At 40.7% G+C, this 64,328-nt stretch overlaps 3 protein-coding genes, 2 long non-coding RNA genes and 1 pseudogene across 7 annotated transcripts; 3 read left to right on the top strand and 3 right to left on the bottom strand.

Annotated features, from left to right (window-relative positions):
• Nucleotides 1-722: 722 nt before the first annotated feature.
• LOC106911030 (uncharacterized) lies at nt 723-3,014 on the bottom strand (annotated as a pseudogene). The gene is made up of 3 exons (XR_001416498.2): nt 2,816-3,014; nt 1,986-2,676; nt 723-1,837 (listed from the first exon to the last, which is right to left on the bottom strand). The product of XR_001416498.2 is annotated as an uncharacterized LOC106911030 (transcript).
• Nucleotides 3,015-7,922: 4,908 nt separating this feature from the next.
• Nucleotides 7,923-23,031, bottom strand: LOC106911028 (uncharacterized). The gene is made up of 3 exons (XM_088011489.1): nt 22,804-23,031; nt 18,503-18,581; nt 7,923-10,833 (listed from the first exon to the last, which is right to left on the bottom strand). The coding sequence occupies exons 1-3, from the start codon at nt 22,873-22,875 to the stop codon at nt 9,494-9,496; spliced, it is 1,491 nt and encodes a 496-aa protein (XP_087867615.1). The 5' UTR covers nt 22,876-23,031; the 3' UTR covers nt 7,923-9,493.
• On the top strand, nt 22,708-23,064 carry LOC148155685 (uncharacterized). Its single transcript, XR_015765013.1, has 2 exons — nt 22,708-22,789; nt 23,027-23,064. It is a non-coding gene; the product is annotated as an uncharacterized LOC148155685 (long non-coding RNA).
• Nucleotides 23,065-25,751: 2,687 nt separating this feature from the next.
• LOC106911029 (uncharacterized) lies at nt 25,752-30,247 on the bottom strand. The gene is made up of 2 exons (XM_088011490.1): nt 30,020-30,247; nt 25,752-27,479 (listed from the first exon to the last, which is right to left on the bottom strand). The coding sequence occupies exons 1-2, from the start codon at nt 30,120-30,122 to the stop codon at nt 26,269-26,271; spliced, it is 1,314 nt and encodes a 437-aa protein (XP_087867616.1). The 5' UTR covers nt 30,123-30,247; the 3' UTR covers nt 25,752-26,268.
• Nucleotides 29,866-30,280, top strand: LOC148155686 (uncharacterized). The gene is made up of 2 exons (XR_015765012.1): nt 29,866-30,005; nt 30,243-30,280. It is a non-coding gene; the product is annotated as an uncharacterized LOC148155686 (long non-coding RNA).
• Nucleotides 30,281-39,091: 8,811 nt separating this feature from the next.
• clip3 (CAP-GLY domain containing linker protein 3) lies at nt 39,092-53,223 on the top strand. 2 transcript variants are annotated; one of them, XM_088011495.1, is made up of 14 exons: nt 39,092-39,221; nt 46,239-46,610; nt 47,558-47,697; nt 48,539-48,632; nt 49,000-49,161; nt 49,245-49,363; nt 49,448-49,684; nt 49,779-49,914; nt 49,995-50,138; nt 50,212-50,343; nt 50,449-50,572; nt 50,672-50,739; nt 50,824-50,896; nt 51,126-53,223. In XM_088011495.1, the coding sequence occupies exons 2-14, from the start codon at nt 46,262-46,264 to the stop codon at nt 51,178-51,180; spliced, it is 1,833 nt and encodes a 610-aa protein (XP_087867621.1). In that variant the 5' UTR covers nt 39,092-39,221; nt 46,239-46,261; the 3' UTR covers nt 51,181-53,223. The 2 variants fall into 2 exon arrangements, with proteins under 2 accessions (XP_087867621.1, XP_087867622.1); XM_088011496.1 differs by lacking the exon at nt 39,092-39,221 and adding an exon at nt 39,272-39,329.
• Nucleotides 53,224-64,328: the final 11,105 nt, after the last annotated feature.

Genomic DNA, 64,328 nt, shown 5'->3' on the forward strand with positions numbered 1-64,328 from the left:
ACCAGTTCCTATTTTTGTTTGTTCTGGCTGGAAACATTTCCTACAGTCATTTTCACTTTACCTCTTCTGATTCATTATGTCAGCTAACAATTAACATGTTAACTATGGCAAAACAAAAGTCAGCTACAGTTTATTGTCTGGCATCATGGCTTTGCTTTGACTGCCCCCCTGAAGGTTAGCAGATCTGAAAACTTGTGCATGTCTGGTAGAATCTCTACTTACAACAAGATGTTTCTTTGGCAACAATAATTAAGTAACTTACATTAAATGCTGCACATTTTTGACTAAAAATGACCAGGGAGAGAGCAAAAAAGAAAAACAAGTTAAGTTGCCATGTTTATTTTCTATGTTTGTGATGATGTGGACAATGTCAATTCTGTACTGATTACATTTCAAATAACTTAAAACTTCAACGTTGAATATGTAAAAGTACAAATGTCATTCATAAATGACAACATGGCTTACAAATACTTAACATTTTGTACTTAATCCTACCAGTAAGTATTGACTCTGTTTTTTGCATCAAAAATCACTACAGATTCCAAATTACTGATATTTTGAAGAAGAGTAGTGCTAAGAAGCCTTGTTGAGTTTTGACAACCTACCTTTAAACAAACCAACAGCTGTGCTGCACAAACCAGCATTTACCTATCACAAACAGCTGATCCTTCTAATTACATCTGGACAAAGTTTGGGAAAGCTAACATCACCCAGGTAAAATGTTACCTCTAAAACTTTAAACTCTGTCAAGGAAATTTGGGGGAAAATCCTCAAAACATCTACTTTGATCTTGATAGACAACTTGTTACTTTAAATACCCACCTTAATCTCTTTTTTTTTCTTTTAGCAGTTCCACAACTGTGTAGCTCCACCCTCTACCTCCACCACTTTCAAAACTTTAATGTCCATGACCCATACATTAGACTCCAAAACCTTGTTCATTTCAGCACTGAAATCTGGATAGCTGTCATGATAGACTGACAGCTCAAGGACACCGATCTTCTGAGAAACCCTTGAATCGTTGTGAAATCGATAAGAATGTTCTTATCCAGGAACAGGTCTGAGCCTGTGCAGAACCTTAGAAACAAGGACAGATGCTGCAAATCTGCATTCCTGATATACGTGCTAACATACTTTTGAATATCCTTCTGATGAATATTCATTTCCTGAGGAAAGACAATGGACTTCAAAACTTTTCTTGCACTTGGTTCCAAGTTTTCATACAATGAAGAAAGGTCCTGGAAGCTGTTCCCAGTGATACGGAGTGTTTTGGCCCACTGTTCAATAACGTAAGCAGGCTCTTGGACAAGTGTTTTGTGTGCAACTCCTGGAGGATTTCATTGACATTGCTGGCAGTGGGCATTCGTCTGCAACTGGTTATCAAGAATCTCTATCAGTTCCTCTTTGTCAACACTGCTGAAGTCTGACTGCCACGACTGAAACTCAAAACGCTCAGATTCAGGCATGCACTTAAGGAAATTCTCCACCACCTCACTTTTTACCTGTGAGCTGCTTGCTCCAGTATGACAGGTGCAATCTTCATAGGAAGATATTTCTCTCTTGTCCATCCAAAGACAATTATTCGGCCTACACTGTCCCACTGCTGCTGTCCATAATCATGCCTCAGAAAAGGGCCTTTCTAAGTGTTTCCTGTAGTACACTGGTCATAGAAGACAGTCTCTAACGACTCCTCCGTCATCATAACCCATCTCAGGTGTTCCATCTGGCAGGACAAGTTGGATTTTGAAGTCTCTATCTAGAAGTCCATCATCACAGAAGTTGCTATGAGCTCAGGAAGTACCTGACCTCTGTGAACTACCAGTATCTTCTTCACTGCCTTGACAGATGATGAGAATTGAGGGGATAGAGGCAAACACTATGTTACTGCTATCCAAACCCTCCTCCCTGAGCTCTGCAGAATGAAGTGAAAAGTTAATATTGTCATGATTTGTTATATTTCCAACAAATAGGAAGTCAGAAGTTACTGTGGATATTGCAGACTGGCTGGTCGCTGCAACATTTACAGCAGATGAAGAGGAGGGCTGATTCAGAGAACGGTCTTGATCCTGAAAAAGTGGTGAAGACAAAACTTCATCTTGACTGACTGACTGGTTAGCCTTCTTTTTACGTGTGGTCAGGTAAAACCTGACAATACTCAGTTTTGTAACATGAAACATTTGTCCAACAGAGATTTTGTCATCAATTGGCACTTCCTGATAATCTTTCAAATCTATTTCAAAATCTGTTATGGACCCTTTTCTATTTTTCCCATTTGGAAAGAAAAGGCCAAGAGCCATCTGGATTATCTCACATTTTTCAGCATCCTTTCATCGACCTTCCTTGTTCCACCACCTCTTCTTGTTCTTACTTGTTTAAAAGCCTGTTGTTCATCATAAAGCAGCCAGCCTATTTCTATTTTTCTCTTTGACTTCAGAGCATTCTTCTTTACAGTTGTTTCAGCTTGCTCTTCTTTTTCCATACCACAGCCATCTTCATGAGCAGTTCTTCTTTCACCCAGCTTTGATTTCAGGCGCTCAAACAGTTTTGATTTGCGACTGTTTGGGGGCCATTTTCCTTTCTTTTACAGTATCCTAACAGGGCTATGCGGTCTCCATATGATGGCAAATAATTCTTTAACTCTTCATCTGTCATGAGCTGGATGACGTTGGTATCAATCTAAACAAGGACAATAAAAAATATTTCTTTAAAACCACAAAAATGGAACTAGAATTGCATGCACATTATTTAAATTAAATTAGATAACAGGCTTTAAAAAAACTGTAGTTTTTGAAATACTGATTGTTTTCAGCTATACCTTCTCTCTCAGCATGGTCTCGATAGTTTCCTCTGGAATATTCCTTTGTTTCAGGAAATCACTCAGGTCATCCATTCTGTGATCTTACACTGGAAGAGAAGATACACAAGACCATCATCAGATGTTTCCAATAAAATGTAAAGCAAGTCATACTACAAATTATAATTTTACCTGGAAAACTAATAATAATATAGTCATTCATAATGCCATCCATCAATGCATTTCTAACACCCTTATCCCTAGTAGGGTCAGGAGGGGTCTGGTGTCTATCTACAGAAAACGAGAGGCGGGGTCACCTGAACAGGTCGCCAGTCTGTCGCAGGGCAACACAGAGACAGACAGGACAATCAACCATGCACACACACACACACACACACACACACTTAGGGAGAATTTAGAAAGACCAATTAACCTGACAGTCATGTTTTTGGACTGTGGGAGGAAAATGGAGTACCAGGAGAGAACCCACCATGCACCGGGATGCATGGTGGGTTCTCAGGTGGTCTCTCTCCATGCAGAAAGCCCCCAGCTGGGACATTCATAATGCCTTTCAGCACCATGTTTTTTTGTCAAATATTTTACTAAGGATAAACTCAAACTATTTCAATGTTACAAATACATTTTTTCACTAATATATTTCTTTTTTTAAATTTAAAACTTTTGTTTTATAATAACTATAAACCACAGTTATTTGTATAATTACACAAATATGTGCATATGCAGAGGTTTTACTTTAAAATGGACTCATCTTGAGAAACTTCTTTAAGTTCACAGAAAAGATAAGAAAACATTTGTTGGTAATAAAGAACTGTACCGTTCTATATTGACATTGTCTTTAGCAGTAGAAAAGGAAAAACACTGAAAATGAAGCCGTGTGGAGAACAGAGGTCATTCAGTAGAGAACGGGACCTAAGACCTCCTGTGTGATCAGAAAAGGCTCCAGCTGCTCCTCGCTGTCCAGGCTTCTGTCCTTCTGAAACACACTGAGCAAGAACATGTTGGATTGGTTGTTATTTGAACTTACTGATTAAATCAATAAAATAGATTTGCAGACAGACAAAATATATTTAAATTTCTTTGCTTGTGGTTTAGTTACTTAAATGATTTAGAATTTAATAATAATAATAATAATAATAAAAGAGAGAGAGTACATGACATATTTTAGTTTAACTTTTAAAAACACATCGGCTCAGAAGTTTCGTTTTGGTTTGGGAGCGAGATGCAGCATCTACGAACTACTCACCAGTTATTACACCACGACCTTGTGGTAAACTGAACATGTGTCATAATAAAAGTACCACGTAATCCTCAGATATTAACTACAGTTACTGGAAAGTCAGTTGTGGACTGACGAAGTAAAGAAACAGAAAACGTTAGCTTCAAAGATATCCATCTTCTTAAGCTATCTTCAAGATTAGCTGCCGTGGTCAGGATGCCACATTGATTACTTTATTCTAGCTTATATTACAGACTTAAATGAACAAAACCACATTTCTTACCGTTGTAAACAGCTACATTTAGCTGGATGCTTGCTGGCGGCAGGCGCGACCGACGGTAAAGTCAAACGGTGCAGATGGACCTCCACAGTCCCTAAACGTCCTGAGCCGATGTATCTCATTATAATGAGATCATTATTTTTTATTTTTTTAACAGAGTGGCGGAAATGGGCTTCCATAAATATCAGGAAAAAAAAGAGACAATTAATAAAAAGATTTCTGTATTTCAGTAACAAACGTTTATATTCACTCAGATTAGTGTTCCTTTAAACAACCTGGTGAAGGTTTGGCTCTTTAAGCTTCTGACATATGGAGAATTTTCTAACCACGAGGTTAAAGGTCAAATACAGATGGGTCTTCCAGATGGACAATGACCCTCAGCAGACCACCATGTTAGTCAGAAAGTGACTGAATGAGAACTAAGTGCACGTTCTGACGCAGCCGTCACAAAACCACTTAGTTTCACAGTTTTGCCCTTTCGACCTTGAACACTTTGCTGCGTCCAGAGACTCTGGGCTCTCAGCTGTTGAGAGATGATTGCTTCCTGGAGGAGTGGACTGTGTTGAGGTTTTAAATTTGACCCAATTGCCAGTGTTTGCATGTAACATTTGTAAAGCGCCAGTTCGATGCTAAGACACCTACCGGATATTACCCGCACTGCAAACAACCCTCCTCCTCAGAAATGTGAGAAGAGCCAAACGAGGTGACTGTCCATGTTGGTTCAATATCTGGAGAGTGACCAACACGGACTGGACGGCCTCCTTCACTTCCTCCTCTGCCGTCTCTAAAACTGCAGGCAGACTACAGTTATAAACAGAGCAGAAAATCTGCGTCGTCGTTCACAGTGTAAAATTCAGCTCGACTTAAAGCAGAACTAATTTCATCAAGAGGCTTCTGTCTCAGGAATCAGGTAAAATATGTTACACCAACTGGTTTAATTAGAAAATAAAATATTCAACTTTTGTTGATTTTTAGAAACTGATTTATTCAAAAACCATAATACTAAGAAATAATAATAGTTATTCTGATAAACAGATCAGTAACCAAATATTCCTCAAAAATAATAAGGTTGTGTTTAAATCACTCAGTTTGTGTCAGCAGAAATAAATGTCCAAACATTTCAGTCCGTTTCAATCAGAATAATGTCTGATATCAGTCTGCAATATTCCCCCGTTTCATTCCAAAATGACAAAGTCCCAAAAATGATGGGAAAGAAATAGTGGTGCCACCAAAAATCTGCAGAAGAAAACCAAATTCCAGATTTCACCGGGAACGTCGTTCTTCCCCCTCGGCGCAGTTTCCTCGGTGCCAGGATCCGATCCGGTTTCCAGACGCACCATCTGCGGCGCAGGGCGAACTCTGACTGCCGTTTGTCTTTTCTTTCTCTTATTCTTGTTTCAAATGTTCTGTGACCTTGGGTACAGCTTCAGATCCTCTTTTTACCAGATTACACAGATAAGTTTGTAAAAATTGCTCTGCTGCAGATTACAAACAGATTATTAAATTCACAAATGTTTCATAAGCAAAAACATTATCAGTGCTGCTGCAACTAAACATGACCTTTGAGGGAAAACGTTAAGCTGGAAGAAAATCTTTTTCAAACAATGTCAGTGTTTTTCACAAAGTGAGGACCACTGGTTGGTCTTCACCTCCAGTTGGTCCCTTGAACCAGCCATTCAGTTTGTCCACTCTTTGTTCTTGTAGCTTTCAGTTGCAGGTGCATGTGAACGCTTGGGACTCTGCCTGATCCAACCCGAAGGTTGCTTCATGTCAGTATTTGCTGCAGGCCATTCACAGACATCTCAGTTTGTTTCTATAAAAGTTAGTGGAAGTAAACGGAGAGATGCTGAAACCTCCAGTGTTGCAGACCGACAGTCACATTAACTCCCATTGCAAAGCTCTCATTTATTTATCTTCATTTTTTTAGTTATATGAACCTTCAGAGGCCATATTTCAGCAAAAATAGGAAACATCACTCAGTTTTCCTGCATCCCTGTTTATGGTTACAGAGAAGGAAGTTGTGGCGGCAGAGGCTCAACCAATCAATCAATCAACCAATCAATCAAAGACCTTTACATCAAAAAATACAAAGTCACAGAAACAGTCAACATTCTGCACATCAGGTTATTGATTGATGTTTGGTTGATTATGTTTCCATAGCAACTGGTTTCAGTCTGGGTTTAAAGGAACTCAGGGTTTCTACTGTTTTTCAGTTTTCTGGAAGTTTGCTCCAGATCTGTGGTGCATAGAAGCTGAAAGCTGCTTCTCCATGTTTGGTTCTGGTTCTGATACAGAACCAGAACCAGCAGGTTGATCCAGCAGCAGGTCTTTAATCCATTCAATGATTTATAAACTAGCAGCAGATTAAAGTCTCTAAGTGAAGGAATGTAGAACCGGGTGGTGTAGAACCAGGTGGTGATAACATTAAATGAATGAAGGAAATCATTTACCAACATATTCATATATTTAACTTGTCCCTTGTACCTTTTACCACTTAACAGACGAGTCAGTCAGCAGCAGCTCTAACCCACGTCCCTCCTGACCTGTTCTCTCCTGAGGGAAATTAAAGCTGCAGTATGTCACTTTTACATAAATATACTTTAAAACTGTCATTATGTTGTGACAGTTTGGTATGAGAGGTAATCTGTGAAAATCTATTTCCTCTGCTTTCTCTCAGTGCTAGAAACAACCAATCAGAGGCAGGAGAGTTTTAGTGCTGTCAATCACAATCTCATGTTGCTGCTCATCCTTCCTCCCCTTGCTCTGTGCTATTCTGCCACTAGCATAGCCTGTTGTAAATGCTCAGTTCAGTTAGCATAGCTACCAATGATGGCAGATAAACAGTTTCTTGTAATAAGTTGTTTCTCCCCCATTAGCACATTTAGCAGTGAGTGAATGAGGATGATTGACAGCGCTAAGACCCTCCTCCTGGTTCTGATTGGTTGTTTTGGTCAGAACGGTTCATTACTTTAACCAGTAATAGTAATTCAGGAAGCAGATGGAGGAGATTGATTGTTTTCACAGATTATCTGTCTCATAACAAACTGCTACAACATGGTGACAGCTTTAACAAATATGGAGAAAACATATTTTTATTAAAGTTATGTACTGCAGCTTGAATAAAATGCAACTACATAACATTTTGAGAAGTCTGGATTGTTTTATGTGTATTTTGCATGTTGCTTTTGATGGTTGCTTGTTGGTAGAGACATTTCAGTATCTAAAACTAATAGAAAAATGTAAACAACCTACTTGCATACCTGATGTGGACTGTTGGATGTTAAATTCATGAGCAGTAAATATTGTGCTGGTATCAGTATTGGACCAAACAAAGCAAGGCAATTACAGGCCTTATAGGTCAGATAGACTCAAGAACCTGTAACAGCAGTTGGTCAGGGGGCCCAAGATTCCTGGTGGCGCCCCAGCACTGACCTTTGACACCAGACTGATCTTGCAGTGGAGTGCTACATCAGTTTCTGTCCACTTCATTACCTGCAGTCCTCTTCCTAATGGGGGATTAAAATTTAATTTTTCTAATCAGCACCATGGGCGTAAATCTTGAGGGTAACAATATCAATATGAAAGAAACAAAGAAAGTAATGAATCTGCCATTCATCAAAGAAAAAAATAAACATTTATTTTTTGGACCCCAACCCCCCATTATTAGAACAATGGTTCAGTCCGATGTGTGGGCGGAGCAACACTGACAGCTAGCTGACAGCTGTGGCTCTGCAGCACAAACAGAAAAACAATCCAGTAAGTAAAAGATATGTAAAGCTTTTATTTCCTTTCACTGCTCAATAGGAACAAACACATCAACAGCAGAAATCAGACTGTAGTTTGTCATTTCATTACTTTGGCTGAATCATGATAAACTGCCTCAAAACTAGCAAAACTGGCTGCATTGCGTTGATAGACCTAAGCTTGTTTGTCGAACGTAGCAAATATCTCAATCATATTTACCTCTAACTCTTATGTTAATGAGAAGAATTTGAAACAGGAGGGAGGGGCTGAGCGCTGCGAGTGGCTGACAGCTCAGTGTGTGGGAGCCGAGAGCAGAGAGAAAAAAAGAAAGTACGTTTTTATTTCTTACCATCCTCAACATGGAGCCTCTAATGACACAAAAAATCTGGATATTTTTCTATAAAAAACTCTGGTGCTTTGAGCTCTTTATTTCCAAGATATTCATTATTTCTACCCACTTACAGATTAAGTAAATAATTTGTATTTGTAAGTGGAGTCACTCATTAAAACTTGTTTTTATTTGTAGCTTTAAATTTTCATAAAGGTGTAACAAGTTATATCAGTGACTCTGAAACAAGCTCATCTAAACATTTAAGTTTTAGTTTGACTTTTATGGATCTCAATAGTTTACTGACAAAACATGTTTAGCGTCACCACTTACAGCCTGAACACATTAAAAACGTTTTAAGCCATATTTTACGTTACATTTCACTGTAGCTTTGCCGACCCCCCAAAGCTGCTCTCAAAGAATTTTCCCCCAATAGTGAAACGGATTTCCTCCCGTGATCAGTTCTGTAATATTTTATGAACATGTCTAAATTTAATGATGTGAGAGAAATAACATTTTCTGTTTATTCAGTCAGTGTTTTTTAATTCAGTATTTTATGAAAATATATAGTGGAAGGAAGGACAGTCCAACCTCTTTAAGCCTAAACTCAGGATTTTAAGAAAATCGCCACTCATCAAATAACTGATAGTCTATCAATGAGATCAATCAACTTTAGTTAAACTCAATTAATAATCTGCATCACAAGATATTTCTGTTGGTTTAATAAAGGGTGAACATTCCTGCATTGTCTTAAAATTTACAATTCTTCCTTTGTGTATCTACATGTGATTTGTCTTGAACTGCCATGTGACTATTTAAAGCAAACCACTCGATAAATCCTGTTCGTCTGCTGTGTGGCTTTGTACATGTCTGGTTAAATTGGACTTGAATCAAAATCTTTGCTCACAAATGTCACAACTATATGGTTTGTCTCCTGTGTGGCTTTTCACGTGTCTGTCCATTGGTGTCTATACAACAAACATAAAGTGTGCGGACACACACAAAGGTAGTTTAGAGAGACCGATTCGGCTGGGTAGCCATGTTTTTTAGACTGTGGGAGTACCCAGAGAGAGCCCATTCTTGAACGGCAGAACAAGCATTTATTGTTCCCTAAGCAGTTTCTCCTCCAGTGTGGATCCTCATGTGATTTCTTAAAGCAGGTTTTGCAGTAAATCTTCGACTACATACATCACAACCAAATGGTTTATCTCGTCTGTGGATTGTCATGTGACCGTTTAAAGCAGACTTCTGAAAAAATCTTCGTCCACAAACCTCACATCCAAAAGGTCTTTCTCCTGTGTGACTTTTCACGTGTCTGTTTAGATTTGACTTGAATCGAAATCTTTGCTCACAAACATCACAACTAAACGGTCTGTCGCCTGTGTGGATTCTCATGTGGCAGTTTAAATGAGAATTTTCACTGAATCTTTTCCCACAGACATCACAACCAAACGGTTTATCCCCTGTGTGGATTGCCATGTGACGGTTTAAAGCAGACTTTCCGATAAATCTTTGCCCACAAACATCACAAATAAATGGTTTGTCTCCTGTGTGGACTCTCATGTGACTTTTTAAAGTTGATTTTAACCTGAACTTCTGTTCGCAAACATCACAAATAAATGCTTTTTCTCCAGCATGAATTCTGATGTGATTGTTTAAAGTTGATTTATTACGAAATTTTCGCTCACAAAAGTCACAGCTAAAAGGTTTGTCTCCTGTGTGAACTCTGATATGTCTGTTTAAACTTGATTTAACTCTAAATTTTTGTTCACAAACCTCACAACTAAATGGTTTTTCTCCTGTGTGAATTTTCATGTGTCGATTTAATTTAGACTTAACTCTAAATCTTTGCTCACAAACATCACACCCGTAGGGTTTCTCTCCTGTGTGGCATTTCATGTGTTTGTTGAGATAATCCTTCCTGTTGAAACATTTACCGCAGTCAGGACAACTATGCAGCTTCAGATGTGGCTGGACCTCACTGGCTGAGCTTGAATGATCGGCCATGTGACTCTGAAGAGAGCGCTTGTTGTTAAACTGCTGGCCACATTCAGAGCAGCTCGGGGATCTGTTGACACCTGACTCAGGAGTCCTGCTCTCCTTCCACTCATCATCACTGTCTTCAGTTTCAGACCCCGAGTCAGGCTGCTCCACATCATCTTCCTCTCCCTCAGGTTCTGCTTTCAGGTTCTGCTGAGCTGAGCTGCTGCTTGGCAGTTCTCCATCTTCTGTTTGATGAAGATGAGAGATCAGAGGTTCCTCTTCATCATCTTCACTCTTTATGAGAACAGCAATGACTGGAGACCTGGAGGCATCAGCCTCCTCCTTCACACTGAGCGGCTCCCCCTGCTGGCTGCTCCAGGGTTCCTCCTCTTCCTCCTTCATGTGGACGGGCTCTGGGTGGTTCTGGTCCAGATCAGGACTCGGTTCTTCTTTAACCAGCAGAATATCTGCAGGGAACACAGAAACAGATTATGAACAATTGTGGTTTCTTAATAATTCTGTTAAATTTCATACCCAGAAATGTTTAACATGTATTGAAAGTCTTTCCTAACAACCTGTGAAGGCAGAGCAGCTCTTCCTGGTCTCTTAGTCCTTCCTTTTGAAAGTCATTTTATCATTCTCAGTTTCCCTCCAAATCATTATAGAATTGTGCTGCTGACGGTAAATGGACTGAACTTACATAGTGTTTTTCCAGTCATTTTGACCACTCAAAGCTTTACAGTAGAGTCACATTCTCTCATTCACACTCACAAACATTTATACACCAATACTTCCATAGGCAGTTTGGGGTTAAGTGCATTGCCCAGAGGCACATCAACATGTGGTAGACGACGACTCCACCCACAGAGCCACTGTCGCCCGAGTTGCTCTGTTACTGACATCTTGACTTTTTTCTCTTACAATTTTAAATTGCTCAGTTTCTGGTACAGGGTTCCCACTGGCACTTAGAAAAACATTCCAAGACTTTTCCATGACTCTCCATGACATTCAGTATAATTTTCCATGACCCACAAAGAAAAGTGTGACTGATGGACTGAACCTCACCAAGCTGAGCTACAGCAAACACGTAAAGGTGAGGCAGACAGGGAGGAAACAAATGAAAAAAATGTGGAAATGAAGGCCAACAGAGAGACATGAATTGAAAAGTGTCAATTAATGCAGGAATCATATGATGATGATGTCATAAACAAAAACATATTAGCAGTAAACACAAGACTGTACATATGCAGAACTAACAGACAGGAACACACATCACAGCACCACTAGTCTTCAACTGGAGGCTTATTTGATGATTAAATAAATACATATTGTTAATAAAATAGAATAATAATATCCACTGCAGTGTGCACAGAGCCTTACAAAAGACAAAGAACAGTTCTCACCGAGAACCGGCTCTTTACTATGATCCGTAGTAAAGAATTGTTCAGAGGAATCAGATTGTTCCTGAATGTTGCCAGATCAACTCTCTATTTGCACGGTTCACAACAATCACTCCAAGTTAATGACTTTTTCTATATATTTCATGCTCGCACACACACGTTTGTGTTGCTATCTTTGTGGGGACTTTCCATTGACTTCCATTCATTTCTACAGCCTAAACCTGACTTTACCCTTTTCCTAACCCTAACCAACCAAAACTCAATTCATACCTTAGCCCTAACTCTGACCCCTGACCCAAAAACAGGGTTTCCCCTTGTGGGGACCAGGCTCCGGTCCCCATGAGGAGCAATTGGTCCCCACAACGTAGTATATGTCAGGAAAATCGTCCCCACAAGGTATTACAAACAAACGTGCGTGCACACGCACACACACACACACAGAAGCAAATCAGCTAGTCAGGTTTTTGAAAGATCGGCAATTGGCCAGAAAATTGCAATCGGTGCACCGCTGCTTTCTTTTTAAAATTGTGATCTGTCTGCCTGTAACAGTGTTTAGGTCAAAGAGTCCCATCTGCTTTATTTATCAGGACGATGGGGAAATAGCGCCCCCTCTCTGTGTGGCTGGTAATATGCTGCTGGCCACTGCACTCAGTGCCAGTCTGTGAAAGCTGCACAAGAGGTGAACTGCATTCTTCAGCACACCGCATAGAAATGTGTTAGCAACACATGAAACATCATTTTTATTAACTAAGACGAATAGAGTGTAATGAATATTTACTAGATGTGTGCCTGGCACCAATTTCTGTACTTTCAGTTTCTTTAATACTGTAAAACACTTCATGCTAAGTTAAAAGCTAACGTAGCGCTCTGTCGTAGAGTGCTGAGTGAAGATGAGCCGCTGCACTGATTCGAACCCGATAAGTTTCTCATTCAGGAGTTAAACTGCCTGATTACCCAGAAACTCCTTAAAAACAACAACACAATGCAGAGTTCAGGAGTTACTTGGGCCGGCCCGGTACAGTGGAGGGAAGCAGAACCCGGTTACATGTAGAATGGTTGATTACTGTAATCAATGTAAAGACCATTACTACAAGCTAAATATATTTAGGAGTTATTAAAGTATTTGAACATCTTGAACATGTCTACATATTCAATAAAACATTCCTAAAGCAGAAAAACTTGACAAAGTTCTCTATCCATCCTCTATGTACCGTATTTATTTATTCTTCTTCATTTCTATCTTTATCTGTTTCTCTCCCTCTATCAATTTTTATGAACCGCATCTTTCCCTCTAATTATCAGGTTTATTTCCTGACCAAGCTCAGATAGTCAGGTCAGTTTTCCCCTCCCACAGCCAAACCTGGTCAAAACTATAATTCACTGATGACCTTCGGCCTTCGCCATATGATCAGGACGGTTCCTCCCGCCGCTGCTAGCTGAGGCTAAAGCTAGTTCTACGTTTTTAACTTTGCACTGAGCGAGCAGAGCAGTCGCGTTACTTTTCTGTGACTTTCGCTGTTTTCTTGCTCTTTCATTCGTTCTGCTGCTTGTTTCCAGTCGAGAAACCCGTTTCAAAGCATCACCGACTGTTAGCATCGTTAACCCAGCCGGGGGAGGGAGGATAACTCGGCCTGTGTGGATGTACTCACCACCTGGCTTTCAAAGCGCGATCTGGAGAAGAATCGTTTCTGATTTTCTGTAAATCTGTTCCGATGCTTTAAAATTAACATCCATATTTTGACAGCTCCCTGCTTCAGTCGAGCAGCAAGAGACAGCAGCTTAGTGCACAGTAAGTTTTTATTTAATGTAATGTAATGGATGTTTAGAATAGAAACGGGTTTAATAAGCAACTTTACCATGTAATGGCTCAGTTAATGTAACTTTGAAAGCACAAACCTTGGAATTTTTAACCGTCTGAAAGCACGTGTTCGCTCCAGGGTAGCTTGCTACCGCGTGCGCTGGCTAGCTAGCTAGCAGCACACGTGGTAGCAAGCTACCCCGGACCAAACACGTGCTTTCATACGGTTCTATGTCGGATACTTACCCTTTAGTTTTTCGTTTTATTTAACTGTGATACTTAACCAATACCTACTGTTTGTCTTTTGATGACAATTAAAATTCTTTTATTTTTCATAGACCCTTTTCACATGACGTCACACAACCTCCGTTTTGGTTCGAAGCTGTGTATCCTTAGTTCCGGTGTGCATAGTAAGTAACGATAAAGTTGTCTATTTCATATATATATATATGTAAAATGGACACATATATATCTATATAGAGACATATATATAGAAAGAGAGATTTAGATATATGTATATATCTGACAGCATATGTTGATCAGACAGAACACCGGAGCATGGAGTTTAGTCTCTAAAACATTTGCCTAAAATAAGATTTGAAGATAGATCACGATTTGCAAACCAATTTTCTCTGACAACAAAATCTAAATTAGACAAAGGCTAGAAATTCTTCACCGAACAAAACCTGTTTGACTATGAAGGTAGGTATTTTTGTTTTGCGTAACCGTTAGCTTAGCATTAGTGAATTTTGTTAGCTAGCTAACTACGTGACATAACTGTTCCTTAACCAGAACTTTTTACTGTTTTTGAACTATAACGTTTTAGGCTCTAATCTTGATCAGATTCTTAAATTATAGACTGGAGTTGCCACTCATCCCATAAAATAGGGGTTTGTTTGTTATAAGCAGAGATGTCCGGTGCCGCCGCTGCTTTGTAATGCCTTCCTCTAATCGGACCACTTTTTCCAGTAACGAATAATCTAACGAGCTCGTATTTCAAATCCAGTAATCAGATTAAAGTTATTTTTATGTCCTTTATTTTCCATTAATACAGAAAATGAACCTCTAAACGTTACATCACTGACAGGCGGCGGTGTATATGTTTCCTAACTGTGGCTAAAGCTGCTGCTAGCTGGTTTACTCATGATCGGAGGCTGGTTGGAGAATGGTAAATTGACAATGACTAATAACGGTTATCTAACACGTAAACGCTGTTTTATAAAATACAGAAAGTGAATCTCTAAATGTTACAGCGCTGACAGAGAGTATATTTTTTCCTAAATGTGGCTAAAGCTGCTGCTAGCTGGTTTACTCTCCGATCGGAGGCTGTTTATTTTATACACAGTTAGAGAATGGTGAATTTACAATGATTAATAACAGCTATCTAATACTTAAATGCTGTTATTATTAAACTTACCTTTTATTATATCCTTAAGATTATGAGAATGCGGGAATTTTTCAGCTTGGTTCCCAAGGCAAAATCACACCGGAAGTAAAGATACCCAGGTTTGAGTTATGGCGGCCATTGTCTGACGTCACTGTGAAAAGGGTCTATTGACAGGATAAACAACAAGCATTAATAAAATGGCTCCGCCACAATCCTCGGCAGAATGTCCAATTTGCGATTTTAAATATTGTTACTTGGGCAAACATCTCCTGACAAGGCACTATGTAAAAAACCTGGAGGAGAGGAGGATCCTAATTAATTATGGATCAGGCCGGGTTAACATCCGGGGGCTCTCCTGTCCGATTGAGGGGCGTTCCTACTCCAAGTCCAGGCTGGTCACCCTGAGCTGGATCCTTCACAGATCCAGGAGCATCTGAAGGATGTTAAGAAGCAGCTCACCATCAACCAGTTCAGGGAACTCCGGGCCAAGGATCCAAATCCCCCCATGATGTCCAACATGGACGTTGAGCCAGAAGTGCAAGATATGGAGGAAGGTGCTTGGTCCAACTCTCCGACCACAACATGCTCAAACTGCCACAAGCTGCAGTTAGAGCTTCAGGATTTTAGAAAAAAGTTCAGAATCCAGCCCACGGGCCTGAAAAAGATGAGAAACCGCGTGAAGCGGTTGGAGCAGGTATGTAAAATTCATTCCCATATTGAATTATCTACCTGTCTTTTCCTTCGGCCCTGGCTGCCATTTTCCAGCAGTAAGTCCTGCTGCGAAATGGCCCCACCCTCACCCACAGAAGAGGAGCTGTCCCTGGAGCCTGACAACGAGGGCTTGCCATCGAACCAAGAAGCCGCCACCACCACTCAACTTGCCCCAGCCACACCTACCACACTCGCTGTCTTGGAGCAATTCAAGCAGTTTCCCCTGCCGATGTGTGAGTAACGTCATTGCTTGCTAAAATGACAAATTGTGCTATATAAATAAAATTACTTTACCTTAATCCTTTTTTATGCAGTGCAATACATGAAGTCCTATTGGGAACCACCTAAAAGGCTCCTCTGGGGGTAAAAAACAAGTTGAAAATCAAAAATGGCCAGGATAATGCAGCTTTTGACTTTTCTTGCGAATGGGAAAAAAATCATTGCGAACTGGAGCATCCTCTTAAACATAAAGAGGATATACGAGTAAGTCCCTCTCTAATGTATCTTAGCTAATTTTTCTGTATTTTTATTTAACTTATACCATTTTTTCCAGAGAAGGTGGCCGGAATTTCTCATCAAGAAGCGTGGTAATTGTGTCTACAGACACAGGACAGGTGTACTTCATAATATGACAATTGCTGAGGTTGAAGAGGCAAGGACCAACGCCAGCGACAAGGATCAGCCAAGGTCTACCTCACCAAAGAGGAGTTTGGGTGGTTAGAGAAATGTCAGAAAATACATGCTGAAAATACGTGCTCAGTGAACCCATCTACAGAATTAGTCGTGTTCAATGAGAACCACACAAAGCTCAAGAACATCCTCGTAGCACTGCAGAAGGCCTGGTCGGGGATAGGGTTGCCTGGCGCCCCGACATTTACAGATTTCCGAACATCTATTGCAACATATGTAAGTAATTATCTAACATTTTTTATTTTCAAAAGAGAACGTAACAATGAAATGTTGAAAATGTTCCTCTATTTTCCAAGGCCCGAGATCATCTTTCACCGGCTGGGAGGAAGGAGATTAGCAACACGATGTGCCACGACCTAAGTACAGTGGATAAATACTACGCCATTGATAAGACGGCAGCACAATTGGTGGAAATCCGTAAACAATTTGGTCTTGTGACAAATCCGGATGTCACATGGAAAGCCCCGTCCCAAGAAGACGAAAAGTCTGGGTTTTAATCTCTCCTCGACTTACCTGTGTCACTTACCTGTGTTGCAGCCATTTGGCAGCAGCTAAAAAAGCTGCTTTTTTTAGCTGCTGCCAAATGGCTGCCAGTTTGCACACCCTAATGCTCACATATGGAAAGAATCAGATGTAATAAACATATTTCAGAGAAAGGAATGGGAGAAGAGTTCCTCGGAGGAAACTCTACTCTCACTTCCCAGCGAGTCCTCGGGGGCTACTCAGTCCTCTTATGTTACTGAGAGCTCAGTAATATCCGAGTGCTCCTATGTTACGGATTCCAGGGAGACCTCTCAGCCCAGCACTGAATCGACTGAGTCCTCCCAGGGAACCCAGGAGGCAGCAGAGGATTACGGACCCTCCAAAGAGGAGTCCAAGGCCACCCCATCCTCCAAGGCCACCCCATCCTACAAAGCCACCTCATCCTACAAAGCCACCTCATCCTCCAAGGCCACCCCATCCTCCAAAGCCACCCCATCCTCCAAAGCCACCCCATCCTCCAAAGCCACCCCATCCTCCAAGGCCACCCCATCCTCCAAGGCCACCCCATCCTCCAAAGCCACCCCATCCTACAAAGCCACCCCATCCTCCAAGGCCACCCCATCCTCCAAAGCCACCCCATCCTCCAAGGCCACCCCTTCCTCCAAGGCCACCCCATCCTCCAAAGCCACCCCATCCTCCAAGGCCACCCCATCCTCCAAGGCCACCCTATCCTCCAAGGCCACCCCATCCTCCAAAGGCAGGTCAACACTCACACTAAGGTTGTTTTTTCCCAGCTCAAGTGAGATCGAGGAGGAATAGCCCGCTGCCACTCACGTTGCGGTCTTGAAACGTGAGAAGAAAGAAAAAGTGAATTTTTAAAGAAGGTTTAGAGTTTAAGTGTTGCACGTTATCGGATTTTAATAAAATATTTTTGTTTCTTTGCTTTTTTTATTGGATTGCAGTGTGCAGTGTATTTATTTGTTTGTTTGGTTTTCAAGTTCAGTGTGCAGTGTGTTTATTGGTTTGGTGTAGGGTTTCCATATATTGTTCTTAATCATGTTTGTTTTTTTATCATGTTAAATAAATGTTACTGTTTTCATAAATGTCTCCATTATATTCTGACATAAAGAATCATCTGCTAATGCTTCCTAAAGGAAGTTATTAAATAGAGCCAAAAATCCCATTCAAAATCATAGCAAGATGTCTAAACGCCTCATTATGTCAGATGTATGGTCTTATGTCAGTTCTAAGCAAAAAAGATAGAAAAGGCGCTAGCAGCCTGTGGGAATCGTACCACAGTCGCTGGCAAGGCGCTGCAGTAGATAAACCAACAAGGGTCATAGTGCTTATGACCTCATAGCAAGTAGTTTTTGACATTGAAAAGCACCACGTCATGCTCCTCTATAAACTAAATGAAAATGAAAATAATCACCAGACTACAGGAGCCATGTTGACTAAAGAACTGCCAAATGACACTTTTAGCCGTTCCAGATTCATTGGCTGAAATAGCCACTAAACTACCGGAGCCACGTGACTGACAACATTCTGAGCCCAAGAGTAAACACTTGACCAAAAAAAAGAAAAAAAAGAAATGCGGTCGCCCCAGGCCAGAACTGAACCCGGGTCTCCCAGGTGTTTGGGTTAGTTTTCTCCCTGGTTTAACTCACCTGGATCCAATGACCTGCTGAGAAGGGTGTTTCTACCACCAGGGAGAGAGTAAAACATGCAGGATGCCGGGCCACTGATCTATGGAGAAACAGAAAATTCAAGACATTTGAGGACTTAAAAACAAAACATTGTCTACTGGGACTTTTATAAATATCTTCAGCTAAGGCATAAGTGGAAATGATTATGGAAAAACAATCCTTGATTGTCAAACGTGGCAGATTTGTGTCCAGATTGTGCTGAGCTACAGCCAGAAACAAACAGTGTGGAGAATTTAACCTGCAACAACGGACCCAGCAGGGGGAGACATTTTGACTCTAGAACGTCAGAATGCAACCGATATAAAGAAATGCAGTATGTACACAATGTATGCATATCTCCCCATATGTATAGGAAGTTCACAGAAGGAAGCTCTGGTAGTTAACTGTGCTGCAATGCTAAGTTTGCATTAGCTAACAGTTATCGTTAACTAATTGTTAGCAATAGCTAACGGTTAGCATTAGCCCAGCGCTGGGTCTCCTCAGGCTCATACCCAGTCACCTGGTTACTCCACACTGTGCAGTTCCTGCTCAGTTTGGCCAGAGAGTCAGGAAGATGAAAGTTTCTTTCCTGACAGCCTTCGATCCAACTGGAAAAACTTAATTTCTTAAGTTATTGTATTAGAGAGATTGAGATATTGTCTGAATGGGAAAGTTTTTACTCTTAAAAAAGATGGGAACGTGTTCCGGAGTGTCTCCAAATGAAAAGGCTCTTAAAAAAGATGGGAACGTGTTCCGGAGTGTCTCCAAATGAAAAGGCCAGTAATATGATCCTGAATTATGAATATCTTTAAGTTTATATATAAATGGGTTACTTTTTTCAAATAATTGCTGTAGTTTATGTACCTGCCTCCTGTTTTTGCTTTTGTTTTCTATATCTGTACACGTTCTGCCCTGTTGTAGTTCCTTTTTCTGTATACATTTTCAAAATAGCTAATAAACATATTTAAAAAAAACACCTTAAAGACAAAGATCACTCTGATCACTGAAACAGTACCTCAGTCTTTGATAAAGACTTTCCACCACATTGTGTTACTGAGACATGGCTGCATATCCCCTACTCCAGCATCTCCCTGCCAGACTTCCTGTTTAAACGAGAGACAAAGATTTAAAGAGCAGCAGGAAAAGCAAAGCAGGAGGATCCCATATTGCTGTGCAGCCCAGACACTGAACTCTAGGAGTAGGGCTGTTGTAAACGAATATTTTAGTAATCGAGTAATCTATCGATTATTCTTACGATTAATCGAGTAATCGGATAAAAAAAATTATGAAATGAAATATTGGTAAATCTGGCATAATACCGGTGTTACTATCAGATATCAATATCAGTCCAATTTTTCACATTTGAGCATCCATAACAGTTGCTTTTCTGTAGTTTAGAAAACTAACCTGTAACAATAATAGCTCACTTTCTAAGTTAACCAGAAGAAAAGTTATAGAAAAATCTGAAATTATATTGAATTTAATAACAAAGAGGCAGGCTCACAAATATGCTTATAAAAATGTCTACAATCCAGCTTTTAGTTTATGTATTCATCTTCAGTGAGTTTAATAGATTAATTAAACTCACCTTGCCACCTAACCTGTCACGCTTTGGGTTTGAAAATACGGGAAATGCCGCCTGGAGTGGGAGGAGAGGGCGAATGAACGAACGTAAGATGGAGGGGAGGAAATAGACCAGCGGACTGACGAACCGTTAGACCGGGGGACGAACACGGGGGAAGCAATACGGGATATTTACGACACCTTCACTGGTCACACTCAGAAACTCATCTACCAGCCATGTACGATGCGCTCCGCCACCCGTTTCTTCAGACCGGGATATGAAATTTATTGTGCGGTTCGTCGGTAAAGCTACATTTACACGGTAAGCATCAGCTACTCAGCCGCCCGCCCTGTTCAGGCTATCCGCTCACCTCAGCGCTCTTCCCGCCGTTCGCTTTCAACCAGCAGCCCCGGAGGAGAAATGCTGCCGTACTCCAGGCATTCCCCAGTCATTTTAAGGATGCTTATTGGTTCCCCAAAAACGATAAAAAGTCGGGCATTATCATCAATCAATAAAATCCCCACGGGCCAATCTTGAAGATTGGACTTTATGCCGCTGAGACTTAGCTTTTGTCAACAACTCAGGCGGAAGTGAGAGCTCCGCGCAACGCAAATGAAGTCCCGGCCGGAACACGGTGCGCTAACTAATAAAACATCAATTAACGAAGCTTCGAGGCAGGAAAATTTTCCTCGAGGAATTTTAGTAATCGAGGTACTCGAATCATTCGAGGAATCGTTTCAGCCCTATCTAGGAGTTTCCTCCATTCGCTGGTTACATCCCAGTGTGATGTCACCAGGCAGACCGCTTTGTGGCGCGGAGGGAACATTGTCTCATCTTTAACGTAAACAAAACAATGAGATGTTTGTAGATTTCAGGAGAAACGGGGTCAAAGGTGAAACCCTTTTCCATGATGGGAGGAGTGGAGGAACATAAATACTGAAGGACCACTTATGGCAGAACGTACGGATAAAACTATCTGTTCAAAAATTATTTTAAGGAATGTGAACAGTCGTCTCTACATTTGATGAGTAGTTATTGACATTAAATCAGTTTGAAGATCTTTTCATATTGATGAGCAGCTGAAACCAGAAGCTTATGAACACTGAATAGAGTCTGAAGTTAAACCAGACCAAACTTCTCTAGTGATAAAGTTTAGTTACTTCTGTTGAAAACAAACAAATGTTGCTTCATGTCACACACACAACTGTCCGAGAAACTACAGCAGAGTCAGAAAGTATTTTGGAAAAATGCTCCTCTGATTTTTAAAAAATTATGTCATCAGACTGACAGAAGCCTTATACTTCGGAGCGCTGCAGTGGCGCAGCGGTTCAGCACAACCCACATATGGAGGCCTCAACGCGGCTGTCACAGGTTCGATTTCCAGCCTGGTGACCTTTGCCCTATGACTTCTCCTTCTCTCATTACATCTTTCCTGTCAATTTATTATCAAATAAAGGCCAATAACACCTTTAAAAATATAATAAGCAGATTCTGAAACGATGAAAACTACGTAAAGTAAGTAAAGTTTATTTATAAAGCACTTTTCACAGACATAAAATCACAAAGCACTGTACAATAAAAATCAACCTTAAAACCCTACAAAACACAAAACCACCAGAAGAAACACAACAAAATCAAGAGATAAAAACCTGGGAAAGTAAAAATGTTTTAGTTGCTTTTTAAAAACAGAGTCAGAAAAACGGAGCTGCAAGGCCAACGGCTCCACAGCCTCGACTGAACGGCCGCTTTAGGTTTCAACCGTTCCTGGAGCAAATAAAAGATTCAGACTGAGAACGAGCAGCAGAATATTTAGTTAAAAGTTGACAAAGGTGATCAGGAGCCTGGCCAAACGCTCCGCATGTCAGCACAAGAACTTTAAAACGAATCCTAAAATCAGAGCCAGTGCAGCGAACAGGAGAGAAACGACAGGATCTGCAGAGAGACGTCTGGATGTAGTCTATGAATAACATTTCATTAGATGACAAAGTAAGTCCATTTAGAGGAAACAAATTTCTTCAACATAAAACTTATGAAACTACTAATCACTGTAGGTCATGTGTTTATTCAGTATTTATCCAGTAAACTTTAACTTTACTGGAGTTAAAGTTAATTAACTTTAACTCCAGTAAAGTTAATGGACTTAACTGTAACTAGTAACTGGTTACCAGCCGGTGGTGATAATTTAATCACTGACTGGAAGCTGAAATGGAGGTTTGATATGACCTAGTTGTATTTAAAACAGTAAAATGTTTATAAAATGTTTTAGAAGGAATTAAATGGTTGTTTACTTAAATGTTATTTTTTCATGTATTTATGTTACTCACTACCTGATCATTTTATGGCTGAATAATTGGTAATAATTATCAATAGAATAATCTATTATAAAAATTTAACAGAAACGCAGATGCAGAAAAACATTATGATATAAATATCTACATTTTTATATAATTGTAGTTAAAACATCCAGTTCCCTCAGGATCTCATGCAAAGTAAGCATCTCTATTTCTGCTAAACAGGATTTTCATAAAAGGCGCAAATCTCTGAAGCAACCTTACCGTAATACACGGTCTATAGGAGAAGCTAAATTCCAGCGCCACATAAAAACCTGAAGCCCCAGAAGCGGAGCTACCAACATGTTCTCCTGGAGAACCCAGCAGCTCCTGGAAGCGGCTCCCGGCCTGCAGCTCCCATCCCCGATGAAGAAGGTAAATCTCCAAACCTGATGTGTGCAGCCGATGTTCGGGGCTGAAAGCAGCATCCAGTATTTCGTGTCTCTGCTCCTCTGCTGCATCCAGTCGCTGTTTGACCTGCTGTCTCCACATCTCTGCTAGCTTTTCTCTCTCCAAACTTTCCTTCAACAGTTACTGAGCAGTTCCAGCTGAGCCTCAAACCGTTTCTCTTCTTTCCAGAGTTCACCAACTGCTGTCGTTTCTGTCTTACAGCTTTATTAACTCTCCCGCTGCTGCTCCGTGGACAAAAACCCGAGGAAACACGAAGGACGGCGCTCCAACTGCCGCCATTGTACCGGAGAGAAGCACGAGTCTGCGCACTGGGGTCAGAGGCTGGACCCGCCAATCGCGGAATAGAACACACGGAAGTCCCGCCCACACAGGGCATCAGCGAGACGCTAACATGTCCGCCATATTGGGACTGAATATGCAAACGTAAATAATTTTAGTAAACACCAATGTTAATGTTTCCCATAAATTTAACATAAATCTATAGTTTATTTTTATTTTTATAAACAAATACATTTGGAAAGCTTGTAGGTCATTATCTAATCTAGCAGAAAATTGTTTTGATCTTTAAAAGTTTAAAACCAGATCTCTAAATTAGACTTTGATCCTAAACTTTTGACATCTACAGAATCTGATTACACAACTAAACATGGACTTGTTGTCTTATTTTATTTATTTCTAGTATAAATTAGCATAATAGTCAAAATAAAATAGAAATAGATTTTTTTGTCAGATTAGTTTAATTGACGTAGTTTAGCATTATTCTCATGTCGTTATGACCTGTTCACACAAATAGTTTTGTGGTTACATGTTAGTTTAGTTGTGATGAAATAAATAAATAAAATTATGTAAAAGAAATATGAATTAACATTAAACTTTACTCGTCAAAGTCAAGCAAAGTTAAGATTTGCATATGTGTATGTTAATATGATTTCAATATATACCTTTGAATTTTAAAAATACACAAAAAAAGGTCTAATCAGAATCCCACAACCCCAAACACCGAGGACCTCTGATCGATGAAAAAACAGATTTCAGTGTTAAAAGCATTTCCTCAGCTACCAAAGTTAGCAAAGACCAACAAGCATCAAACTCAGAACCTTTTCACCAACAGAACCAGCAGAGCTATGCGTTAACATGCCTGAACAGGTGTGATGTCATCACCCAGCAGAAGAGTTTCTACAAAATGTTTAGCGACCTAAAAGCCTGTTTTTATCCACTGGTACGTCTGAATATGTCATATTGACCTCTGTTCTCTCAGGTCTGAGTCTTGTTAATGCATTTGGCTCAAAGTGAGGGTCAGTGTTAGACCGGGGAGTTCTGCTGGAGCGAAACATCTGCATCTCAACAGACGTTTCCATCCTAACGCCATGAAAATTTCTAACAAACTTTTAAAATGTCCCCGTTATGAAGGTCTTCATTACTTGGTGGCACAACACTTGAAATGTGTTAAATGATAAAAGAATGAAATGAAACGGATACAAACAGATTGAAATGTTTTATTGATTGTGTGTTTTATTCAGTTGCATCTCAGCTGGAACTGATGGTGTCCTGGTAAAATACAAACAAAAGGATAATATAAGTATTGTGATTGTTTGAAGGCTTTGTGTGGTGTGGCTTACCTCTCTCTTCCTCTGCAGGGTGTTCAGGCTAAAAGATTCCCTGGGGGCCTGAGCACCTTTTAAAGGTTCCAGAAGAGACCAAAGCAGATGGAAGAGGGGGAGCAGTAGAGCTAGGCATTTTATAAATTTAATGTTGGATTTATATTTATATTGATAAAAATGTGTTTTAGAGATGCTTAAAATTAATAGTATTTGGCAATATATATTATTCTGAGGATTTAGTTAGTTAGTTTGTCAAACTTTGTGTGTATGTATTTTGTTTTACCCTGTTTCTTTACAGCCAGCGACTATAAAATGCAGTTGGCCACAGTGGGTGTTGCTGCTCAGACCCTGGGCCGCTGTAAGCAGGGCTGTTTGTCTGTTGGTGAATAAACACCCAGTGGGTTTGCACAGTTTCTCTGCCTCAAGTCTCTACTTCCTCCAGCCGCTAAGGGCCATCCTATCAGTCCCACAAAGAAGAAAAAAGAAAATGCTAATTATGCATGTTCCTCCTGGTTTGGATCGAATCAACCAGATGACAGAGCGTGATGTCATCAGATGAAGTTTTGCCTCTGATAAGACTCAGACCCACCTGATGGGAATGTTCGCTTTATCAGATCGTATTTGATAAATGCGTCTTCATCTTCAGCGCACTAACTCTTTTTTGGAAAAGTTAAACAGTTTCACATGAGCGTAAAAACATTTTTGCAAATTTGAAGAAGTTATTTGGAATTTTGTTGTTTCCATCAACCTTTTTCTAATGACTGATTGGTTTCTCTTCTTCAGCTTCTGTTTAACAGCAGCTGGACAACAGCTTAGTGGAGCATTAGTACCACCATCTGGTAAGAAGTGTGGACCAAAAGTCATAAAAAGGAAAAAAGATTACAGCAGGGGGGCCCAAAGTGGGTCCTGGAGGCCCGGCATCCTGCACGGTTCAGTTCTCTCCCTGGTGGTAACAACCTGCTCAGTTTGTCAATGTTCCTCGTTGGCCTCTAACGAGCCGTCATTGGATCCAGGTGAGTTAAACCAGGGAGAGACTAAAACATGCAGGATTTCCAGGACCCACTTTGGACACCACTGGATTACAGTGTCTTAAACTAGAATCTGTCCTGGCAGCCTAACGTCTTGAGTTTTTCTGAAATAGATGTAGCTTTGATTGACTGGTTGATACACAAAACAGAATAGGACTAAACCTAAATCCTCCCCCAGTGATGGAAAGAAAATCCAAACTGGTGTAAGAAAAGTGTGTCATGATGATGAAATTAAAATTTAATTAATTGCTACAGCATCAACATATAAAGCCTGCTGTTGGCATAAGTCTACCCACATTTCAGACACTTTATAAATACATTTTATTTACAAAGGGACAATGTACAGTTCAAACATGAGCATTTCACCATTTGATGCACTGTAACAGATTAGAGCATAAGCTAATTTGCTTCTGCAGTACATTAACAAATTATAAAATGGATGTAAAAAATGAAAGAACAAAACAGAGCTAATTAAAAAAACATATCTTCTTTCTGTCCTCTGTCTTTCCTGCTTCACACACTCAGGCTCAATAAAGATCCTCCACCTAACATTTAATGATGTTAGCAGCTCTCTGAAAGCCTGAGATGCTTTGTGAATAATTTTTATCTCATGAGGGTGAAATTCTGGGGAACAAAACGTAAAATTCCAGAGATTCTAAGAATATTTCTAAAATGATGTTCTGAGACCTACTTTGTCTCTAATGATTCTTTTTGTATGTGAGGCCTGGTATAAACCCACCCCTGCTCCCCTGAACACGCAGTCTTCAAACATAGGGCCTGGAACTCCCTGTTAAGCTAACTCACACATGAGAATCTATGGCAATAAAATCATAACCATATGCTTCTCTTCTGTGTGAATTCTCATGTGAATGTTTAAACTTGCCTCTTGGTTAAAAGTTTTTCCACAAACATTACAAAAAATATGAATTTTCAAGTGTTTTTTTAAAGTTGACTTATCATTAAAGCTTTTCCCACACATGTCACAGCCAAAGGGTTTCTCTCCTGTATGGATCCTGAAGTGTTTCTTTAAACTGGAGTTTTCATTAAATCCTTTCCCACAGACATCACAAACAAAGTGTTTCTGCCCTGTGTGCTTCCGCGTGTGCAGATTCAAGGTGGACTTTCGGCTAAATTTTTGCCCACAAGCATCACAGCTGAATGGTCTGTCCCCTGTGTGGGTTTTTGTGTGCATATTTAAAGCTGACTTAGCTCTGAATTTATGTCCACAGACATCACAGGAATAAGGTTTTTCTCCTGTGTGGATCCAGATGTGTTTGCTCAGAGATGACTTGATGCTGAATTTGTGTCCACAGACATCACAACCAAACGGTTTCTCTCCGGTGTGGATTCTTATGTGACTGTTTAAAGTTGATTTAATGCTGAAACTTTGGCCACACAGATCACAGCTAAACGGTTTCTCTCCAGTGTGAACTCTCATGTGTTTGCTTAGATGACTTTTCTTGTCAAAGCTTTTTCCACATTCTTCACAGGCAAAATATTTCAGAACCTTATGGGCGTTCTTTGGTGGCTCCACAGGTTTCTCCTCTCTAAATAATGTCCTTCCTGCTGAATGATCGGCCATGTGACTCTGAAGAGAGCGCTTGTTGTTAAACTGCTGGCCACATTCAGAGCAGCTCGGGGATCTGTTGACACCTGACTCAGGAGTCCTGCTCTCCTTCCACTCATCATCACTGTCTTCAGTTTCAGACCCCGAGTCAGGCTGCTCCACATCATCTTCCTCTCCCTCAGGTTCTGCTTTCAGGTTCTGCTGAGCTGAGCTGCTGCTTGGCAGTTCTCCATCTTCTGTTTGATGAAGATGAGAGATCAGAGGTTCCTCTTCATCATCTTCACTCTTTATGAGAACAGCAATGACTGGAGACCTGGAGGCATCAGCCTCCTCCTTCACACTGAGCGGCTCCCCCTGCTGGCTGCTCCAGGGTTCCTCCTCTTCCTCCTTCATGTGGACGGGCTCTGGGTGGTTCTGGTCCAGATCAGGACTCGGTTCTTCTTTAACCAGCAGAATATCTGCAGGGAACACAGAAACAGATTATGAACAATTGTGGTTTCTTAATAATTCTGTTAAATTTCATACCCAGAAATGTTTAACATGTATTGAAAGTCTTTCCTAACAACCTGTGAAGGCAGAGCAGCTCTTCCTGGTCTCTTAGTCCTTCCTTTTGAAAGTCATTTTATCATTCTCAGTTTCCCTCCAAATCATTATAGAATTGTGCTGCTGACGGTAAATGGACTGAACTTACATAGTGTTTTTCCAGTCATTTTGACCACTCAAAGCTTTACAGTAGAGTCACATTCTCTCATTCACACTCACAAACATTTATACACCAATACTTCCATAGGCAGTTTGGGGTTAAGTGCATTGCCCAGAGGCACATCAACATGTGGTAGACGACGACTCCACCCACAGAGCCACTGTCGCCCGAGTTGCTCTGTTACTGACATCTTGACTTTTTTCTCTTACAATTTTAAATTGCTCAGTTTCTGGTACAGGGTTCCCACTGGCACTTAGAAAAACATTCCAAGACTTTTCCATGACTCTCCATGACATTCAGTATAATTTTCCATGACCCACAAAGAAAAGTGTGACTGATGGACTGAACCTCACCAAGCTGAGCTACAGCAAACACGTAAAGGTGAGGCAGACAGGGAGGAAACAAATGAAAAAAATGTGGAAATGAAGGCCAACAGAGAGACATGAATTGAAAAGTGTCAATTAATGCAGGAATCATATGATGATGATGTCATAAACAAAAACATATTAGCAGTAAACACAAGACTGTACATATGCAGAACTAACAGACAGGAACACACATCACAGCACCACTAGTCTTCAACTGGAGGCTTATTTGATGATTAAATAAATACATATTGTTAATAAAATAGAATAATAATATCCACTGCAGTGTGCACAGAGCCTTACAAAAGACAAAGAACAGTTCTCACCGAGAACCGGCTCTTTACTATGATCCGTAGTAAAGAATCGTTCAGAGGAATGGTTACTGGTTACTTCAGGTCACAGACATTAGCAATCGTTATCAGATTTCAACACCCAGCCAATCACCTGACCCAGGCGTCATCTTGAAGAAATACCAGCATCACCGAGGCTAGCGACCATGGAGGCGAATGCAAACCCAACCCCAACGGTGAGTCTATGCTTTCATATTTCTGTAGTATATTTTATTTTGCGCATGAGGTTTGATACATTATCTTAAAACTTGATTTAAAACACGGGTTTGGGCCGTTGTTAATCTTACACCATGTAATCCTGGCATATTAGTTCTCGCTACCTCCTAGAGACCCCAGTCCCTCCCCCCTTCTCCTTCTCTTGGATGTCCCACACCCAATGTTCCTGTGTTTTATTTCAAAAAGAAATACCACTTGCGCCAAGTCTAGAATCTTTTAAGATAACTGATGGATGGCGACTTTCCGGGTTTTGCTTGTATGCTGTCTTAGGTGAGACCGAGACAGGCAGTCTTAGTAAAGTCGTCATTTTCCGGGAGATGCTACCGCTAATGACCGCAGTGAAGTTAGTTTCAAGTTGGATATTGGATATTCGAGCTCCGGGGAGTAAAGCGGCGTTTAGCTCAAGGTTGATCCGATTTATGAACGCTACTGTCGGCCAGCGGTTCTCCACCGCTCCCGGCCGCAGCGCCCGAAGGTTGACTTAGGGACTGTCAACAAATTACCGAACCAAACATTCCTGTCAAAGAAACGTTAATAAATGCCTTGAATTGTAACCAACTAACTAATTGTCAGTGCTAATTCAGGCTTTTACATCAGCCAAAATAGCATATATAAAATTTTAAATTCAATATTTTCAATAATTTTAATATTAAATAATATAATGTTTTCTTCAATATCTTCCAGGTCATGTGAGCTAATGACTCAAAATCAATTTGAATTTTTTAAAAGTTGAATTTTTTATATGCTGAATTTTTTTTAACACTGAAAAAATATATATTGAAAATTTTATCTTTGAAATAGGAATGTGAATTTTTTTAACATATGAAAATTGCAAACGTGTACAAATAATGACACTGAATTTTTTTTAAATTGAATTCGGATGCATTTGTTATTCAAATTTTGATGGCACATATTTACTTCCATAGCTGCCGATTAAATTGAAAGTTACAACATTGACATGAATATGAGTAGTTTTTACCGAGAAATCGATCAGAAGCGCCGTGAAAATAGTCAGATCTGCCGGATCCACTTCTCTGGCTGCAATGCGCGCTCCCGACACAGGGGGCAGATTTTCACAGAGGAACAGAATTTCTCACAAGACCGGGCCTCCAGGACCGACTTTGGACACCCCTGTTCTAGATTAAGCAGCCTCCTTCAACCTCATGATGATGAATTTGTGTCCACAGACATCAGAACCAAACGGGTTCTCTCCCGTGTGGCCCTTTATGTGACATCACGACCTTTTACCGTAATGCGCCTTGAACAGACTTAGATACATTTTATCAGCGCGCTAACTAGGAGCTCCTGGAAGCGGCTCCCGGCCTGCAGCTCCCATCCCCGATGAAGAAGGTAAATCTCCAAACCTGATGTGTGCAGCCGATGTTCGGGGCTGAAAGCAGCATCCAGTATTTCGTGTCTCTGCTCCTCTGCTGCATCCAGTCGCTGTTTGACCTGCTGTCTCCACATCTCTGCTAGCTTTTCTCTCTCCAAACTTTCCTTCAACAGTTACTGAGCAGTTCCAGCTGAGCCTCAAACCGTTTCTCTTCTTTCCAGAGTTCACCAACTGCTGTCGTTTCTGTCTTACAGCTTTATTAACTCTCCCGCTGCTGCTCCGTGGACAAAAACCCGAGGAAACACGAAGGACGGCGCTCCAACTGCCGCCATTGTACCGGAGAGAAGCACGAGTCTGCGCACTGGGGTCAGAGGCTGGACCCGCCAATCGCGGAATAGAACACACGGAAGTCCCGCCCACACAGGGCATCAGCGAGACGCTAACATGTCCGCCTTATTGGGAGGGTCATGAAAGCAATTCTGGGATCTTTGATGATTTAAAAGGCGTTTATAGTTTGTTTCTATACAAGTATATATATATATATATATATATATATATATATATATATATATATATATATATAAAAATTCCCTTCTCACCCTCCGTGGATGGTCTCTCTTTCATCCTCTGAGCTCGGGTCCTCTACCAGAGGCCTGGGAGCTTGAGGGTTCTGCGCAGTATCTTGGCTGTGCCTAGAACTGCACATTTCTGGACTGAGATGTCTGATGTTGTTCCTGGGATCTGTTTGAGCCACTGCTCCAGTTTGGGGGTGACTGCCCCGAGGGCCCCGATGACCACAGGCACCACGGTGGTCTTCACCTTCCAGGCCTTCTCCAGTTCCTCTCTGAGGCCCTGGTATTTCTCCAGTTTCTCCTTTTTCCTGATGTTGTGGTCACTTGGTATTGCTACATCCACCACAACGGCTTTTCCTCTGTTCTTTATCCACCACCACAATGTCTGGTGGTGTATATATATATATATATATATATATATATATATATATATATATATATATATATATATATATATATATATATATATATATATATATATATATATATATACCCTAACCCTAACCTCATTGATAAGCATAACATGCTGGCTCAGACGGCAACTGCTATCACAACTTGAGATTGACGAGGTACAACACAAATGCTACGGCAAGAGGGAGGAGCCCAGATGTAAGGTCGAGACTAATGAACAAACTATCAAAGCAAATTGTTTGATTTATAAATCAGTCATTGTCAAACATTAAACTACATATATTTCTTACTTTTTTCCAGAGAATTTACAGAATGTCAACTCTGCTATTGACAGCAAAGAGTGAAAATAATTCCAACAGAGTAAATTATTTTTTATTTCATTATATAAGCTACATTAATACAATAATACTTCAGATTGAGATATTTAAAAATACACTAAAAGTGAAAGAATAAAACATTTATTGGGGCCTGCCCATAGCAATGCATAGGGAGACCAGTGGCTGACTTGCAAAGCAAGTCAGTCACTGCCTCCATGCATTGCATGGCAGGCACCTATTGTTCTACACCTAATAGAATGTCTGTTTATTATTATTATTATTATTATAAATATAATTTATTGGGGCATGCCATAGCAATGCATAGGCATTGCTATGGCATGCACCTATTGTTCTACACCCAATAGAACGCCTCTTTATTATTACTATAAATATAAATATAAATAAATAAAACTCTGCAAATCCCACTCACGAAAGTGCATCGCCGTAGGTGGTGCAAAAATGAAAATCTTTTTTTTATGTTTTTTTTCTCAGGATAGTGAACTGCCTTGCGCAGCAAGGCAGTTCATTAACATTAGCATTTCATGGTTGTCTCAAAGATTGAAATCCTTCCCCAGCTTTCTGTCTCACACACAGCAGTTGGCTGAGGGCCAATCGCTATAGCAACAGAATCCAGAGAAAGGAACTGCCATAACTGTAGTTCTATCTATGGCCAAGACTCAGTTAAAACAGAGGCCTGAGCAGCATGTCAGAACTACAACATGGCGGAACACTCAATTATTACAGAGGAGGAGTTGGCTGGTATTATAAACTACTTGTGCTTTGAGCATTGTATAACTGATTTAACCTGATCACTATTACACATGAAATTAGTGTGGCAATTTCAAATGAAGCTTATTGAAAAATTTCAAAATAAAAGCCTTGACAATTTTTACATCACGTAATTGCTCTTTTTTGTGTTAGATAACTCTTTTAACCAAACCACTGTTACACATGGGATTAGTGTTGCCATTTCAAATGAAGCTTACTGAAAGTTTCAAAATAAAAGCCTGCATACTCCCCTCACGTCAGTGTACCGCCGCAGGCGGTGCAAAAATATTATTCTTCTTTTATGTTTTTTTTCTCAGGATAGGATGAACTGCCTTGCGCATCATCAGCACAAACATTAGCATTTCACTGCCACCCACTAGTGCACTTCCTTGCACGCATAACGCAGCAAGGCAGTGCATTAGCATTAGCATTAGCCTTTTCCCTAAAGGTAGCTATTAGATAATTTTCTTACTTATTAGCGATGTTCAGTATACTGAATGGAGTAAATCAATGACAGAAAACATGCTAGTGATGCCACACATCCTACATGAATATTAGTCTTCACGCTAATATTAGCATTTTGGCTTATGCATTAATTTTAACATACTGAATGGTACAGGTACAGTTTAGTCAACATGTTTCTGACTCACCACAGGTTATTGACTACATTGCAGCTTTCTTTAGCATTAATGCTAATTTTTTGCATCAGAACGTTTGATTAAAAACCGACGGGCACACTTTGGCATGCCCCTTAAAATTTCTGCAGGAATTTTCTAGTAATAATAATAATAAATATAATTTATTATTCTTCCGGTACCGTTAATGCGGCTCGTACCGCTGCGTGCCCACCCACAAAAGTGGTATCAAAACGTGCGGCTCGATCCCGGCAAGTGAGCTATTACTTTTAGTGGGATTCTGAGATAAAATGACGACATAAATAAAAAAAAACGAAAAAACTTTAATCTGAGGAACTCACAGCATCACTAAGATTTCTCTCTGAAACACACACACAGCACAGTGGAGGTCTGACTCCAAAACTCTGTTTAACTCCCCCTCACAGGCACAAATAGCGGCCTATTGATCTCAAAGTTGGTCATGACATAGATACACATGCCTGCTCCTGTAAAATGTTTTCAAAATTTTCCTAGGGCTTATGGTTTTTTGTCAGGGTCCTGGAGACCGACGCTGGGTGTCTCACAAGTATAGAAACCAGGGAGAGAGCCAGCCCAGGTGCAAATACTTAATTACCATAGCAACGGGTCCTAGACAGAGGCAGTGAGTAATCTCACAGCGCTGAATCAGATCTCACAATGCATTGTGGGAAGAATACATATTTCCTGTGACTATTCATGTTTTGCTTACATAAAATTATTACTTGTCTGAATTTTTGAGTGTAAATTAAAATCTTTACTTTGAAAATTGATTTTTTTTTTTTTTTAGAAATTAACTATTACCAACTTCCTTCATGTTTTTTATTTTGGAACCATGAGTGAGAACCATATGTGCCAAGCTTATAGTCGTCGGTCTCGGTTTGAATTTCACTGACTTGGGGTTTATACCCTGCTTTTCAATGGTGTGACCTTTTTCTATTGCAAGAATGTGGTTTATCATTTATGGAAAATTATAGTAAATATGAAAAAAGATGGACCTATGGTTGGTCAATATGGTCAGGAGATAATCAAAATAGGGCTACAGGAGTAGCAATACTGTTCAATAATAAAAAGTTTCAAATAGAGAAAGTGGAGAATATAGTAGATGGAAGAGTATTATTAATTGACTTAGATAAAGAAGGTTTCAAAATAAGGTTAATTAATGTATATGGGCCTACTGACCTTAGTGAGAGAGTTATTTTATTGCAAAATCTGCAGTATGTTGTGGGAAAAATGTGATAATAGCTGGAGATTTTAATTGTATACTAGAAAAAAGAGGTGGAAATTCTAAAAACGCTTCTACGAATAGAACAGATACAAGTTCAAAGGTATTGAACAACTTAATAAATGATTGTAAACTTACTGATGTTTTTAAAACTTTGCATCCAAAAGAATCGGGGTATACTTGGTCAAATGGGAAAACGTTTTCAAGAATAGATTATGTATTGACATCGTGTATGATGGTACCAATTACATGTACAGTGGACCCGGTTCCTTTTTCTGACCACCATAAGATAACGGTCTCAATGAAACTTGTGGATTCCAAAAAACAAAGAGTTGGATTGTGGAAATTAAATACAAGCTTACTAAAAAACGAAAAAATAGTAACAAGATATACATACAAATTTAAGCAATGGATATCATTAATTATCCTATATGAGACCGTGGGCGAGTGGTGGGAGGAAATTAAAAATAGAACAAAAGAGTTTTTCAGTAAAGAAGGCAGGAGGATAGCAGGAGAAAAAAGGAAGTGGATGAGGAGAAAACAAATTAAACTGCAAAGATATTACAAGCTACTACATGCGGGTTTTCAAGTCAGTGAGGAAATAGTGAAACTTAAAAAAGAAATGATGACAGAATTAAATGAGAAAAGTAAAAGTATTTTGGTTCGGAGTAGAGTAAAACATTTGGAGGAAAATGAGAAATGTACCCGTTATTTTTTTAGGAAACTGTTAAAATCCAAACATTGGATCAACTCATTGGTTACAGAAAACGGAGAAGAAATAAAAAATAGTGAACAGATTAATACAGAGGTATATGAATTTTATAAGAAACTTTATGAAAATAAAGAGACAAATGAAGAAGAGTTACCCTATTTTTTAACCAAACTGACTAATAAATTAACCGAAAGAGAGAGGAAGAATCTGGACCAGGAAATCACAATAGAAGAATTAACAAAAGCCATGCAGAGCATGCAGAATAACAAGACCCCAGGCCGGGATGGCCTGCCAAAGGAATTTTATGCCTGCTTCTGGGATATCATAAAAGAACCCTTGCTTCAAGTCTATAATGAAGCCTTTAGAGAAGGAAGATTACCAAATATGATGAATCAAGGAATGATTACTTTGCTGTATAAGAAAGGCCCACAAAATAATTTAAAAAATTGGAGACCTTTAACATTGCTGGGATTAGATGTTAAAATTTTATCAAAAGCTTTATTCTTTCGGGTGCAAACAGTTATTTCTAGTATAATAGATAAAGAACAGACGTGTGGCATTCCGGGAAGAAAGATGTCTGATAGTTTAGCTCTGATCAGAGACACTTATACATACTGCCAAGAGAGAAACCTCCCCTTGTCTATATTAGGGATAGACCTGGAAAAAGCCTTCGATAGTGTTGACCATAGGTTTATGGAAAGAGTACTGAGCCGCTTTAACTTCGGTGAGGTTTTCATAAAATGGATAAAGGTTTTGTATAATGATTGCTACAGTGTGGTGATGGTGAACAGGGAGATCACCCCACCTTTTGGAGTAAAGGCTGGGGTGAGACAAGGCTGTCCACTGTCCCCCTTACTCTTCATTATGACCATGGAGCCATTAGCAAGTGCAATAAGACAAAACAAGTTGATTAAAGGAATAATTCCCCCCGGATATTATGGTAGAGATATTAAACTAACGATGTAATTGGATGATTTGACTCTTCTTCTAGCAGATAATGCGGCTATAAAAGAAAGTTTGAAAGTATGTGATAGATTCACTATAGTTTCAGGAATGAAAATAAATAAATCTAAAAGTGAGATAATGTATAGGAATTGGAACGACAGAAAGGCCAATTGGGGATTAATAGAACAAAACGACGTGATAAAAGTTTTAGGAGTCCAGATAGGAGAAAATATGGGAGTAAAAAACTGGGAGACAAAATGGTCAAAAATACAAGGGAAATTATTGCAATGGAGAGAAAGAGACCTAACGTTAACAGGCAAGGTATTAGTATTAAAAACGGAAATAGTTTCAACATTAGCTCATTTGGCATCAACTTTCCCACTGCCTCACAGGGTAATGACTACATTACGGAAAACAATGTTTCAATTTCTGTGGGGGAGCAAACATGAAAAATTGAGGAGAGAAATTATGTATAGACCGGTGAATGAAGGAGGTAGGAACGTACCAAATCTAGGAATAAAATTCAGAGCAATGTTCATTACACCTATTCTGAAGGTTTGCCTAAATATACAACCCGAGCCCATTTGGGCGCCTTACGTTAAATTCTGGCTAGGGGCTCGAGTATTAAAAACATGGGGAAAGAGGGTTACATTACTTTCACCCTTTTCGGACTTTTACCCGGCAATGTTCAATTCAGTAGTACAAGAACTTAAAGGAGGTATTGAGGAATTAACACCGGAATTAGTGAAAAGACAGAATATAGAAAGAAAATTGTCTAGACATGAAAAATTAACACTTATAGAAAAATTTAATGAGGAAAGTGTTAGGAAAATATGGAGAAATGTAAATAACAAACATTTGACAAATAAACAGAAAGATTTTGCCTGGCAAATCGCCAATCAATGCTTAACTACAAGGGACTTTTTGAATAAAAGAAATTGTACAACAAGTCCAACATGTCCTAGAATTAGATGTGGTGACAACGAGACGATAAAACATTTATTTTGGATTTGCCCCATTGCTAAAAGAATATGGGAATTATTGAAACCATGGTTGTGGGATTTAAAACAGGAAGAGATAACCTATGACAAAATTGTTTATGGATTTTTAAAAGAAGAAAGTGGGAAAAGTGAATTGATGTGGTGGATAGTGGTAAATTGTATTAAAGAAGCAATATGGAAGGCTAGAAACATTTATATATCTAAGCAATATGACATAGGTGAAAATAACGTGATAAAGATTGTGGGTTCCTTAGTGAAGGATTACATGTGGAAAATGAAATTCGGAAAAAAAAGTAAGGAGGATATTAGCATATGGAAAGTGCCGGAAAATCTACATAATATTGTTAATTAAGGAGTTTTTGTAGCAAGTCCCTTTACCCCCTTCCCCCCTCAGCAGGTGATTAGAAATGTCATCAAAGATTGTTTTTGTTGTTTTTTTTGTGTAAGTACAAGTCTTACTCACTTTTTTAGAAAGAAGTGATGTATGTTAAAGGGATATTGTAATTTTTGTTACAAAAAAAGGTAAAGTGTTTATTTCTTTGTGAAGAACTAATAAATACTATTGAAATTGAATTGACTCATATTGTCATATTGTCTGTTCAATAATAAAAAGTTTCAAATAGAGAAAGTGGAGAATATAGTAGATGAAAGAGTATTATTAATTGACTTAGATAAAGAAGGTTTCAAAATTAGGTTAATTAATGTATATGGGCCTACTGACCTTAGTGAGAGAGTTATTTTATTGCATTATTATTATACATAATATAAGAGTAGACCCCGCATTGGCCGCTCCGGCACAGGAAATACGGCGGCCATCTTGGAGCGGTATACCCTCCTACTTTGCCCAATCAAAACAGCAGCAGATGCCTCAGCACTGAGGGATATTGTTGTTCGGATCGATGGATTATTGATGTGAGGGCTCCACAGACAACATTTCACAAGTAAGATGGACATATTATTGTGTATATATTGTGATTAGAATATTACTTTACTGTATTTATGTCCACCGGCGAGATACCAGCTAATATTAGCTACAGTGCTTGGTGTAATACGGGTTCAGCCCCGCTATGAAGGCTAACTGAGATTCTGTTAATATAAAGAAATTAATTATTCTCTAACATTGACTTAGATTATCTGACACAAGAGCCTATATTAGAAATGAAACAATATAACACATATTATAAAACTTATATTATGTGTTATAACATTCACCGGCAAAGTTTACACAGGTGGTAAAGACTATTATTTATATTCTTTCACTCTGTCAAAAGTAAGATACATCCTAAATCTTCTTTGTTTTGAAAATTTCCTAAAGACACGATGTGAGGAAGAAGAGGGAGAAATCTATAAAGAGAGACGGATTCACTGCAGGATGGATGGATCTCACTGGATTTTGGACTCGTCGGCTGAAAAACATATCTTATATATATATATATATATATATATATATATATATATATACATATATATATATATATATATATATATATATATAATATACATATACACACACATGTTTATATATATATTATTCAGTATTAATCATTATTTATTAGTGTTTGTATAGTTATATAAATATATATTGATATTACTAAATAATGTATTAAATAAATTATGAACGGCTGTGTGCTTTGTAATATGCTCTTCATTCATCGATATCAGAATATTCCATTCCTATTCTATTGTTATAGCCACTAAGCATATTTAAATATGATGAACTATGTATTAAAAACATACTTAAAAAATACAATTGTTTATAAATGTAGCTTTGATAGATGTTTGAATATGGTTTCCAGTAACAAAAAAGTGTGTTATGATCGATTAAATGCGCTGATACGTCATTGTGCTGCTAAACACATAACGCTGAGTGGAGTGGTGGACCGCTCCAAGATGGCCGCCCTAAATCTCGTCAGCGACAATCGGTGAGAGCGGTCCATGAGGGTCTATCCTTATATTATGTCTATGGTAGATACTGTCGGAGTGCTGTACTTGGAACGCTGATTGGTCAGTTGCTGACAAATGATTGGGGGAGGATCGCTCTACGTCAGCATGGGGGCGGAGCCAGCTTCATGTCAGCTTAAATCCAAGTTATTTACCTGTTTTGATTTTTAAAATTACAAACACATCAATAAAACAAGAAATCAGGAGATTTTACTCCATTACATAAGATAATAAAATGTCAGCTAAAAGCCAGAGCAAATGTCAAAGGAAGATTTCTCTTTTTGTCTTAAAATAAATTTGACTTTCCTGACAGGAATCCGAGTGGAAAGCTTCAGATCCTGTTTCCCAGTTTCATGGTGATGGAGCAAATAAGAAAATGTTTTTTCTCCAGTTCTGATGTTTCTAATGGAAAGAGACCAAATCCTGAGAACATTTTCTGTGAATATCCCATCAGACTGATTAAAACATATTTAATACACAAATGTGGAGTTATGAAATGTCTAAAATCTGATTAGAGAAAGAGAGAGAGAGAAAGAGAGAGAGAGAAAGAGAAAAGAGAGAGAGGGGGGAGAGAAAGAGAGAGGCTGCGCGCGCAGCAGCGGAGCGTCACGGTTGTTTGTGGCGCATCAGCAGCGGAGCGGATCTTCATCATCATCAGCATCTTAAGCTTCATCCAGCGGCTTGTTTCCAGGTGAGACTCCGACCTGCGCGGTTCTGGGCGCTCACAGCTCGGTTCGGTCCATGACTGGGCCGGTACCGCTCGGTAGCGGACGGTTCGTGCTGGTCCGTGAGGATGGAGGTGATGGTGATGAGGAGGAGGGAGGATGAAGGCAGAGTCGCCCTGTTGTTCCGCTGCAGCATCCACAGCAGCAGTTTGGACCGGATCTCCGTCCGAACCGAACATTCTGCCTCCGCTTTGGGCTCTGCGGGCTTTTCATGCGGCTGCGCAATGTGCGCATGTTGTAGTTCCGCTGCGGGGCGTTTCTCTCTTTACTGCGCACATTGATGCAAAACCCACAAACCGAGGCTCCTGCGGGTCCGGCCTGCTGTTGTTGCGGTTCGGGGTCATTAGAGCGGCGTTCGGGGGGAAGATGGAGCGGTTTGGCGCTCTTTCCGCCTCAGTCTGCACCTGTTTTTGCGCTGTTTGGGTTGGATGTAAAATGGAGGCTGGAAGAGGAGGAGGAGGAGGAAGATGCCATGGCCGCCTCAGCTCGGTCGCAGATGGAATTACCCCGTTATAACCAGAACGAGCCCTGACATGATTCACTCTGCTGCTGGTTCTGAACCGGACCAGGTTCTGTCCGGTTCCGGTTCAGTCCAAGGTCAGCAAACCGGTAGAATCAGTCTGTGAAAACATGAAGCTGCGGGTGAAATGTGTTGGACCTTTGACTGGTACCAAACACAGAACTGGACCTTTCCAGACTGAGACAAACCGGTCCAATTCAAGACCCAGGAAAGGTTCTGGTGAGAACAAAAACTCTCCAGGTGTTGACAGGATGGCTCTCTGCCCAGGGCGGCAGAACAGTGGAACCAAAACATGCAGTCAGTGGGGGAGAGGGCGCCCCCTAGTGGTGGGAGCTGTCTGGTAAACATAAAGAAATACAACATGGAAGAGCATCAATCAACATATGAGATATGAAAACATTCATTGGTTCTCAAAAGTTTAGTCTTTCAACAGCAGATATGATAAATCTAATTAAATACTGCGTTGGTGTAGCATCTTAGCATTAGCTTTAGCTAACACTTTAGCTAGCGGCACCGCCATTGGATCTAAATGTTTTTTTTCAAACTGAACATTTTGAACTTTAGCAGCAGAAACTTTCCTCCATGTTGGATCCAGAAGATGCTTTTAATGTTTCTCTGATGACGGCAGCAGGCAGCGCATCACTTCCTGTCATTTCTTCAGCTGGGAGCCATTTTCCCTCCTGGACTCTGCAGATGAACATTTTGATGAGGCAATGGCAATATGACCCCATATGAAGTTAGAAAGATTATTTTTCATAGTAATGCCCTTTAGGTTGAGAGAAGTCTGAGGTGCTGGTTCACTGCCGGTCTCACCAGAATCTCCCAGGATTTTACTGGCTGGTCCAGAACCTTAAAGGAGCTTCAAGCAGCCTTTTCTTCACCAGTGGAGTCTTGTGCAGTGATTGCATCACTTCCTGTTTTCAGGGAAGTCCTGAAGCTCAGAGTGAGCGCCACCTCAAGTGACTAAATCCCATCTCATTATTTGGGGTCAGAAAAGTTACAGTGAATGTAATGAGGTTTAAAAACTTAGTTCAAGTGTGTTCAAGCTGCAGGACCAAAAATGTACAACAAATGAGTTTTTGTCAGCAAACAAACTGTTGAGACCCGTTGAAGTCAAACTAAAATCTAAATGTTTAGATCTGATTTGGTTCAGAGTTGCTGATCTAATCTCTGATACACTATTACAAAAATTAAGATTCTAAATAAAAACACGTTTTAATGAGTGACTCCACTTAATAACATTCCTCAAACACTGATTTATTGCAGTGGCTCTCAATGCAAGTTCTGTGTTATTAAATTATAACTTGTGAAGTTGGTTTATTTTTAAACCTTTTCTGGTTTTCCCATCCTGGTGGCTGAGAACCTGGTGATGAATATCTGGGAGAATCATAACAACGTTCATTACACCAGGGATTTTATGGAAACATATTCAGATTTTATTGTGTGGTTTTCAAGGCTTTATGTTGATCATAGTAAGAAACCAGAAAATTCCTACAGAAATTTTAAGGAGCCTGCCAAAGTGTCCCAGCATTTCAGATTTGTCCTGATAAATAGATCCATGCTGGTCTAAACTACATATCTTAAAGTATTGCCAAGCATATCATAGGTATATACATGAACTGAGTCAACATTAAAATGTAATGTAGGATGTGTGGCATCACTAGCATGTTTTCTGTCATTGATTTACTCCATTCAGTATACTGAACATCGCTAATAAGTAAGAAAATTATCTAATAGCTACCTTTAGGGAAAAGGCTAATGCTAATGCTAATGCACTGCCTTGCGCAGCAAGGCAGTGCACTAGTGGGGGCAGTAAAATGCTAAACTTGTGCTAATGTTAAAGCCCAGAACATTCTGCCCTGTCTGTAGTTATAACTTTCTGCTCACCTTCTTTCTGTAATAAGTCAGAGTTCCACCATTATGTACTTCTTAACTGCCAGCTCAGCCCTCCTTTGTAATGATTGAGGGTTCCACCATGTTGACCTTCCGACCTTCTGCTCAGGCCTCTGTAGTAAAGTGTTCCATCGTGTTTAGAACTACAAAGATGGCGTTTTTGTAGTCCTAAGGAGCAGTTTGGCTTTTGTCTGTGTTCTGTTGCTATAGTGACCAAGCCTCCCCCTGTGTTTCTCCAGACAGGGGGAGAAACAATTCTATCTGTTTGAGCCAGCCAGTTTCACTCCAAAAAGCTGTCCGAACAACTCCTTTCCATTCGGGAACCGTGATACGTATTCGAAAACCGTTTGAAGCGTATGAGAGGGCTATTTGTCGTCTCATTTAGTACCGCGATTCATATCTGTAGCTCATTCACAGTAATTGCAGTGATGAGAGAAAAATGGTGTGCGCTGAGCTCAGAGATTTTTCAGAAATGTATGTAAAACACTGGAGAGGAGCGTCAGTTAGTCCTGTCCCAAAACTTTGCTCTGAAGCACCTGGACCGAAAACCGTAAGCCCTAGGGAAATTTTGAAAACATTTTACCGGAGCAGACATGCGTATCAATGTCATGACCGAGTTTCATACCAATAGACCAATTTTTGCACCCATGAGAGCGATTTCAAAATTATTTTTGGGTCAAAATTCCACTCTTTTTCTCACTCTAAAAAGCGGCAGTTGGTGTCAGTTACACTCTAAGGTTTCGGCAGTTGGAAATTTCGCTCGTTTTTCGCTTTTTACGTCGCCGTCGTAACTCCGAATCCCAATAAAAATAATAGCTCACTTGCCGGGATTGAGCCGCACGATTTGATACCACTTTTGTGGGGTTTCTCGCAGCGGTACGAGCCGCATTAACGGTAATGGAAGAAAAATAAAGATATATATAGATAAACTAGAAAATTCCAGCAGAAATTTTAAGGGGCCTGCCACCTGTGCCCATCCCTTTAAACCCAGCGTTTCAAATTTGTCATGAAAAATAGATATATGCAGGTCTCACATACTTAACCCAACACTAGCACAAAGTAGCTGTGAATATTGTCAGGTATATTATGATATATGTGTCATCATTGAAAAGAGAGACCGACGACTATAAGCTTCGCACATGTGGTTCTCACTCATGGTCCAAAATAAAAAACATGAAGAAAGTTGGTAATAGTTAATTTCTAAAAACTATTTCAATTTTCATAGTAAAGATTTTAATTTACACTCCAAAATTCAGAGGAGTAATAATTTTATGTAAGCAAAACATGAATAGTCACAGGAAATATGTATTCTTCCCACAATGCATTGTGAGATCTGATTCAGCGCTGTGAGATTACTCACTGCCTCTGTCTAGGACCCGTTGCTATGGTAATTAAGTATTTGCACCTGGGCTGGCTCTCTCCCTGGTTTCTATACTTGTGAGACACCCAGCGTCGGTCTCAGGGCCCTGACAAAAAACTATAAGCCCTAGGAAAATTTTGAAAACATTTTACAGGAGCAGGCATGTGTATCTATGTCATGACCAACTTTGAGATCAATAGGCCTCTATTTGTGCCTGTGAGGGGGAGTTAAAGAGAGTTTTGGAGTCAGACCTCCACTGTGCTGTGTGTGTGTTTCAGAGAGAAATCTTAGTGATGCTGTGAGTTCCTCAGACTCAAGTTTTTTCTTTTTTTTTTAATTTATGTCGTCATTTTTACACAGAATCCCAATAAAAATAATAGCTCCCTTCTCGGCATCGAGCCGCACGATTTGATACCACTTTTGTGGGGGTACACGCAGCGGTACGAGAAGCATTAACGGTAGTGGAAGAATAATAAATAAGCTATAATAAAGAGACATTCTATTGGGTGTAGAACAATAGGTGCCTGCCATGCAATGCATGGAAGCAGGTCAGTCACTGCCTGCCATGCAATGCATGGAGGCAGTGACTGACCTGCTTCGCAGGTCAGTCACTGCCTCCATGCAATGCTATGGGCAGGCCCCAATAAAGGCATAGTTTCTTTTTTTACTGCCAGTAGCCCCTCTGCTGTGGGCTAATGCTAACGCTCAACTGCTCCAGTTTCAATCTCTTATTAACATAAGACTTAAAGAGCTAAATATGAAATGAGATGTTTGCTGCCTTTGACAAAAAGCTCAAGTCCAAAAGCAACGTAACAGGTTAGCTCGTTCTGATTTAAAGCATCACAAGGTAGTTGAACCATTGTTCTAATAATGGGGAACCTAAAAATTAATTCTTATTTTTTTCATAGATGAAAGGCAGATTTATTTTGTTCTTGGTTTCTTTTGCCTTTTTATGTTGATATTGTTTAAAAACAAGGGTTTCCTTCATGATTTCTTTGGGGGGACCATTTTAGACTTTTTAAACATTTGCCCCCTCCGGACCCTCTGGGATTTTCGCCCATGCGCCACCAGTTGGTGGAATGAAAACAGGAACCTGCTCTGGTCCATTTCTGCTGCTTTCTTTGCTTCCTGTTCTTCATCTGTCCAAAATTAATTTTTATTATTATTTTATGATAATTAGAGATATTAATTGGAGTCGCCTCCATCCTTCCCTCTGAGCAGACAGACGGCTCGCTGATCAGGAAGTGGCAGCTGAATGGATTTTAAAGCAGATTAAATCCGGTCCACCAGGGCCATACAGAGGCCACTAAAGGCCAGGTGCTCAAAAAAAGGGCCCATCTAACCGCCTTCTAGGACTGAATATGAACAGATTTCAGAGTTTAATAAACAATGATAAATTACAAAATTGTGACATATACAATCAAAGCTAAGGAAAATCTCTATATAGATCAGACAACTATGCATATGTAAGATATTTTATCAGTAATTTCTTTCTGCAGGTCTATTTTGTTATAGGAAAGTATTGAAATATTCAAACCTGCAGTTTAGCAACATATTTAATCAGAGCTGGACCACCAGACATATTTAGTCTTTACAGAATTACACTATTAAAACTATAAACAAGGGCAGAATGCAGCCTTTTAGTGACTGTAATCTATAAAACAGCTGCCTGGTTGCTGCAGTGGAGATGAAGATGGTCCATTCAGGAAAGCAGAGCTGCAGCAAACTTTAACTGGAGCTGCAGGAAAAAGAAACAACAGCAAAAATGTAATTGTTAATGCATGTCACCATGAGAAAAGCTGCTGAGTTTAGCTAAAAAAACTTTTAAAATTAAAATCACACATGTTTGTCTCATGAAGTGAACTTTTTGTTTTGCTAAACAAACTTATTTGTGCATGTCATAAATCTTTTCTTGCTATTCTAAGTTTTGGTTTGACTCAAAGTTTTGCTGTGATTCTCACATGACGTTGTGGGCGGGGCCTAAAATCACAACAAAAGATTTCTGATGTGTGCAAATAAAAGTTTGTTTGACAAATAACTTTAAGTTCACCAGACAAAAATGAGTTATTTAATTAAAAAAAGTTTTAAACTAAATGTTTTGTTTAAAAAAAAAGAATCATTACAGTTCCAAAAGTTTGATTACAATTTTATTTTACTTAACTGAGTTTTTTTTTTCTTTTCATTGAAGAATAGACCCCCCCTCTGCACGTGCCTGCAGTCCGGTCCGGTCCAGTCCGGTCCGGCAGCACATAATGATGGACGGCGCCAGCTGCTTTTTCTGTCTCTGCAAATACAAACTGGATCTCAGCCCTGATCTGGGTCAGAACCAGAACCAGCCTGGTGATAAACCCAGTGACCCGATTCTGATGGGACAAACCATCATTCCTCCACTGAACAGTTACTATGAGTTTGTTCTGATCTGATTTGTTCAGGTTCTTCCAAACATGACGTTTAACCTTTGACCTGCTCGTGGAGGCCTGTAGACACAGAGATGGAGGTCATTTCTCTGAGCTTCCTGTTCTGACCTTTGACCTCTGCTGGGACGTCCACTCCTGGGAAGATTGGCAGCCCTTTGGGGTATCAGATGGTTTGGAGATGACCTTTGACCCTTTCTGTACACTTTGTGCTTCAGGAAGTGATTCTTTGGAACAGAGTGGCTTTGGTTAGGACATCAGGAGATGTTAAGCTGTTCTACAGCAATGCATTCTGGGTAAATAATAACGTTGTTTGCTTTACTGCTGGAAAACGTGAGGAAACGGTGTGTAAACAGTCATTTCAAAATAAGAGCCTCTAAACATCTAACTACTGGAAAACTTAAACACAGATGTTGAGCTTTACTGAACTGACAGTTTAAAAAACAAATTAGCACTTTAGAAATTACCAGAAAAAAATTTAGAGGAAGCTAAGTGCGCTAAAGTTAGCAAAGAAGCTAAAGCGCTGAATTTCTTCATTTGTAAGGTAACTTTATTTATAAAGCACATTTTCAGCAACAAGCCGTTCAAAGTGGCTGTTTTTGTTGATCTTGGTTGTCAGTGAATCACCTGCACAGATAAAGGTGAAATAAAATATGTTACAACACAAAGCTAAAAGTTAACATGGTTGTTCTCTGAAAAACCTCTGGGACCAGAACCAGAAATCAAACACAGGGGTTTCATTTGGGGTGTCAGAGCAAAGGGGCTGAATGCTGTGCATGCTCTGTGTCTTCGCCAGGCCCGGCTGCAGCGCCCTTCATCATGACTAAAGAGGAAAACATGCAGGAGCAGGAGAAGGAGAGGCAGGACCACGAGGAGCAGGAGGAGGCCTGGGTTCAGAGGGAGGAGGACGAGGAGCTGACCGAGGAAGAGGAGGACGAGGAAGAGGAGGAATATGAGCTAGAGGAGGAGAGGGCAGAGATGGAGAATGAGGAGGAGCAGGAGGAAGAGCGTGAGGAGCGAGAGGAGCAGGAGGAAGAGGAGGAAGAGGAGGCTCCTCCAACTGAACCAGCGGCTGAGCCGGTTCCTGAGAACCAGAGTCCAGTTCAGGAGCCGGCCCGCCGGGCCGTGGTCCACCCGTCGGCCCAGGCGCCGCTGCCCAAAGACTACGGTACGTCAGACCTCCTTAAACCAGCACACGATACTGGAGAAGGTGACCGGTTCTGATCCACTGACTGTTCTGACTGTGATTTACTGATTGGACCTCAAACTCATGAGACGAGATTTTAAAATTACAAAAATCTAATTTATGCTGCAAAAACTTTTTTTTTTGCCACAACTGGTCTTTCTTTTTCTGATTTCTTGAATCTGTTCAGGCCTGAGGGCTGAACTTTAACTATGCCTGGTTGGCGGGGAAACATGAGGCTTTTGAACGTTTGCATGAAGCTTTCATAGTTGATGTTGGCACAGTACTGTCTGAAAATGAGAGTGATTGGTAAATACTGGTACAGATGAACGTGCTCTGCAAGAGCCCCTAACAAAACGCCCCATTGGACTGGAAGGTGACGAGTTTTGGCCAATGACCAAAGACTCAGACGGTGTGACTGCCATGCGTCCTTCCATCCAGCTTGATGCGTGAACTATAAACCAGGCTTCCCCGTTTCCCAGGTAATATTGATTGCGTACGCCGTGAATGTGAAGCAGCCCAATGTGCAAATACACTTCCCACATCGGCCATTTTAACAATTCTTTCTGAAGTTCTTACCTATCGTCCGTCACTAGGTCACCTTTAACGTTCCTTCAGGAAAACCAAAATTGTTCCAAACAAAAGACAGAAGAGGAGCTGGAGCTGCTTCTGTTAGCAACAGGCTAGCAGCTAGTGAGACAGCAGTCACCTCAACGAGGGATATGTGAAGCTTTACGCTCTAGTTGCTCCTCTGGTCTTTAGTGTGAAGCAGGAAGAGCGAAGCAGCAGATGAACCGGCAGCTTCAGACCATCCTGATCCACCGCCAGGAGCTCCAACTGGAGCAGACCTCCTTAGGCTCAATGATACCGACTCTTTCAGAGGCTTTAGCGGTTCTCATCCTGTCTCCTCCCTAACTCTGTTAACTCTGCAGCCTTCACCTTCTTTGACCCAAACGACCCGGCGTGTCAGGAGATCCTGGCTGACCCGCGGACCTCCATCCCCGAGCTGTTCGCCATCGTCCGCCAGTGGGTCCCGCAGGTGCAACACAAGATTGACGTCATCGGAAACGAGGTGAGGACAAACGGTCAGAACCGCAGGAGTTAAGCTGGAGCCAGCTCAGTTTAGCATGGCAGGTATAAGACTGAAACACCATTCGTCTTTAATTCACTGTAATAAAATAAAGTAAAATGAAGTAACATCTAAAAGTGAATTTGTGAATTAAGCAGTCCTGGATTCGGAGTAGAAACCAGAACGTCCTCACTTCTCAAATCAGAACTGACATGCTCTGATTTTGGTGCTTTTTGTCTGAATAGGCTGTTAGAGCAGAAATGGAAGGTGTAAAAACTTTTAAAATGATAAGATCATGAAGGATCTCATCAGCAGAACCCAGAGAGCAGCCAGACAAAATGGCTGCAGGCAGGCCACGATCTGAGGGATCTGCAGAGCAGCTGGGCCTCACCAGACCCAACCATGACTCAGCAGGACTTTTGTAGTCTGACAATCTTTTGTAGATTTGAGTTGATGGCAAGATTTCAGTTAATTCCATAAAAATCTCCTGACTCTTCATCCTTCGTGCCTCATCCGTCTGCACTGAAAATGTCAAAATTCCCGCCAATTTCATAACCAAGTAAATTTCTTGGAGACAAGCAACTCGAGAGGGCGACTTACGCCTGTTGCCCCCCTGTGGAAGGAGCTCAGGAGCTGCTGCTTCTCCACCTCGATGGGAGTCAGTTAGGGTCAGGATGGACACTGGCAAGACCTTCCTGGAGGGACTGTGGATCTCATCTGGGAACATCTTGGAATACGGACAGACGACTGATCTTTCCTAGTTTCAGTTATTGTGAATGTCAGGTGTCTTCAGGTGTCCTCCCAGTCAGCAGGACGTGACTAACTCAGTGTTTGTGTCTCCCAGATCCTGAAGCGCGGTTGCCATGTGAATGACCGAGACGGTTTGACCGACATGACGCTGCTTCACTACAGCTGTAAGGCCGGAGCTCATGGAGTCGGTGAGTAACTCTTCAACCTTCATCGTTCTTCTTCTGTGGTCATGAAAGGACTGCTGGTAGAGACCCAGAATGATCACCACTGGTTCCTGGAGGCTAGAGGAGAGGAGTTAAGAGTTTCAGGAGGATCGGGTGTTTCAGGTCTGATCCTCACCTCAAGTCACAGAAGATCAGAAACAGATCCAAGTCCTCAGAGTAGATAATATGATCATGAAGCAAACCAGACACAGGTGCTAGGTTTTTCTTCCATGATTGAATTTCCAATCCGATGTTAGGACTATGTTTGTGCAGCAAGGTGAGTAAAAGCTCCCCCCAGGTGGTGGCAGTCCTCCACCAGAGCAGCTTTCAGTTTGGACCTCCCTGTGTCCAGGCGACCCGGCGGCGGCACTGCGGCTCACCAGTCAGCTGATGTTGTTGGGCGCCGATGTCAGTCTGCGGAGCCGGTGGACCAACATGAACGCGCTGCACTACGCTGCCTACTTTGACGTCCCAGAGCTGATCCGAGTCCTGCTCAAAGCCGCCAAACCCAGAGGTGAGTGTGAGCCGTCCCACGAGATTATTACTCAGCCACAGAGTCCAGGAGACGAGGTCAGCTTCTTCTTCTTCTGTCTTCAGTGCTGAACTCCACATGCAGTGACTTCCACTACGGCACGGCTCTCCACATCGCCGCCTCCAACCTCTGCCTGAGTGCAGTGAAATGTCTGCTGGAGCACGGAGCCAACCCCACCGTCAGGGTAAACACTGCCTCACCTTCCCGTGCTTGATGAGCAACAGCTTCCTGCAGAGCTGCAGCTCAGACCGTAGGTTTGTTTCTGCAGAACGATAAGGGCCAGGTTCCAGCTGAGGTGGTTCCGGACCCGATGGACATGAGCCTGGACAAAGCCGAGGCGGCCATGGTGGCCAAAGACCTAAAGCAGCTGCTGCTGGATGCCGTGCCGCTCAGCTGTAACCTCCCCAAGGCCACGCTGCCCAACTACGACAACATTCCTGGAAACCTGATGCTAGCGGCGCTGGGGCTGAAGCTGGGTGACCGTGTGGTTCTGGACGACCTGAAGGTAGTCCCACACTGGTTCCTCTGGTTCCTTATTTCCTCCTCCATCAGCCACATTGAGGTTCACTCATTCCAGAACCCTTTTGTCTCCACCTCAGACCGGAACCCTGCGGTTCTGTGGAACCACAGAGTTTGCCAGCGGTCAGTGGGTCGGGGTGGAGCTGGACGAGCCAGAGGGGAAGAACGACGGCAGCGTGGGTGGAGTCCGCTACTTCATCTGTCCACCGAAGCTTGGTAAGCAGTGAGCTTCCTGGACCCGGTTCTGGTTCTAATGGACCAGCACTCTTCATGTTTTAATCTGTTTGGACCTCCAGGTATTTTTGCTCCAGTTTCAAAGATTTCCAAAGCTGTGGATCCGACTCCATCCTCAGTCACCTCCACCCCTAGAACCCCCCGCATGGACCTGGCCTCCCGCCTGGCTGGGAAGACCAAGAAGGAGAAGAAGGAGAAGGAGAAAGGTGAGGGACCATCAGGTCTGACTGGGTTCTGGTTCTGGTGGAGAGCTGACTGAGCTGGTTGGTTTGTTCTCAGCCCAAAAGAAGAAGACGTCCGTGGCTAGTCTGGACCCGGAGGGGACAAACGTGGAGGTGGGGGACCAGGTTCTGGTGGCGGGTCAGAAACTCGGCATCGTTCGCTTCTACGGGAAGACGGACTTTGCTCCAGGTCAGTTCTGTAGTCTGAACCAACCAGCACATTGAAACAGAGGTCCAGATGAAGCAAAGAGGAGGCGATGTTCTGGTCTGACCCGGTCTCTCTGGTGTCCCTCAGGGTTCTGGTTTGGTGTAGAGTTGGACCAGCCCACTGGGAAACACGATGGCTCGGTGTTCGGGGTCCGATACTTCAGCTGCCTGCCCAAATATGGAGTGTTTGCTCCGCCCTCCCGGGTCCAGAGGTAGGACTGCCTGACAGAACCCGGTGTTGCTGGTTGTAATAAGGCAGGCCTGGTTCTGGAGCGTGAAAGTGACGGTTTGAGTCGTTGTTGGTTGTTCAGGATCGGAGGACCTAAAGAAGGCTCCCAGAATGACGGCTCCATGGTGAAGAAGGTTCATCAAGTTTCCAGTAAGTTCTGCTCAGATCACTAGAAACAGAAAAGTTCTGGTCTGACTCAGGCGAACAGAACCTGACCCGTTTGTTTCCCTGCAGTGTCACAGCCGAAAAGGAACTTCCACACCATGCGATCTCCTAAAGATCTGACCTCCGAGAGCTCCATATCCAGGTGAGAAGTACTCTGACCAACATGGGTCAAAGGTCATTTCTGGGTCAGCAGCTTATCGTCTCAGAACCGTTACGGTTTGATCGGATCCAGCTGTTTGGTGCAGACGGACTCCTGACAGCTTTAATTTGAGATGGAAGTGGTTTTGAAGCGATGCATTTATGGAACCAGGTTCTGTCAGAACCATAGAACCCGGTTGGATGAACTAGAACCTCTCCTCTCTCCGCTGCAGGTTGCTGTTCTGCTGCTGGTTTCCATGGATGCTCCGCGCTGAGATGCAGTCCTAACCACCGCACCGATCTCTACGTTCTCTCCATCGTTCCGTCCCTGAACTCCTGGTGGTGAAGCCCCGCCCCCTGTCTTCTTCTTCTCCTGGTTTAGCCGTTCTATAGCAAAATCTATAGTGCCTTGTATCTGATTAACCGAGTCCAAGCTAATGCTCTGAAATCCGCCCTGCCTCTCTGGCGCCACCTAGTGGTCTGGAACAGTTAGTGTGTCTGTTTCCGCCTCATGGTTCTGTTTCGCTGCAATCAGCTGGGAGGATCGCTTTGATCCGACAGTTCAGAACCAGAACTTGACTCTGGACGGGTTTCCTTTATGCGGTGATGATGTCAGACCCAGCTGGCTGCTGATTGGGTGAGATTCAGAACTTTGTTTACCCACCATGTGTTCCTCTAATGTCCTCCGTGTTTAACCAGGAAACAGGGTTGATCATCTGCACTGCTCCGTTTTACCTCAGCGTTTAGATTTTACAGTTAAATTCAGCTAAATCCCCAACAAACCAACAAGTTTCACACACAGCAGCTGCACAGTAGAAAATCATTTCATAATCAAAATTATTTTAGAATCTTAACGACGGTCAGAATGAAAAACGAAATGAAGAGTTTGATCCATCAGCAACTTTTTACACAAACCTATTATTTATGTTTGTTTTTATATTTCAGAATGTTTGGCAAAATTAAAATTATGCGGCTTTATAATAAGATATTCATATCATGCCTCAGTAAATACCAGACGGTTCTTAATGAAATGCTTCATTTTAGTTCTGGTTCATCTAATCCCTCCATTCCTTTAATTTCCTTAGTGGCTCATGAAGCTAATTTAATTATATAATCATGTCTGAACTGAAAATGATCAGGCTTCTGCCACCAGGAACCTTCAAAATGGATCAACTGCAGGATTTAACTCAAAATGGGAAAACGGGCAGTGAAACGGTGCCGACTGGATAAATATCAGCTTTGGGTTGATGGCTGCAAAGAGCAGCTGCACACAAACCATCAGTTTTTATTCCACCAAAACTCCTCCTGCATAACTGAAGCTCTGGTCTCAGATCTCACCGTATGCAGACGACTCACTGCTTTTCCTTCGTTCTTTTGATCCTCACGAGACCTTTAGTACCTGAAGTACAGTGCAGATTTTTCCTGTTTCTATTCCACCCAAATGAGATGTTTCTCCAGATGCAGCGTTTGTTGCTAGCGGTGTAAAAGCTAGCGCTCCACAGACTCTGGATCTGCTAACTCTGTCGTCTCAGCTAAGCATTGCCGTTTGTGGGCCACAGTGATGGTGGAAGTTTGTCTTTGTACAGTAAACGTGGAGTTACAGTTTGATCAATGTGTTGCAGTGAAGCCACTTCACTGTCAACTTTGTAAACGTGGACTTTTCCTGGTTTGGCCACCAGGTGTCACTATAATCCCCATTTAGCCTGAATTCTTTGCATAACTGTTTATTTGCAGATTATAACCAGTTCTGACTGGTTCAAACCGGTTCTGACTGGTGCTGAATGGTTCTGACCGGTTCGGTTCTGTAACTACCACCTGTTAACTTCACTTCCTTGCTGTCCAGTTTTAAAAATGCTTGTTTCAACATTTTCAAACAGAATTTCTTCATTAACATCCAACAGGTTCATTCGTCTCTGATGCTATAAAAACCTTCCAGTGATGGATTCAGTTTCAACATCTCTGTAAATATTGAAACTGAAACAGCAGGAAAGTAAAGCTAGAACGGTCAGAACCTCTGGTTCTGCTCTGGTTCTGTCACCCTTACAGGAACTAACTCGGCTCTGGTTGTTTCATTGAGTCTTAATGATTTACAGTGTATAGCCTATATTTTGATAACTTCACTAAGTGTACCTTTTGTTTTGGTATTTTATCGGTCGTGTGTTCGGTTCCAGTGGGTCGGACCAGTTGGATAAACTCACTGCATGCTCTCTGTCTGTAACCTCCCTCAGTATTTTCTGATTGTTGCGTTTTCAGACTGTATCTTCCTCTCATCAGCATGAAAATGCTTCAAATATTAACTATCAATATAATAAAGATGTGATGTTTTTCTAATGTTTCTGTGTCTGCTGGTCCTTATTGAAACCTTTATCGACACCGAAGCGTTTCAGTACCAGATTAATGTTCAGTGAGACCAAAAACAGGAAGAGGTTCAGTGAAGTTCATTTGTGTTTACTGAGCAGAAACTGTGGAGCGTCTAACCGCCATGTTTCAGCTACAACCACCATTAAAAGGCAGAATCGCTTCATCAGTGGTGGGCCCTGCTAGCTAAAACATTAGCCATGATAACCCTAAAGCACTAATCCTAAACATTAATCCTGCTAACGCTAGGGGAAGCTAACATTACAGTGCTAACTTCAACCATTCTGGAAGATATGACAAACGTTTTTCATGGAAAAGTTTTGAAAATTACATTATTGAATGATGAAAATGCTTTGCTTGGAACAGAAGAATGGGACTTTAGTGACACAGGACTTTGATGTGTTAACTTCTTTATTTACAGTAAATATATACAAAAACCTGCAACATAAAACCAATTATCAGATTTTTTTTTATTTTCAACTATATATAGAACTCCACATAAAGCCATTAAAACAAGTTTATATTAATCAATCAATTATACTTTATCAATCCCAAAGGGATTATATTTGCCCTTGAAAGACTACAACCGTCAAGCACCAACTTACATTAGAGGTTTCTTTTTTATGACACTCTTATATGTCGTATTTATGTCTTGTTCTCTGCTATCTTTGTTTTATTCTGTTCCTGTATGTTTCTTATAAGTTATTGGATAAAAATAAAACATGGGAGGAAACAGAACTGCCGTGTAAACAGGCCTCACCCACTTCAAAATAAGAGCATGAATGTTGCAGGTCCCAGGTGAAGGGACAGGTGGGCGGATCAGAATCACCTGTTTTAACAGGAGAAATGAGTTGAGCAACAGGAGACGTCGATGTAGAGCTGGTAGCTCTCATCTGAATTTATTCCAGGTTGTATTAATAGTCATTATACAACTTTGTAAACTTATTGTGATCGAACAATCACACTCCTAATAGTTCATCTATATCAATGTTTTTCAACCTTTTCTGAGCCAAGGTAATTGTTTTAATTGAAAAAATCTGGAGGCACACCACCAACCAAAAATGTAAACCAAGATACTCTGTAGCCGCCTATGTTACATATATATAGTCATTCTTATCAAAGTGCCTTGAATAGGAATCAAATAAACACAAAAATACACCTGAACAGCCACAACACTGTGGTGTTAAATTTAAAGAAGTTGTAGAAAACTTCAGTGTTTTACAAACTAATCCACAAGCATTATTTATGCCGGAATACAGAAAATCATTCTTATTCTAAAAGAAGCAATAATATTTGGGAAAGATTTCACTGTAACAATATGAAGAGTTACATGTACCAAATGTCCATATCTGTATATTTTACCCATCTAGTGTGAAACCTGTGCATGTTTGGATGAAAACAGCTGATTTCCTGGCAGAAATTGAAGAAAGACAAAGCTCTTCCTCAACAGCTCTCAGTCTCTCTGGTTTCAGTTTTTATAGTATCCAGGCTTGAGAAGCTCACTTCACACAGACATGTTGTGGGAAATGGACCCATGTTCTTTCCAACTACTGCTGAGCTTCACTGTCTTTTCCATCACTGTGGTCACAGCTAGATACGATGCTCTCACCGCTACCTGTAACGTTCATGCATCACTAATTCTCTTGTTTTAATGTAAAATGCTTTGTACCTACTGCCATCTAGTGGTAAGAAATTACATGATTACGCTGCTAGCCACTACTAACCAGAGGTGTGACCAAGTCACTGTGTTGCAAGTCGAGTCAAGTCTCAAGTCATGAACCTTGAATTTCAAGTCATTTCGAGTCGTTTTTATTTTTATTTTTAATATAATTTGTGATTATACATAAAATTCAAATAATAGACCATTTATTCTTTTTAAAATCTGTATTTATCTCAAATGATAGAACATGTGCAGCTGAACACGAAGTATAAAAAACATTTTTAAATTGGACCTCTTTATTGCACATTTCTGTTAAACTTGATATTCAATAAAAAAGACAAAAATGCTGACATTTCCACAGCACAGTACAAAGAACCATAACAACCTGGTCACTGAGTGAACATGTATTTTTATGTGTCCATGTTTGAGTGACACAAGAAACAAAACAAATATATCAACTGACCAATTAACAGAAATCTGCAATTGAGGATACTGTATTTCAGTTAACTATTCTGCACTGCATTTGCAAAAGACCAAACTGCCCAAAATGTGTAAGTAAATATGTAAGTAAATATGGGCCAGATGTTCTAAACACAAAATTTATTTGGGACAGTCACTGTATTTGGTCTGTTTTAACAAATAAACCACATGAAAAACTCTAAATCATTGCAAATAAAGTGGAGTGGTTTTGAATTTGGATGTGATGGTAAAATAAATATCTGTCAGGCCAAGTGGGTTAAATCTACAGCCAATTTCACATCTCAATATTGATAAAAACATATTGTGTGAATCAAGCTGGTCAGAATCACTAAACACAAAATAATGAGCTCAATATTTTATGTCTTACTCAGTTAACTATCCCACTTAGTGTTATATTCAGGGTCAGTGAGATTGTACATTTTTTATTTTTTTTATTTGTTTTTCCAGCCAAGCTATACAACTTGGCTTCCTGAGCTAACAGTGCACATTATTTGTGGAGGCATTTGAAGGACCGGATTTATGGTAAATCATCACCAATTTAACCCAGAGTACACATGCTAACACAAAGTTAGCTAAAGTCAACTATCTTACAGCAAAAGAAAAGTGCCACCTACCGATCTTTGTGAAGCTTCAAATGCCGGACAGAGTTGGACGTCGTGGCATCTCCACCCGATATCCAATTATTTATTGCATGTTTTACAAGTTGCAGTTCGTTTTTTATTCGAAAGTTCAGAACCTACGTAGCCAAAAGAAGTTACTCGTGGAAGCATATTCCAGCGGTTATTTCGTCTTTAGTTCCCTGAGCTCTGTAGCGTCGCTGCGTTTTTTTAAATGTCCAAATCCTGTTAATTTGATTGGTTGTGCTGCAGCTACGCACACATACATACTTAAGGAGAGAGGAAAAACAGGGGGACGGTCTGCACATATTGATAGGAATGAGTGAAATTAATTAATGACGCCACTTTATAAATAATATGTTTATGACTTGAGTAAAAATATCAAGTCTTTTAAAGTAAACCGCTTCAAGTCGAGTCAAGTCCCAAGTCAAGTCCGAGTCTTTGAGCATTTTTTCAAATCAAGTATCAAGTCGTGATTTTAACGACTCGAGTCTGACTCGAGTCCAAGTCATGTGACTCGAGTCCCCACCTCTGCTGCTAACCATGGTTTCGTTCACACCGAGCTTAAGTGCAGCGGCTTTATTTCCCTCCTGTAGTGGCAGATCGACAGCCCTCAACTTAAAAGCTGCATCATATGAGTTTGAAAACATTTCTCCGTCGTGCCTGCTGCTAGCATGTGGTTGTTCTAAATGAAAATTAACGCGTTCTTCTTTGATTTACAATTTTGACTTCTAATGATTCACTTCCTGCTAGAGAGCCCCCTGGTGGTTGAAGAAAAATACACAGAAAAGCCGCACCGGGCTACAATCCACATGGTTCAAAGTTTAGGAAAAAAGTAGCAGCTTATAGTCCGGAAAATACGGTACAGTAGGTGAAATTGAATAATTTCCACGACACACCTGACGATCAGTCACGGCACACTAGTGTGCCGCGGAACAGTGGTTGAGAAACACTTATCTATAGCATAACATCAGCTTATTATACCATGAATTTTTACCTTGTAAATTAATGCACATTACAGACGATGCATTATTTATCAACCATCTGACAAAATTCCCTGAGCAGCTAACCGGGTGCTGATAACCTAACTATAGTGACAACACAAAATAACATAAACCAAATACACAGGAAATAAATATACAGCAGCGTATTTGCTATCACGGAGGACAAAAAAAAATTGAGCGCTAACACGTTATAACGTGATAATTATCTTGTTATTTATGTCCAGGAGGTGGCGGTAGTGTGCTTTTCCTGCAGGCATAACAAGGCTAGCACAGTGGCTAGCAGGAGTTGGTTTCATGCTCGATCTAAACATGGAGATAAACTATTAGTAACACGCGCACGCTATGCAGGATCCTAAACAGAAGGAAACATCAGTCTGATCCTCTAGCTGTGGCGGTATGGCAAGCTGTTTTAACATAAATTCGGTTTCGTCTTACTATCCGTAATTACATTCCAGATATCTAAAAATGCATTTTGACTTGACAAAACTACATTCTGACTAGTAAGAATAATAATTCAAGATATCTTCAATTACATTTTGACGAGTCAAAATTCCTTTCAAGATATACGTCACTGGATCTGTCATTTGACAGGAAACATATCCGTAATTACGATTTAAGATATCTTCAACACAATTATGACTAGTGTTAATTTTAATCAGAAGAAGAACTAAAATCTTTTGACTCGTTTTATTCTCTCTTCTGCCCGGATTCCTTGATGTTGTCATTGTATCAGCTGAACCATAAAGATAAAGACAAACTTTTTCCCAAGTCCAACATTTATTAGACAAACAACTAATGAAACTGACAAAACTCAATAAAATCACAGACCAGCATCCAATTCAATATTTACCTCACTCCACAGACATCCACACACCAAGACAAACTTACGGGGAACCATTTCACCGACGCACCGTTCCCCGGAGACAGCATCACGGGTAAACCTGGAGCGATCTGAATTAAGGTTCCGGGTCCGATAAAGGAGGGCGTGTTTCCCTTCTCTGTTCTCATCAGGGGACTGTCCTTAGTTCATTTAAATCTAGTTGATTATGTTCCAGTAAAAACCTGTTTTTAAGATCAAAGTGTTACTTTCTTTTGAATGGAGACAGATGTTTTTATGGCCCAGAGGAAGCTCTGCTCTGTTCATAGGACCAGATTGTTTTACACCAGCTGTTAAACCTTATCAACTGGGCCTCCAGTAAACACAGCGAGAGCCGATTTCCTCACATGCAGAGGAGAAGCTCCAGACGAAAACAAAGAAAACCTCCATTTAAAAATGACATTGTGTTATTTTTGACTTTTGAACTAGTTTGATGTTCTGAAACAAACATAAAAGAACCAGGAAGGGAGTGAAAACTGTCTGACACCACTTGAGAGGTCGTTGCCTCTGGAAGATGTTTTTCAACTAAGTTATTAATTTAAACGTCGTAAATGATGATATTAAGCGTCAGCCTGGTTTCTAAATGATTTCTGATTGAGATCAAGTCAGCGGCCCGGTTCTGCTCTCAACAACAGAAAAAAGATCAACCATTTCCATTTTTCTGTCATGTGAGGCTAAATAACCCAAATGAATCCAGAGTAACTCAAACACAGAGAAAAGAACCAGCTGGTACCGGACGGTCCGGTCCATCATGCTTTGGTTCAGAAAGTCGAACAACTTTGAAATATTTGTTAACCCCTTCAAAGCCACCAGAACCGAATCTGGTTCTGTGTCTATGACCTCGGAACCAGACTCACCCGGACGGTCTCGCCGGACCAGTGAGCCGGAACAGCGCCTCCAGCTGGCAGCTCTGGCGGTGAACACCGTCCTCATCCAAACCTTCAGTCAGAACCATCTGCGGTCCAAACAGAGACAAACACGGAACAGTTAATTTCTAAAAGTTTGGTTCTGATCCAGAACGGAGGAGTGGAGATTCTGACTCGCCTGGAGGGTTTGGACCGAAACTGATGTCCGCCTGCTGGAACGCGACTGAGCACGAACAGAACCCGTCTCCGAAGTACATCCTGAGCACCGGAACCACCGGCCCGGGCCAGGAGCCCGCGACCCGGCTGCCTCCAGACTGAACCCACCCGGGACCTCCCGGTACCCGTCCGGAGCCGGTTCCGGGTGCGCTCGATGCTGAAGTCCGACACTCTGGTTCCGTTCATGTTCGACTGCAGACCGGAGGTTCTGCTGGGCCGGTTTTAACCTGCGGACCGCCATCGGAACCCCGGAGATTCTGGAGGTGTGAATGGGCCGTAGACATCAGAGGCGCTCCGGACTTTGACTAGACCTTAGAACCAAAAGATGCTCTAATGGGTCTGAGAACTGGTTCTGTTCAGGTGTGAACGGATTCTTCTATTCTGATTCATTTGATCTTCAAAGTTCAGATGAGAAAAGATTTGGATCATTTGGAGATGAAACATATTTTACTGATTTATGACAAAAACATTTAATTTTAACACAAAAACCAAAAGAAAAAGTTAGATGAACTGAAAAAATGTAATCAAACTGATTTATAAAATATAAGTTTTCATGTTTTATCTTTGGAGCAAGAACCGAACAGAACATTTGGTTATATTGATACAGTTCATTGGGTCTGGGTCAGACCCAATGAACTGTATTGGTTCATATGATCTGATAGTCATGGTTCTGGTTCTGGTCCCAGTTCACCTGCAGAGACTCTCTGCGTCCCACAGGGGGCGACAAACTTCAGGTGATTTCCTGAAAACCATAGACATAATAAAATATGTAGGTATTTATAAATGTTTATGCTGAAAACAGCTTCAGTCGGCAGATCAAAGGCTGAATCACGCGACCGCTCTGTGACGTCATAGCTCAGAACTGCGCATGTTCAGACAGTGAAGCTGTTTCTGATGAAAAAGTCTTTCTGGTGTTTGAAACTTCCTGAAGCTGAGTGAGGTCATGACCTTTGATCTCTGACCATTCAGACCAATCAGTGATCAATCAGCAGCTGCTGTTTGATCTTCCTCTCGTCTCCTGGATCCACCTTAAATCTGGTCCAGTTCAAACAGCAGAGCATTTAAGGTGGTAGTTTTTATTTCCCAGTTTGCTAAACTTATCATTGAACCAGAAAACCATGAAAATGTTTCAATTTCTTATTTTTCTAGATTAATAACTCCTATCCAGAAAGCAGAAGAGTAAGAGTGGATCCAGACCTTTTGTAAATTAATTATTGATGTTTTTATGATAATAGTTATTCTAATGAGAATGAACTCTGATCACCTTCATCTGGCTCTATTTTACATCATAATAACCATTTTATGAATATAATAATGTGCTGACACGTTATTTATTATTTACCAGGTTTTACACTAAAAAACACAGAATCTAATATTTCCTGATTAAACTGTCTTCATATGAAAAAGTGAAATTTATTTATGTAGATACAATTCATAAATAAAAAAAAAACAAATTCAAATATTTCAACCTAAAATAAACAATTTTACAATTAACAGAACCAGAACCAGAACCAGATTCTTTATGTTTTTACTGTAAATTGGATTTATTTCACTGCTGCAGTGAGCCTGTTTGGCCTGCAGGGGGCGGAGCAGACTGGTAGAGCGTTATGTCTCTCTCTCTCTCTCTCTCTGTGTTTCTCTCGTTCCTTCCACTCATCCTTCATTCAGAAGTTTTCCCTCTCTCGCCATCACTCCATTCTGTCTTAACTAGAGGTGAGCGTCAGCACTGATGTACATATATCTATGTAAACCCAGGTAAAATGGAAAATTAATTAATCTGTTTATTAATTATTATTATTATTATTATTATTATTATTTGATTTAGTAACAAGGGTCCATCTGAAAACATGCTATGAGTTTATTTGGTAGGAGTTCATAAGTTTCTTCTTTCTCTTATTGTGGTACAAAAATATGTCTTTGCATTTCTTGTTCTTGTGTGTGATTTTATTCTGCTATCCTGTTCGAAATAAATAATAAAATAAATAAAAAAACTTCCTGTTTCCTTTAGAGCAGATAAACATTTAGGATGCTGCTGTTTGTCTGGGACACACACACACACACACACACACACACCCACACACACACCCACACACACACTTGGCGCTGTGCCACTCCAAGTGTCACAAAGCAACTAGGTGCAGCGCGTGCAGGAGGATGATAGGTGGCTTTAAGGAGCAAGAGACGCTCTGATTGGCCGGTTTGCGTCACAACAGAAACTGTGATTGGCCGCCAGGGTGACAGCGGCCGGAGAGGTCAGGGGTCACTATAGCTGAGTGGGTCTGACTGGAGAACTGCAGGTCATAACAGCTCAGTAAATGATCACTTTAGAATTTCTCAGGATAAATTTATTTTGTGGAAGCTAAGCGTGCTAAACCTTTACAAAGTTAGAAAAAAGGCTAATACGCCAAGCTAAAGATTAGCTCCACTGTTAGCGCTGGTTCAGCTATATTGTGCTCCAGGTTTTCTGAAAATATAATAAATAGATCAATTTTGGGCCAAATATAGTAAATAAAATGCAAAAAATCTGAGTAAAAATAAATATTAATTTACTTTAGCAGTTTTTCTCCCTCAGAACCAGAAAAAAATTTAATTTGTTTTTAGATTTATGAAATAATTTGTGCTGAGTTAGAATAATGACAAAATATTTAAAAAATATTTATTCATTCAGACTGAAGGTCAGAGCTGCTGCTACACGGGGTCAAACAGAAAGGATGAGGGTGATGAGGGTGATGAGGATGATGAGGGTGATGAGGATGATGAGGATGATGAGGGTGATGAGGGTGATGAGGATGATGAGGGTGATGAGGGTGATGCGGATGATGAGGGTGATGCGGATGATGAGGGTGATGAGGATGATGAGGGTGATGAGGATGATGAGGGTGATGAGGGTGATTCCTTCCAGTTATAACTTGTAAGGTGGACTTGGCATTATAACATGGCCGCTCCTCACAGCGAATGCAGGAAGCCATGATGGAAACATGTTTATTTACAACATCATAAATAACTCTATGCTACATTAAAGCTATGCTAGATTAAAGCTATGCTATAGTAAAGCTGTGCTACAGTAAAGCTCTGCTACAGTAAAGCTATGCTACATCAAAGCTATGCTACAGTAAAACTATGCTACATCAAAGCTGTGCTACAGTAAAGCTATGCTACATCAAACTATGCTACAGTAAAGCTATGCTACATCAAAGCTGTGCTACATTAAAGCTGTGCTACAGTAAAGCTGTGCTACAGTAAAGCTGTGCTACATCAAAGCTATGCTACAGTAAAGCTCTGCTACATCAAAGCTGTGCTATAGTAAAGCTGTGCTACAGTTAAGCTATGCTACATTAAAGCTATGCTACATTAAAGCTGTGCTACATTAAAGCTGTGCTACATTAAAGCTGTGCTACAGTAAAGCTGTGCTACATTAAAGCTGTGCTACAGTAAAGCTGTGCTACAGTAAAGCTGTGCTATAGTAAAGCTGTGCTACAGTAAAACTATGCTACAGTAAAGCTCTGCTACATCAAAACTGTGCTACATCAAAGCTATGCTACAGTAAAGCTCTGCTACATCAAAGCTGTGCTATAGTACAGCTGTGCTACAGTAAAGCTATGCTACATTAAAGCTATGCTACAGTAAAGCTGTGCTATAGTAAAGCTGTGCTACAGTAAAACTATGCTACAGTAAAGCTCTTCTACATCAAAGCTGTGCTACATCAAAGCTATGCTATAGTAAAGCTGTGCTACAGTAAAGCTATGCTACATTAAAGCTATGCTACAGTAAAGCTATGCTACATTAAAGCTGTGCTACATTAAAGCTGTGCTACAGTAAAGCTGTGCTATAGTAAAGCTGTGCTATAGTAAAGCTGTGCTACAGTAAAACTATGCTACATTAAAGCTATTCTACAGTAAAGCTATGCTACATCAAAGCTCTGCTACATCAAAGCTGTGCTATAGTAAAGCTGTGCTACAGTAAAACTATGCTACAGTAAAGCTCTTCTACATCAAAGCTGTGCTACATCAAAGCTATGCTACAGTAAAGCTCTGCTACATCAAAGCTGTGCTACATCAAAGCTATGCTACAGTAAAGCTCTGCTACATCAAAGCTGTGCTATAGTAAAGCTGTGCTACAGTAAAGCTATGCTACATTAAAGCTATGCTACAGTAAAGCTATGCTACATTAAAGCTGTGCTACATTAAAGCTGTGCTACAGTAAAGCTGTGCTATAGTAAAGCTGTGCTATAGTAAAGCTGTGCTACAGTAAAACTATGCTACATTAAAGCTATTCTACAGTAAAGCTATGCTACATCAAAGCTCTGCTACATCAAAGCTGTGCTATAGTAAAGCTGTGCTACATCAAAGCTATGCTACAGTAAAGCTCTGCTACATCAAAGCTGTGCTATAGTAAAGCTGCGCTACAGTAAAGCTATGCTACATTAAAGCTATGCTACAGTAAAGCTATGCTACATTAAAGCTGTGCTACATTAAAGCTGTGCTACATTAAAGCTGTGCTATAGTAAAGCTGTGCTATAGTAAAGCTGTGCTACAGTAAAACTATGCTACATTAAAGCTATTCTACAGTAAAGCTATGCTACATCAAAGCTATGCTACATTAAAGCTGTGCTACATTAAAGCTGTGCTACAGTAAAGCTGTGCTATAGTGAAGCTGTGCTACAGTAAAACTATGCTACAGTAAAGCTCTGCTACATCAAAGCTGTGCTACATCAAAGCTATGCTACAGTAAAGCTGTGCTACATCAAAGCTATGCTACAGTAAAGCTCTGCTACATCAAAGCTGTGCTATAGTAAAGCTGTGCTACAGTAAAACTATGCTACATTAAAGCTATTCTACAGTAAAGCTATGCTACATCAAAGCTGTGCTACATTAAAGCTGTGCTACATTAAAGCTGTGCTACAGTAAAGCTGTGCTACATAAAAGCTATGCTACAGTAAAGCTCTGCTACATCAAAGCTGTGCTATAGTAAAGCTGTGCTACAGTAAAGCTATGCTACATTAAAGCTATGCTACATTAAAGCTGTGCTACATTAAAGCTGTGCTACAGTAAAGCTGTGCTATAGTAAAGCTGTGCTATAGTAAAGCTGTGCTACAGTAAAACTATGCTACAGTAAAGCTCTTCTACATCAAAGCTGTGCTACATCAAAGCTGTGCTATAGTAAAGCTGTGCTACAGTAAAGCTATGCTACATTAAAGCTATTCTACAGTAAAGATGTGCTACATCAAAGCTATGCTACAGTAAAGCTATGCTACATCAAAGCTGTGCTACAGTAAAGCTATGCTACATCAAAGCTATGCTATAGTAAAGCTATGCTACGTCAAAGCTGTGCTACAGTAAAGCTCTGCTACATCAAAGC

The sequence above is a fragment of the Poecilia mexicana genome, unplaced genomic scaffold (assembly GCF_051168715.1).
Source record: "Poecilia mexicana isolate PSO_F unplaced genomic scaffold, ASM5116871v1 scaffold_13, whole genome shotgun sequence".
NCBI classification, from domain to species: Eukaryota; Metazoa; Chordata; class Actinopteri; order Cyprinodontiformes; family Poeciliidae; genus Poecilia; species Poecilia mexicana.

Excerpts from the sequence above, each read along its gene's own strand:
- LOC106911028 (XM_088011489.1), bottom strand. The coding sequence starts at position 22,875 with ATGCAGCAGAGGAGCAGAGACACGAAATACTGGATGCTGCTTTCAGCC. Across the intron at positions 18,582-22,803 it reads ACATCGGCTGCACACATCAG|ATCAGTGGCCCGGCATCCTG; the intron begins GTTTGGAGATTT and ends GTTTCTCCATAG. Across the intron at positions 10,834-18,502 it reads CAGCAGGTCATTGGATCCAG|ATATTCTGCTGGTTAAAGAA; the intron begins GTGAGTTAAACC and ends TGTTCCCTGCAG.
- LOC106911029 (XM_088011490.1), bottom strand. The coding sequence starts at position 30,122 with ATGTGGAGACAGCAGGTCAAACAGCGACTGGATGCAGCAGAGGAGCAG. Across the intron at positions 27,480-30,019 it reads ACATCGGCTGCACACATCAG|ATATTCTGCTGGTTAAAGAA; the intron begins GTTTGGAGATTT and ends TGTTCCCTGCAG.
- clip3 (XM_088011496.1), top strand. The coding sequence starts at position 39,272 with ATGACTGGGCCGGTACCGCTCGGTAGCGGACGGTTCGTGCTGGTCCGT. Across the intron at positions 48,633-48,999 it reads GGCCGGAGCTCATGGAGTCG|GCGACCCGGCGGCGGCACTG; the intron begins GTGAGTAACTCT and ends CCCTGTGTCCAG. Across the intron at positions 49,162-49,244 it reads CAAAGCCGCCAAACCCAGAG|TGCTGAACTCCACATGCAGT; the intron begins GTGAGTGTGAGC and ends TTCTGTCTTCAG.